Source organism: Choloepus didactylus, chromosome 2 (genome assembly GCF_015220235.1).
Source record: "Choloepus didactylus isolate mChoDid1 chromosome 2, mChoDid1.pri, whole genome shotgun sequence".
Taxonomy (NCBI): Eukaryota; Metazoa; Chordata; class Mammalia; order Pilosa; family Megalonychidae; genus Choloepus; species Choloepus didactylus.
The window spans coordinates 13,447,010-13,519,098 of record NC_051308.1 but is presented as its reverse complement, the minus strand read 5'-3'; positions in this window follow the sequence as shown (position 1 = coordinate 13,519,098).

Genomic DNA, 72,089 nt, shown 5'->3' with positions numbered 1-72,089 from the left:
TATCTTATAGGTCTGAAATTATTTCAAAATTAAAAAAAAAAATCTGGTAAGTCCTAAGTTCGGTTTAAGTTTCTTCTTGATCCATCAGAAGAAAATAAAATCCACTTTGCCTTATGATTACTTAGCCACCAAAACACTGAAGGCTTGGGGGGTGTCTTTCTTAGTTTTGTATAGCCAGTCACTTAGAAAAAAATATGGAGAGGTGAAGGGGTAAGGGAGGGTGGAATACAATTTTTATCCCCCTAAGTCTCTCCTACAAATATTTTCTCAACTTCTCCTAGATCCAAATTCAATTTGATCTCTAGGTTCAGATATTTTGAAAATTTATCTGAATAAGTCTAATTCATCCCTTATGTCAACCATCTCCAACTCAACTTACCCATAACAGGAAAAAGTATGTGAAGAAGGGAAGTTCCAAGAAGGCGTCTAAAAAAAAGTGTAATTGAAGGCTTTCTTACTCATTCAAAAGTTTGCTTTGGGGTTCATTGAGAAGAATCAACATTTTTGGATGGGTGTGGACATTAGAATCGAATCTCTCCCATATGGCTTTGTGATGACTCCAGCAACAGAGCTGCCTTCCATAGTGCACTTGGCTGTGGGTTTGGGTTTGAGGGCTTCTGGGGCTACCCACCCTCCATCTTCCCACCAGGGACCCCCTTTGTGGTTTCCAACAAGCCATCTTTCTGAAGGCTGATGCTTCTCGGATCTGTTCTTTGGCTGGTGGATCCACATGTTAAGAATACAAATGTCTGACCAAAACTTGTTCTGTCTCCCTGCCTCATTTTGAAAACTTTGTTTTGGGGAGATCCTAAGCTCTGGTGACTGTTGTTCAGAATTATGTTAATTGGAAGTAGCTTTGAGGGTATTTTTGTCTCTGCTGTCTTACCAAACCTGTTCAGTCATTAGATAGCCTATCTTTAAATTCCCTTTCCTACATATGTTCTTCAGTTAAAATTTTTGTTTTCTTATTTCCCTCAGCATCACATCTCCCCACACCTCTACTAACTTGCTGTACATATACTTCACCTCCCCCTTCTGGAACTATTTTCGCCAAGTGACCCTTACGTTCCCATCATTTTGCTGGCCTTCTCATCTTACATCTGATTTACAAAGAAAACTCACATTGTTAGACACTCCTAGGTCTCCCTGAAATACCATCTAGTGAAGTAATATATCTCAAAAGAAATATTTGAAAATAACTTTTCAGGGTCCTTCAAGGTTTCTTTCATCTCTGGTTGTAACACATGGAGTCAAATAACAGATGGAACACAATTTTTTCTTCATCTTTAAAAACACCAAATGCATCTTCCCTTACTTTTTATTTTTGATAGTCACACTGATTTTCCACTTAGCTTTTGTCAGCTCTCCACCTCCCAAATCTCCTAGTTTTGTTTATGATGAAAAAAAAAACCCAGCAGAAACATGAAAATGGAGGCTTTCAAAGTGTCCATCTATTTGGAGAGGACATGCTGGTTTAAAGAATAATGTGTTGGGCACAGGGAGGGCCGTTTCTAGACTAAGGCTTTGGGTTCAGGAAAATAATGTGGTTTGCCTTCTGACTAAGGACATAAAGCAACGAATATAAAATGCAGCTTCTTTAGGGAAGGAGCTAAATCTGCACAGCTTTATAGCCTGGATAAGAAATAAAATTATGATCCACTTCAGAGATGTACTACTCAGGCTTTAGATATTTTACATGGCTTCTTGGTGGGTCAGTTTTCCATTCTGCAAAATGTAGGGACTCTATTTTGACTTAAGTTTTTATTATTTATTTCACATCTCTTTATAAAATGTATGGATTGTGGATAAACCACAGCACTTAACACAAAGTATAGATGTCCTACTCCTTGTGACCCTCCAGAATTTGTGATTTAGTGAAAGCATGAGACAAGCACATAATAATTATAGTCCAAGAAAGGATATAACCACCAAGAGATAGATTCTATGAAGTACAAGGAGGGTTCTGAAAAACGGCAGATTCTTTTGGGGGCAAAAAGGAAGAGATATCTGCATTAAGGGCCCAAGGAAGGAAGGTAAGGAAGGATTAATTTTCCCCGTATAAGTTTTGGGAGCCAGAGAATTTATGGCAGTCAACAACAAGGCATTTTGAAGACCTAGCTGTATAATTCCAAATCATGTTCTTTGCATTGTCTGTTCTACAGTGATATGTATCATACACAAAATGAATATATTATTTCTGTAACTGATTATAAAAATAATTAATTACAGTTCTATTCATGATTCTGCTCCCCAAAAGTCATAATTATTAATGATTTCTTCATCTTGGTTTCTTAACGTTAAGTGGGAAGAATGATGACCTAAAGAAATGTTGTCTTGGGCAATAGAATTGCAAATCGGACTGCAATAAATTATTAATGAATAATTCCACTAGCTCATAAAAAGATTTAACATTAGCCAGTCGTTATTAACACTTATGATGCCCAGCTCACATGAAGATGATTAAATAGAGTTGGGCATCCAGCTCTCACCTACGACACTTGTTTCAAGGCTGGGGAGCCAGTTATCACTAAACAACTCCTGTATTAGTTCCTTCTGAAGCACACTCACTCCCACTCAGAAATACGCATGGCACACTATGGCACTGGATACCCGGGAAGAATTTGCAGAACAATTTTATTCTGGGGAGATTGACTTTCCCCGTGGTTTCCCTTGGGGGTGTCCTGGCCTCTCCAACTGGTAGACGCAGGATTCTGAATTTCAAACCCTTGGCTTATGTCGCAGGGAATATGATTAGGAATGCAGCTGACAAGCCCCTGCCATCTTGGGTATCCATCCGTTCTGGAGAATTCCTCCCCAGGTGAGGAGGGAGAGAGCAACTCAAGTTCTGAGTGTAGTAACGGGGCTAACATACTGTCATTTGCCTCCTTGGCAGGCAGTTCAGCTCTCTGGCTGCCTGACGGAGCCTGTTAAGGGCCTCAGCATAGCATTAGCTTGGAAATTCTTTACCGATGAGGTGGCTCCTTCCAGGCAATAAAGGGAGATGGCACTATTTGCCAGACAGTAATGAAGATCCTTTTTTATGTATATATGTAAAAGTATATATGTATATTGCCTAAATGTTGGAGTAATTTTTAAGGATCAAGAGTTTTCAATACAGGGGTTTATCCCTCTCTTTTATTGACTTGCAAACCACATTGTTTTCTTTGGTCAATATTGGGGATTGAATCGTTGCCCCCCACAAAGGGCATATTCAGATCCCAAACCCTGGTCCTGGGGGTATGAACCCATTTGTAAATAGGACCTTTGAAGATGTTACTAGTTAAGGTGAACCCAGACTGAATGGGTGTGGGCCTTAATCCATTATGGCTAAAGTCCTTAAAAGAAAAGGAAATTGGTCGCAGAGAGAAACCACAGGAGCAGCCAGAAGCTGGAAGTCAACAGAACCAGAAGGAGAAAGCAGAAGATGCTGCAATGTGTTTTGCCACGTGACATAAAAGCCAAGGACCAAGGATCGCCAGCCAGCCAGAAGATACCGACCCCAGTTAGGAAGCAGGCCTTGTAGCCTCTGAAACCATGAGCCGATAAATTCCCATTGATAAGCCAACCCATTTTATGGCATTTGTTTTAGCAGCTGGGGAACTAAAACAGTCAACATTTCACTTTCTACCTCTCTATAGGTTTCGATGCACAAAGAGGACTGAGCAATCTCTTTGGACTTACATAGCACCAAGAGGCCAAGCAGCATTATTGGGTGCTTAGTACAGAAGCAATGGAGAAGGAAAAAGAGAGAGGATCAGAGGGGCTTTAAAGAAGGGGACACACAAGAAAGTGTGGGGGCAGGGGGAATGCAATGGCAGAAGAGAGAGGAAAGAGAGGCAGACAAATGAGAAGCTAAACCTTTTGGGGAGCATGGGGTGCCAACCACACCTGCCCGAAGTCTCCATGATCTGTGCACCTGCATGTGGAAACTGCCTTCTGTCTGGAGAGGAAGGGAAAGGCAAAAGTGCCACGAAGAGGGCAAGTGGCTCATAGTTACTGCTTGACACCGAGGGGGGCAGGAGGCCCAGCTTAGCAGGCAGCCGGCTACGCTCCCCTCCACCTGTGTTTCCTCATAAACTAGGTGCATCACCTGAGGGGGCAGGAAGCTGGAAAGAGGTACTGTGCGTGAGAAGCTTGGCCTTTGTTCCTCAGCTGCTTTTCATGGAACCAAGTATTTACCTATCTGAGAAGGGGAAGGGGAAGTTGTGAACAAAGCTGGACTCCCTTTCTGCAGAAAGGAAGGCTCTGGCGTATTTACCCAGCCTGATAGCAGAAGTGATTAGAGCCGAGAGCTGACCAGGCACAAGGGCCTGATAAAGACTGGGAACTCTACCTCAGTATGGCTGGGACACTTTTTGGAGGATTGCAAATATTTCCCTTTCTAAATTCTTTTCCTCACCTTTCTTCAATCCTAGACCTACCACAGATAGAAAGAAAAAACTTAAGGAGTTTTCTGTGTTTACACTTTATTCAAGGGCTTCCAAGTGCTTGACCAATACAAGTTTTGGTGCCTAAGAAGGATCTGACATTTCCAACCGGAAACCCCCTCTGCCAGGAGTGAGTGAGGAGGAGAGATGCCCCCAGGATGCAGCAGACAAATAGCCAGCCATCTTTGTACCCAGGAGTGAAAACAAAAGCACAAAGGCAGGGCCCCTCTTGGGGAGTAGAGGGGTGCATGGCACAGCGGGGTCCTCAATAAATACCGGGGACCCGAGTGACTGAATGTGCTTCCCATCGGCCTGCTCTGGGGTGAAGGGGCCTGTACAGCAGACCCCAAGGTGGAGGGAAGCAGGAATGCCCAGGCAGGGGCTAGAATGGCACCACTGAGACTGGGTGCAGGGTTAGGGCTCTAGGCTTGGGGTGGTGGGGATCAGGGTTTGGGCAGCACTGGAGGAAAAGTCTTAGCAGGTAGGGTCAAAAGGGGCTCACGGGTAATAGTATAATCAACTCCTAACTGATCTTTTCTGTCTTTCCCCTTCCAGCTTGTTTCTTACTCTGTTGCTAGAGATACTTCTCTGAAACTCTCATCCAACGAAGTCATTCCCTTGCTTTTGATGAACTTTAGTTTCTTCTGAGAAAAAAGATCATTCGCTGATTTATTCATCTGACTTTTATGAAGTTGCAGGAACCAAGCTAGGTGCACTGGTAAAAAGATGAACACCAAGGAGAGCACAGATGTGTTAGGACAGAAGGCATAAATACATCACAGAGGCAGGGCACTGGTGGGAGAACCTAACTCCAGACTTGTCAAAGCATTCGAGGCTGTGACAGCCTGCGGCTCCGTAGGCATCACTCACCACCTCCAGGATTTGCTCCATCCACTTTACTACTTCGCTACCTTTGTCCAGGTCTTAATCTTCTTTATATGTGGGAAACTGGCTTCCCTTTGGCATCTAGCTCAAACGTAATCTCCTTTCTGACTTACCCAGTACCTGGGGCCTCGAGGATGCTCAGTATCTAGTAATTCTCTCCCAGAATTCCTTGTTCCCAGGCAAGGAATTCCTTAGGTCACCAGGCTGAATTTGCTGGGTACCTTTCCAGGACAGACACTGTTTTATTCATCATTGTGACCACACAGAGCCTGGCACTTAGGAGGCAGGCAATGCATGTGTGTATAAAGTTATCAAAACTGGAAAAGTCTCTCCTGAGTTATCTGAGGGAGACGACTCACTAAGGCATAATATCTTAATATGGATTTATTGGTCGGAGCACAGAGAGCTGAGGAATGGGGACAGGAGACAGTGATGTCTTGGTAGAAGGTGCAGTGAGGAGACGCTCAGAATGCAGGGTAGGACACCACAGTGTGTGTGTGTGTGCATGTGTGTGTGTGTGTCTTCAATAGTTGCAAGGCATTGAGTATACAACAAAGAATCAATCTGGGCTGGCTCTGAAGTGGACAGGATCTCATTCCAGATCTAAGTTGGGACCACCTGAGAATGCCCCAGGACTGCAGAGGGCAACAGCTTGGGGGTGTTCCAGAGAAGAGGCCTCACTTGGAACGTTCCCCCTGGTGCTGGTGCCAGACCCAGGAGATTAAGGGTCATTTCAGGTTAGCATCATTGCTTGGAGCAAAGTCTTGGAAATGTTAGGGAATTCAAAAAGCACACACACAGAAAAGCAAAAGTGATCGCCTACAGCGATCGGAAAGAAAAGCAAACCTGGCCCTGTAGCCCTGAGGTGCCGTCTGGTGTTGGCACCCCAAGAACAAAGGAATTTGCATGTGATTTCTATTAAGTGGGAAGGTTTTCTCAGAATGCTTGGGAGGCCCTGCTACCAGTTTGGTTCGACCTTGTGAATCCTTTCTCTAAATACTTTTGTGAGGAATTTAGGATTTGCAGTAGATGGCGATTGAGAGCAATCCAGTTCTCTGCCTCCAGAAGTGGTGGCATTTTCCTCAGCAGTCCCCTTAAGTACCAGAGGAAAAGGGGGGTCAATTTGTGTGGAGTTAATTGGGTCACTTGACACATTTGGGTTTGCATATGCACCTTGCATGTCTGTGAGCGCCAACTGCTTTTTTTACCCCAAGCTGACATTCACCTTTCAAATAGAAAACGCACCCGAGACTGGGGGACCATCTCTTTTCCAATCTGGAGACATACATTCATTATTTCTGCTTAGGATTCCTTGGTTTCTACATCCTCACTCCAAAAAGATTTCATTTTTCTCACCAGGATGTAGATGGCCCTGTCTGCTGTCCCTTCACCCCTCTCGGCGTGGTCTGTCTAGCCAGGACAGGGCGCAGAAGCTGTTGGAGGCCCAGGTGCCTCTGCCTCCCTTGTGGAAGGGCCACCCAGAGCTCAGCAGCAGGCCAGGGAATGCTTCTTCCCCCAGAAGGCCTCCCAGCCTGGAGACAAAGCCGGAGACCTGAGGGCTCCAGAGGTGAGGGCCGGCAGAGGTGGAGGCAGTGCACATTCCCAGCTGATCCAGGAATCTCCAGGCCCAGAGGCCTCAGGGCCCCCTGAGGACCCCTCCCTGCCAGGAGGAGACTGACACATAGAAACACAGCCAACACTGCACGCCTCTTTTCTAGCGAGGCCCAGGCAGGAGGGACACCTGACTGAATGTTGAGCCCATACCCCAGGGAAGTAGTTTATCTGTCTGGATTTCATTTTGCATACATCTCATTGATTCCTCCCAGAGGCTGCATTCTGTCAGGAGGTGAACCAGCTTATTAATGCTGCCCTGGAAACAGCACGTGGCTCGAACCTCCCTCCCCCTCCTCATCCCTCTTCACTGCCTCATCTACACCCCTCAGAAAGTTCCCCACTGAGGTGAAGAGTTGGGCAGTGTACAAAGGGAAATGTGCATCCGGGCCCATTGAGCGTGCAGGTGGACGCTGGCAGTGTGCTCCGTGGGCTCGCAGCCTTCATCCTGGCTCTTCTCTTTTCCAACACCAGTCGCAGACCAGGGACAGGCAGAGAGGGATGGGCAACTGCGTGAGAACCAGTCAGTGACAGGAAGCGTCAGAGGAGAAGAGAGTCAGCCTGCCATGGAGGAAGACTAGCCGACTGGTGTCAAAAATCCCAGATCCTGGTCCTGGCCTCGACATAACTCACTGTGTGACTCTGGGCACATCTCCTGTTCTCTCAGTTCTCTCATCTGTAAATACCCCTGATTGGTGGCATGTGTGTGCATGTGCATGTGTGTGAGTGTGCAAGTGGTGTAAATTATTTCTAAGCTACCTTCTGCTCTAAAACTCCTCCAGGGTAGCCCTGCAGGTCTAAGTGAGGGGACACTGAATCCTTTTCCTAGACTCCGTCTCTCCCACCAGAAGGGATCATAAGGGCAGTGTTGTAGTTTGCTAATGCTGTCAGAATGCAAAACACCAGAAATGGATTGGCTTTTATAAAAGGGGTTTATTTGCTTACACAGTTATAGTCTCAAGGCCATAAAGTATCCAAGGTAACACATCAACAACAGGATACCTTCACTGGCGTCCGGAAAACCTCCGTTAGCTGGGAAGGCACGTGGCTGGTGTCTGCTCCAAGTTTTGGTTTCAAAATGGCTTTCTCCCAGGACATTCCTCTCTAGGCTGCAGCTCCTCTTCAAAATGTCACTCTCAGTTGCTCTTGGGGTGTTTGTCCTCTCTTATTCTCCAGAGCAAAAGTCTGCTTTCAAAGGCCATCTCCAAAATGTCTCTGTAAGCTTCAGCTCCTCTCTCAGCTCCTGTGGGTTCTTCAAAGTGTCCCTCTTGGCTGTAGCAAGCTCACTCCTTCTGTCTGAGCTTATATAGTGCTCCAGTAAACTAATCAAGGCCCATGCTGAATGGGCAGGGCCACACCTCCATGGAAATCATCCAGTGAAAGATCTTGCCCACAGTTGAGTGATCACATCTCCACAGAGACATCCAATCAAAAGTCTCCATCCCAATCAACACCAATACGTTTCCTGCCCACACAAGACTGCATCAAAGATAATGGTGTTTTGGGGGACATAATGCATCCAAACCAGCACAAGCAGAAACGCAGGCAACTCCTTCCCCCCGTGCTGCCCCAGGTCTTCTCAGACTTGACGCAGCAGCCTTCCATGGCTTCCTTGCGGGATGGCCTTCTCCTCTTCACCCCGCCTCCCCCATGCCTTTCCCCCAAGACCCAGTGTAATTCTGACCCCCTCAGGTCCTGCCCACCCACCGTGACAGCTCCTCAGGGTCCATCATCCATCCTGATGTCTCCTTTCTCTGTATTCCTTTAATCTCAGGGTTGAAAGGTATCTTGGGGAACTTAAAATCATCCAGTCCAACCTTTCATCCAATGTTTAAACCTCTGCTATGAATTCCCTTCCAAGGGCTCTTCAATCTATGCTTGGAACATGTCTAGCAATGGAGAGCTCATTACTCTCATGGGCCCAGCCCCTCTTTGAAGGGTTTTGACTGCAGACAGTGCTTGATCATATAGAGCTGAGCTTTCTATTCCTGTAACATCTCCCCCCACTCCTCCTGGTTTTACCCCAGAGAGCCAAGCAGAACAGGTGTATTATCTTTTCAGAAACAGTCCTTTGGCTATCTTCAGTCCCCTCTTGAATCAGCTTTTTCTTGGGTTAAACATCCTTAGTTCCTTCAGCACTCAGTCATTTGGATCACTTTCTGATGAACATACTGCTCAATTGGCACCACATAATCGAATAGTGCTATGGAGAAAAACAACTCTGGGCTTGGAATCCAGAAGATCTGAGTTCTAACTCATCTCTGTCGTTTTTATTAAACTTTTATTGGAGTCTCAGGTTCTATATCTGCAAACTGTGGGTAGTGACCTCTTCATAGGCTTCTCAAGAGGATTAAATTAGAATGTATGTGAATGTGCTTTGTGAAGTATTAACTATTTTACAAATTAGATTAGCGATATCCTCTTTGGAATTGTTTTCGAATAATTTCTTGAGTGTGTCTCTTGTCACCATAATAGACTCTGAGTTCTTAGAGAACATGATGATGTTTTATGCTTCTTTTGAGTTGTCCACAATGCCCACTGAGGCCACTGTCCCAACTCCAGAAGATTGGCATGCCTTTGCTTCTTCCCAACCTTTGATACCCTAGACCAGCCCTCACACCCTCTCAAAATCATTGTATCTGTGGTGGGATGCTTTCATTGGAGAGTAATTGTGGCTGATTGGTTCCTAAGAGCCATCTCCAACCTTTTACTCCCTTCCCACTCAAGAGGCTGGGACAGCCAGATACTTGCTGTTCTGGTTTGCTAATGCTGCCATTAAGCAAAATACCAGAAATGGATTGGCTTTTATAAAGGGGGTTTATTTGGCTACAAATTTACAGTTCTATAGCCAGCCATAAAAGTGTCCAACTAAGGCATCAACAAGAAGATACCTTCACTGGAGTATGGCCGATGGCATCCAGAACACCTCTGTTAGCTGGGAAGGCATGTGGCTGGCATCTGCTCCAGGGTTCTGGGTTCAAAATGGCCTTTTCCCAAATGTCTCTGGGCTTTTCTCTTTTTTTTTCCCCCTCCGGAGCAAACTCTGGGCTATCATCACAAAAGCATCAGCTCTCAAGCATCTCTCCAAAAGGTATTTCTCAGCTGCTCTGAGCTCCTTCTTTCTGTCAACTCTCTTGTAGGACTCCAGTGATCTAATTTAGACCTACCCTGAATGGGTGGGGTAACATGTACATGGAAATAATTTAATCAAAGGTATCACCCATGGTTCGGTGAGTCACATCTCCATGGAAACACTCAATCAAAAGGTTCCACCCAACAAGATTGGATTAAAAGATCATGGCTTTCATTGAAAAGTGACAATTTGAATTTAAGGGAGAAGAAAGAAAAAAATTGAGGATGCCTGTAGGGAGTTGGGAAAGATGTGAGGGCTGCAGCTAAGATTTGAGGGTCATCAGTATATAGATGATATTTATAGCTTTCGGTCACCTAGAGAGAGAATATAGATAAAGAGAAGAAAACGGGGCCCAGGACTGAGCACCGCAACAATTGTAAGAACTAGGACAGGGAAATGAGGAGGAGTGACCAGTATAGAGAAAGAAAACCCAGGAGTGTTTCTGGTGTCATGGAAGCCAAATGAAGAAAGTGTTCCAAGAATAACGAAGTGGTCAGTTCTATTGAATACTGTGAATGGGTCAGAGAGGAAAAGGAAATACAATCCTTCTCCTATAATGGGTCTCATTTAGTAGCTTTCAAGAGCAATGGAAAGGTAGTTTTTAATTACTCTTTTGGACATTCTTGAGAGACAGAAACAAATATCTTCCATTCCTCAGAAATTTTTAGAATGAAAAGCAGATCCTCAAAGAATACCACTTTCTTTAGCTATGTTCAACTCATCATTCAACAAATACTTATTGAATGCCTTGTGAATGTTTTGTATGATCTGAACACTTTTTTTTTGTAGCAAAACTTCAGGATGGTTGATACCCTTTTGGAATAGATCACGTCCTCTTAGAACTTACAGTTTTGCGTCACCCTGACTGGACACAAAGAAATAAATATGTTCACCCTAGTAGTCAGCACATGGAGGAAAAGTATATTTGTCTTGTTTAAAAGAATCCTACTTCTTGTAGTCAATTATTAATTTTGCAATCCATAATTTCATTTGCGGTAGTAATTGGCTTTATGAAATGTGTACAAGATTTTTTAAAAGTAAGCAATCAGGAGACACTGAAACTTATCCTCTAAATTCATTTTCTGACCAATTTGGTCAAATGGCTTTTGGATGTGTTGGACAGTAATTGCTCCCAGGTTGTTTTATTATCTGGCTATCCTCTGTCATGTTTCCAGGATTATTGACCTCTTGTGTCTATCTGGCTGCCAGGATCAAGCCCTGAGTCGGCCCATAAAAACTCTTCTTCAAATGTTTAAAATTAATTGTAAATTTGTGTAGTTTCATTTTCAAAGGTTGATTTTTAGTGCTAATATCATTGTATGGAATCATTTTAAAGTGAGTTTAAGTAGGCCTGTAAGTGTGGTATGTGTCTTGTCTGTTCACCTGTGTGTGTGTATGTGTGTGTGTGTGTGTGTGTGTGTGTGTGTGAAATTTTTATTTTTCATTAATCTTAGGGTGCATAGGTCAGGAGTTTATTCTCACATATTCTACATTTTTTGTTTGGATTAAAGTGGCATACTTGTCCAAAAAAAAAAGAGAGATCATGGCTTTGAATCTGGACCCGACATTGTGGGACTGAGAACATCTTCTTGAACAAAAAGGGGGAAGCAAAGTGAAATGAAATGAAGTTTCAGTGGCTGAGAGATTCCAAATGGAGTCAAGAGGTCACTCTGGTGGACATTCTTATGCACTGTGTAGATAACCCTTTTTAGGTTTTAATGTGTCAGAATAAGCTAGAAGTAAATACCTGAAACTATCAAACTGCAACCCAGTAGCCTTGACTCTTGAAGAGGATTGTATAGCAATGTAGCTTACAAGGTGTGACAGTGTGATTGTGAAAACCTTGTGGATCACACTCCCTTCTTCTGTGTATGGATGGATGAGTAGAAAAATGGGGACAACAAAACTAAATGAAAAATAGGGTGTGGGGGGGGGCGATGATTTGGGTGTTCTTTTTTACTTTTATTTTTTATTCTTATTTTTACTTTTTCTGGTACAAGGAAAATGTTCAAAAAATAGATAGGGGTGATGAATGCACAACTATACGATGATGCTGTGAACATTGATTACACACTTTGGATGACTGTATGGTATGTGAATATATCTCAATAAAATTGAATTAAAAAAAAGATCATGGCTTTGTGGGGGACATAATATATCCAAACCGGCATGTTTGCTCTCCCAGCTTACCTTCTAAGTGTAAAAAGAAGTTTGCCAGAAGTGATAGAAGCATGTGGAGAGTTCTCCCTTCCCTGTCCTGGCAGTTCTGTCCTTGGTGGAAACCTTGTGTGGTGTGGTGATCTGGGCAGCCATCTGGGAGCGTTGGGACGGGAAGGACAGAGAATTGCAGAGATGCCTGATGTCATAGCTGCTAGATCCACCCTGGAACCCCCTTTCTCCAGCTTTCTTGTCAAGTAAACAATGAGTATATTTATGATTTTAAGCAAGGCTCAGAAAACTATGGCTTATGGGCCAAATCCAGCCAGCTGCCTGTTTTCATAAAGATTTATTGGAACACAGTCACAATCTCTTGTTTATATAGAAGTGATGGCCCCAGCTGATCTGTGGGCAGAGGAACAGCTCATTCACATATCATATTCTAAAGATTCAACCTGTAGTAGGCCTTGTGCTGGTCACCCAAAGGGTTTATAGAGTCGTTAGTGAGACTGGCATGTACGCAAATGATGAGTTCTGAGCCCACTGTGATAAGACTCTGCCGAAGTAAGGACTGAGGATGGCTGGGAATGAGAATGTAAGAGGCTGGGAGGCTTTAAATCTACTGTCTTCTCTTCTTTTTTATTCCAAAGGTGTGAATAGTATAGTCATTTAAGGTGAGGATGTGGAAGAAATATTTGGGGAGCAGTACAGAGCGGCGGCTCCCATTAGCGTCTCTAAAATCACACCCCCAAGCCACTGCACACTGTAGAAGCAAGACGTGACTTTATGTAACGTTGATTATGTGCCAACACTTTCATAGAGCTTTGCATATATTAACTCATTTAATTCTCCCTTCAAACCTAGAAGGTAAGTTATTATTACTGTTCCGTTACAGTTATTGAAGAAAAATTGATGTGCAGAGTTTATGTAACTCGCTGACTTCTCACTACTAACACGTAGCAGCACAAGGCTTTGGCCTGAGCATCTGGCCCCAGAGGCTGTGTGCTGAACCACTACCCATGGGGCCCCTACTGGGGGTCAGAAAAGTCAATGAGTTGGAATCTGCCCCACTTCCCAGGCTGCAAGAATGTGCGGACAGGTCTCTGGGTGCCTGAGCCCTGGGATACCAGCCAGGCTTCCAGAATATATCTCTGAAAGTCCAATAGCCTCACATGTTTCATGATACATCATTATTGATCATGGCCTCTAGACACTGAAATTGACCCAAGAGCTGGGTAAGGAATCAATAAATACTTAGTCTTCAGTCGAGATATTTGCCTTGGGTATCGTAAATAAAAGGTGAGAGTAGGTTGCAATAAGAATTTAATTCAACAAATGTGTATAGAGCATTTTCTATGTGCCAGGGATTTCTGTTATGTGTTGGCAATTCAAAATACTCCAGATATAGTCCTTGCCCCGAAAGACCCCACAGGGTAATGGGGAAGTCAGACATGCAAGCAAAGACTGACATCAAGGCACAGATGGGAGAGACAGGAGGGGCTTCTCAGAAAGGTGACATTCTGTGGCTTAAATCATGCATAGGAGCCTCTCTCCCAGGAAACCGGGAAGACTTCACACATTCTTCTTGTTCTGCTGTTGGTCCTGGGGATGCTGCGCCAATTTAACTCTTCTTATCTGTATGGGGGTTTGCCGAGCTTTCACAGGTGTGGTTTTGCTTTGGTGGACTTGAACCCTGAGGAGGAAGCAGCCCTCCTGTTAGAGCACTGGTTTATAGATGGCAGCAGAGACAGGCTCCAAGAAGCCTGCGACTGCCCAGAATCACATGGCTAGAGAGATTCAGAGGTCATTACCTTTTCCACCAAATCCTGCTGTGTCACCAGTCCAGCCTCTGCGTCCCCAGGCAGGGCCCCATTTATTCAAAGAATATTGACTAAACACCTGCTGAGTCAGGAGCTGGAGACACAGTGGTGCCCCAGCAGATAAGGTCTCACAGAGGTTACCTGCCAGAAGCTATGGGAAGTCTGTGCTTCGCAGCACCAAATTTCAGGAGGTAAAACACAGTTTCAGGAGGAAGCTAGAAACAATCTCATTCGAAGAATAATAGTGATAATGAGTGTCACTACCATCTTATTTATTCAATAAAGGAGTGTTCAGTGAACTAATGAATCACACTTCACAGTTTGCAAAGTGCTTACAAGGTAAGCTAAGTGGACAGAATGCAAGGTCATTTGTCCACATTCCAGAGACACAGCAGCTATGAAAAATTTCTTGCATAGGATTTGAAGAGGAAGGCAATCTACCTTCTCCTGATCTCTTTTACTACTGAAGACAAGTGGGATAAGGGATCTTTTGGGTGGACACAGTCATTCTGTTTTGTGTAAAGTCCTGGAAATACAGAAATGCCTAATAGTCTTTGCCTGCAAGTTGCTCAGGGTATGGTGGTGGGTGGATCAGAAAGATGCGTTCATTGATTGACTGATCTGTATTAACTGAACAAGGGAACTTGGGGTGGGATAGCCCTCCCAGAAGTGGCATTTGGCCTGGTCTGTGAAGGAACCATAAAGTGTGGTCATGGAAGAGAGGAAAGGGCATTCCCAGCAGAAGGAAGAGCAGAAGCTACACTGGGCAACATGAATGAGAAGGGCATGTTCTAGAACAGCAAATGGCCTGTTTGCATGGAGTATAGGGGGAGCAATGGGGAGTATGGCTAGAGAGATAATTTGGAGGAGTTCTCCAAGAGAAAGGCATAACTTCTAAATTAAGTTCCTTTTAGCAGATGTGGTGGTAAAAGCTGGTGGTGACAGGCTCTCAGGGATTTCAGTATCTTGGCTTCCCTGTCCCCACGAACAATGAACAATGGAGCTTTGGCTATGTCATTGAGCTTCTGAGTCCTCATCCGTAAAACTAAAGGGGTGGCTAGATGGTCTCTAAGCTTGCTTCCAGTTCTAATGTGCTATGATTCTCTCAAAAGCTGAAGAATAATTATCGAAAATCATGTAACCTAGAAAATCCCTTGGTTTACATGAGACACTGTCAAGTCAGATTGTTCACAAGGGGAATTCAGTGCATGCTTTCCATTACAGCATGCTAGTTATAGATCTCTTCTTTCCTCTTGGCTGCTCTAGATGGCAGATATCTGGGTTACCTCCTTTGTGCTAAGACAAGGAAGAGGATAAGTGCTGGGCATTCTGTAACATGTTCGAATCTGGGGGTCTTGCCAGGTCTGGGTTTAGCTGGCTCAATTTCTGATGGTTTCGGAGATGATAACTTGTTGGGTCCTGCCTGCCCGATGGAATATGTCACCATCCCGGAAACAGGATTATCTGAATTGAAATATCCCTGGTAGGCAATCAAAGAGATTACCTAGGATAAGGTTAAGCTAAGAAGAGACTTGTGAAATGCAAGGAAGAATTGCCCCTTTAAATATTACAACCTTTGCAGGTAGATTGGCAAGCTAGAGGAATGGTATGAATGTTACTTCATGCAGTAATGCTTAGGAGGTTGATAGGATGGGTGATCTGCCCAGTACAAAGCATGCAATTGTCAAATGATTTTCATGGGCTATGCATAAAGCACAGCCAGTAAAGTCCTGCATTTCTCCAAGACTGTTGCACTGCTTGTGCATGTTGTTCAGTGCACAACCTGTGCAACCATACATGGAGACAAGGCTTATTCCACCATCAATTTATTCTACAGTATTTATTTAATAATTGTTTTATGTTCTATAATGCGAATAAAAAGAGAAAAGAGATGATTCTCAGCCTCCAGGGAATTCATAGTGTAGTCAGAAAGACAGAGGGATAAGCACTTTCCTACAGAGTAGTGTGATAAGTGCTTTCATGGAAGGCTTAGAGAGGATGCTGTGGGAAGGCAGAGGAGAAGTCCTTACCCCAGATATGCTGGGAGTGGGAGAAGGGAAAGAGAGAGCTAGGACAGAAAAAGTTGCCAGAGAATGTGGCACCTGATATTTGCGACATTCTCCTGGGCCCAGAGAACTTGAAAGTCCTTTTCAACTGTGCCATCGTCTTTTCAAACTCCACCCCTAAATCCCCATTTTCCTAATTGCAAATGAATTTTCCCTTCCTGGAAGAGAACACCCAACCCACTCACTAAAGTACTACTGATGTCTGAGAGCCTGGATTTGGCCGAGCACTGGCTCCCTCTCCCTGCTCATGGTAGTGGCCGCTCTGCCTGTCCCCTGCCCCCACACCCACCCACAGCCAGAAGGGACGAGCAATATGGATGTACTGTCTAACTCCCAGCCAGCCAGGATTTTAACTTTGCACTGTTTTCAGTGGTAATTATTGTTTAAACAAAATGTCAAAATGTTTTCAAACCATAATACAGAAACTATATACAAAACTATAATACAGTGGCACGTCTCTTATCCAAAGGTCACTTATCTGGTAGCTGACCAAGATACCAATAAGTAAGCAAAAAGGCTTGTAGGGAGCCAGAGCAATTATTATTATCTCTAGACTGTGAAGTATCTATATGTCACTCACAGAATGTCCTTTAAACCCTTGCTCATAAATGAGTTTACTTAAACGTTACACAAAATCCCATACTTGGTTGTCTGAACTAAACCTGGGACACTCATTCCACTGAACTCATCATCTTCCCCCAAATCTGCTCCTCTCTTGGGAATGTTCATCATCCTCTCAACTGCTCAGATTAGAAGCCTGGTTGGCATCTCAACCCCTCCACTCTCCCATCCCCTCACCCAATTGATCTCCAGGTCACGACAACTGCCTAGCCTCAGTGTGGCAAACAGCTTCTTTTCTCCACTCCCTACTGCTGCCACCATCTCTCACCCAAATTACCACAACAGTCTTTTAACTGCTTTTCCTTCCTCCAGTTTCTTCTTTCCCTTTCCAATCCATTGTTCACCCCACAGCCAGATGGGTCCTTCTAAATTGCAAATCTGATCAATTTGTCTAAATCATGTCATTGACAGTTATTCTCAGGGTATAATCCAAATTTCTTCCCACGGCTCACAGAGCTTCCCAAGGCAGTCTTCTGTTTAGCTCTCGACTCTCCCTGCCCCAGATGGTTTCTGCTCCTCTTACGGAGAACTTGACGGCTGTCAGAAAGTGCCGCTTCTTTTGAATCTCTGGGCTTTTGCATATGCTGTTCCCTTGACTTATATTGTGTGTCCCCAGTTAGCTGACTCCTCCTTTTCCTTTTGGACTCTGTGTGGAAATCACTTCCCCTTACCCAGCTGGTGAGGTGCTTCAGCTAATGTGCTTCCATGGTGTATGGGGATAATCAAAGGATCATGATTCTTCACCATAATGGCTCTCTCGTTAGACTAACAGCTGTTTGAGAGCAGTTTATTTAGTTTATTTTATTTAGTGAATGCATAGAGCCAAGCACACAGAAGGCGGTTGATAAATACATGTTAAATGAATGAAGGGATGAATCTGAATCCCCAGGGAAAATTCATAGAAATAAGTTATTACGTTTTGGGGTATGTAGTGAAGGCACATATATTGTTAATAGTAAGGAATATTTTTAGGTGAGAGTGACATAAAACCTCAAATAACAGAGGCTTGAGAAAGAAGTTTGTCTTTCATTCTTATAGAAGTCACACTCATTGTGTGTAACTGAGGATGTAGTCCTGCAGCCAGTGGCTGGGATGTAGTTTCCTGGTCATGGCAGACAGAACAGCTTTCTTAGGAAAGCTCTCTTGGTGATGTTGAGACAGGAGCCATCTTCTGGAAGCTCTCCCTGTAGTCTTGTTGTTGTTGCTGTTTGTTGTTTAAGCTCTCCTGATAATTCTGTGAACTATCTAGACCCCCTGATAAATAACTCTGCTTTAGCTAGTATATCTTCTGGTTGCCTGCAGCTAAAAACTCTGAAAAATAAAAATCTTCACCAGAATCTCACAAAAATCTCTAAGCAATAGAATGTATGGTTTTGTATAAGTAACTGGGGAAGCTTTACAGCAATTGAAATGCTAAAAGCTGAGTTCCAGGAGTAGAACCAGTTCATGCTTAAATCCCAACTGCAGGGGAACAGAATGGGGAGTTAGGGCCTGAAGGTGCAGGGTTTCTGTTTGGGATGATGGAAACGTTTCGGTGAAAGATGGTGGTGAGCGTAGCACATCGTGAATGCAATTCTTCCCATTGGACTGTATGCTTGAGAGTGGCTGAGATGGGAAATTCTATGATGTATGGTGCCACAATTTAAAAAAAGAGAGACTAAAAAGACAATCACAGTTAAATGCAATACATATCCTGTACTGAATCTGATATTGGAGGAGAAAAGGCTCAAAGGGGCATTAATGGACCAATTGAAAACATTGGAACATGGGCCGTTATGCTTTATTTCAATGTTAAATTTCTTGAACTTCATAGGTGTACTTAAGGTGGTTACAGAAGTGAGTGTCCTTGTTTTCAGGAAATGTACACTGAAGTGTTAAGTGTCAGAGGAGCATGATGCATGCCACCTACTTTCAAATGTTTAGAGAAGACAGAGCGATGGATAGAGAGATATAACATTTGGCAAAATGCTAACAGTTGGTAAATCTGGATATATGGGTACTATATTGGAGTTCCATGTATTGTTTCTATTAATTTTGCAACTCTGCTGTACATTTGAAATTATCAAAAACAAAACCAACAAAACCGAAAGGAAACTACATCTTCAACTCAGTGTTTTTCTCTTGTGTTGAGTTGCTGAATATTAGAATTGGAGGGATAACACATTTTCCAGGGAAACATGATCATCTTATGAAGGAAGTGTGTGATTTGCCCAAACCACACAGCTTCTTAGTGGCTGAACTGGGCTCAAACCCTGGGAGATCAGGGTTATTTCTGCCGCTTCACTCTGCCAAAGGCCAGTCAGGTGGGAAAGAAGGAATAGCTGGGATGCCTGATAATGGGGGTTAAACCTCATCTAAGTGGCTTAAATAACACACCTGTGTAGCCATAATTTGCCCACTTGCATATGGTTTATTTTCTGATAGTGCCTGAAATGGCACAAATCCCTTTTGCAACTCAGAATGACCAACTGGGCATGTGCTGAATTTAAAGCCCTCCAGCAACATGGCACGTGAATTAAAAGGTCAGCCCAGGAGGCCACAGCCCCAGGCTCCAAGCCTAAGAGAGGACTTGCTCTCCTGAACCCTCAGGCGCTGGGGTGAGGTTACCAGTGGACAGAGCTAGAATGCTTTTTTTGCTTGTCGAAAAATGTCATGACAGCCCTTTAACCTGTGAGGTTTAATTAGATCCCTTGAGTTTTCTCTTGACATGGACTTTTCCTACAATTTTAGTGTTTTAAGCATTTTCCCAGTTGTGGGCTTGGTGGCTTTGGAAGCTGCATTTAGTTTTTCAGAGTTAGGGGACCACTGAGCTCTGGGAAACCGCAATCTATCAGTTACTACCATCCCGTTAGGATGACTGCAGCTTCTCCAGGAGGAGAACTGTGCTCTTTGGGCTATCTGGGGTAAGGCACTCTTTAAAAATTAATGAGCTGAGCAAACCTCCCAGGAAACCAGAGAAAATGCAGCCGGTCCACCTGTTTCCAGGCAGCTTTGCATCACAGTGAATTTCCCTTCTCTCAAGAGGATGGTTCCCACAGAGCCCAGCTGGCTTCTAACCCTTTAAGTCTCCCCCAAATCTCTAATGAAGGAGGGGCCTGTGCCTCTCCCCGCTTCCAGAATTTGCCTTCTCTGCACCATGGCTCTGACTCATTAGCTTTGGGAAGCTCTCAGGCAACCAGTGCAGCCACATCCTGAAGCTGCACTGAGGGGAGCAGAATGGGACTCCTCACCACTCAGGCTGCCTGGTCCACAGTGCTGCTTCTCTCCAGATCTCTGACCACTCCGAGGGGGCATGGGGCAAAGTGGGTCCTGGAGAATGCTTAGTCCCAGCATCTCATCTGTAAGACTGAGTGTGAGAGTTTCCTGGTCAGTGTGGTGCTAAATGGAGCACACCGAACTTAGAGAACCAGAGACTGGGTTTAGTTCCAGCTCCATCATCACCTAAGGTGTGCCCTTGAGCAGGTCCCTTCCCTTCCTAAAGCCTCAGAGTGTGTCTGGAAACCGGGAGTGGTGCCCTTGATCAGTGGTCTCAGCTGGAGGGGAAGTGCAGAAGGAAGGTATCAGAATCATTGGGGGGTTCTAGAAATATCCCTGTTGTCCTCTCTGGAGGGCATTTCAAAATAGGAGGTGTATTCATTTCTTAGGGCTGCCCAGACAAAGTCCCACAAGCTGGGTGGCTTCAAATGACAGAAATGTATTGTCTCACAGTTCTAGAGCTCGAAGTCTGAATTCAGGGTGCCAGCAGGGCCAGGCTGACTCAGGAACCTGTAGCAGGGATCCTTGCTGCCTCTTTCAGCTTCTGGTGGCCCCAGCCATCCTTGGTGCTCCTTGGCTTGTAGATGCATCACTCCAACCTCTGCTTCTGTTTTTGAGTAGCTTCTCTCTTGTCTATCATGACACTGGTCATACTGGATGAACGTCCACCCTACTCCACTATGACCTCACTATAACTTAACTAATTCGATCTGCAGTGTCTCTATTTCCAAATAAGGTCACATTCACAGGTACTGGGGCTTAGGACTTTCAACTTATCAATTTGGGGGACACAACTCAACCCGCAATATGGGGGAAGGGGAAAGCAGGGGACAAGTGGCTGGCATATATATTTTGGAAAAAGATAAAAAGCTTCCTCTTCTGATTATTCCCTTCCTTAGGTGAGAAACACTGGGCCTCCTGTTGTTTATAAGAATTCCTCAGAAGAGATTTAAGAATTCGGATTCCTGGGTCCCTCCTCAAACCTACTTAAATGGAATCCTTGGGGGTGGGACCCAGGAGTCTGCATTTTAACCCATCCTCTGGGAAATCTTCATACTCAGGCTTAGCAACCACTGGCCAGCATGGGCCTTGCAACCAGCTCTGCTACTGCTTGACTCTGAACCCTGTCACAGCACCAGGAGGTTTGGATGAAGCTTGAATCCTTTTATAGGGTCAGCTCGTCAGAACTTTCCAGTGGACTTCCTGCATCTCCCCTGGCCTGGGAAGGCCACCTGCCACAACTCAATTCCCACTGCATGAAGCAAAAGAGTGTCCTTGTCTGATTAGAAACAGACTTGACTGTGCTGAAATCGTGTAGGAGGGGAGGGAAGGGATGGGGTAATCTAATTAACTCTCTCCTGCATAAACCTAATGTAAAATCCACATCTCTCTGTTTGTCCCCAGTGGGGAATAGGGGACCCTAGAGCAATCTTCAAAAGAACCAGTGATCACCCCAGTGCTCTGGTCACTTCCCTTCAATTGAAGCAGATTCAGATGCCCAGAGCGGCTGGAGAGCCCTTTATAAATGTATAATAGCTGCTTTGTCCACCTACCCAGTCCCTCTCCTCTGAGCATCTGACTCATGACTTAGCAAATCACTTTCAGATCCCTTGAGTATAAAAGATAAGTTCTTGAGGCCATCACTTTAAATCTAAGCTCTATTCACTATTTGAAGTTGTAGTTTGGCTTCAGAGTGTTGCTAAATAAGACTAGTGTTCTATTCCAGAACAAATACCCTGAGGTTTCAATCAAACCTCAGGGTACTGCGCAATGAGAATAATCAAATGATACAATTTTATTATCTCCGCATGTCTGAAGAGACCTACTGACTTTGGGAGGACAAAAAGAAAAGTTTCAAAATAAAAGCGAAAGAAAAATCAACAGTGAATTCACAGCTGTGTCCTAGCTGGTAGATCTGGTTGTTAAAAAAGAAAAGAAAGAAAAAAAGAGAAAAAATATGTATTTGGCTGCAGAGGTTAAATTCTAAGTAGAACAAGTTTCATTTCACAGTGAGAAAAGAGAAAAGCCGTCCCTGACATCCAAAAGCTGGTCTGTACCATTTGCAGGGCCTTGGTGTTGCTCTGAGCTGGCCTGGCACTCACAGCTGGGCTCGGTATGGAACACAAACGTTGTCTCAGAAAATCAACATCAGACAAGGCCACTTTGTGGCCGTGATGCATCAAGACAAAACAGGACTGCTCTGTAATGATAACGGAACAAAGACAAGGGATGCCCCTTGTCAAAGCCACAAAATACCACACATCCCTCAGCCTGGTTAATATGAAGGGACTGCTGCTTCTTTACCAATTACAGGCTTTGGCCTGGGTCTAGTCTTCCCTCATTCTACGTAAGTTTTATTAAGATACCCAATCATAGAACTGCCCCTGCTTCTGGACAACATCCAATCCAAAGCAAGGCCTGGCTTCTTTAAACCCTCCCCCCCAACTACCAAATACAAGCTCAAATCATATCTAACACCCTTTTACTGAGACACCCCATGCACGTTCTCCCTGGCTGCAGTAAGAAATCCAACCTGTTCAAGTATGGCAGTGTCCTATTGCCTGCAGGGTACTGACAACAGCATCTGAAAGAAGGGCAGAACAGAGGCATTGTATAACTATGGAGGAAACACGGTGAGGGTGAAATGAAATCCCTGTTGTCAAACAGAAGATGGCTTCTGGACATCCCATACAAGATAAAAGCATGAGTGAAGGCTGGGAAGAGATGTTAGTTCCCATGACTGAGGGGTGGGGGGAGGTCCCCAAAATTACTTTCAAAACTGATCAGATAACCAATTTCTTCCATCACCAGTAATTAAACCCATCGCACTTAATCAGCTTTCTAATGGTAATCCAAATATCCCTAGGTGTCAGCAACCTGAAGGTACAGGAAACCTCATCCATATTAATACTTAAGTATAGGATCTTGGCCGCAGCCTCAGAACACTCCCAACTCCCCTTTAAGGCCCTGGAGGATGTTTCATGTGCATGCATGCATGTGTGTGTGTGTGTGTGTGTGTGTATCTGCATCTTCTGGGCACTGCTGCTTTACACCAGGGCACTGCTGGCTTCCACATGTCCAGAGCTGGTGGTTGGCAGTTATTTTTCAGCATGGGCATCCTGGCTACAGCTGGGGTGCATTCTGATTGATCAGTACCCATGCTGTGTGTTAAATATTTTGAATATCACCCCTGCAGGTGACCACAGCTGTTCTGTCTCCTGGCACCCCCCAAATCTGCCAAAGCCTTGAGCACCCTCTGGAACCTGCATTCTCTTCGGGCTGTAGGAGTCACAGTGTGGTCTGGGGAAAAAATAAGGTAACTGTATGGAGTTTGCATTATTTTGCAACTGTCCTGTAAGTTTGAAACTATTTCAAAATTAAAAGTTAAAAAAACAATAGGGACACCTTCTCCCTGAACTTTGGGCTCACTTGGTCCTGTGGACCCAGAAATAGTGCTGCTTGAAACTTCACCTTCACCAAATCCCTCCTGAAAATGCCATTGGCAAGGCCTTACTCACCTTGGTTTTCTTCTAGTCTTGGGAGCCAAGCTGGAAGACAGGCATAAAGTCCCCTCCATTCTCCATCCCCTCAACCACCCGAACCATCTGTTCTGGTTTGCTAATGCTGCCATTATGCAAAATACCAGAAATGGATTGGTTTTTATAAAGGGGTTTATTTGGTCACAAAGTCACAGTCTTAAGGCCATAGAAGTGTCTAAGCTAAGGCATCAACAATAGGGTACCTTCACAGAAGGATGGCCAATGGTGTCTGGAATACCTCTGTTGTCTGAGAAGGCATGTGGCTGGCGTCTTCTTCCTTTGCACCCAGGTTGTGTTTCAAAATGGCTTTTTCCCAGGATGTTTCTCTCTAGGTGTCTGGGGGTATTCTCTTAGTTTCTCCCAGGCAAACTCCGGAGTAGCAAAAGTCTACTTTCAGTGGCCATCTTGAAAATGTCTCTCTTGGCTGCAGCAGCTCTGAGGTCCTTCTGTTTGTGAGTTCTTTTAAAGGACTCCAGTGATTAAATTAAGGCCCACACTGAATGGGTGGGGCCACGCCTCCATGGAAATAATCTAATCAAAAGTATTACCCACAGTTGGGTGGGTCACATCTCCATGGAAACAACCTAATCCAAAGATTCCAACCTAATCAACACTACTACCTCTGGCCCCACAAGATTGCATTAAAGAACATGGCATTTTGGGGGACAGAATATATCCAAACCACCACACCATCCTGCAGCTCTTTCAGTTAAAATGCAGATGCCCCCAAGCAGATTAAGCCATGCAAGTTCCACACTCAGTGGCCATTTCCACTCAGCTAGGACCATCAGGCTCCAGAATCAAGAAAAGAACCAGTGTTCAGCACTGAATACATACTTGATAAGAGTTTGTGGAATGAGTAAAAGAACAAATAAAACAATTGTGTTAAAAGAAAAAAATGCAGAGGGTAAGCTACATGTTCTAGACTTGATCTTGTGAATGCAGTTCCTCAATCGGCCATTTACTAGCAGATGACCTGGAGCATGTAACATAACCACTCTGAGCCTCAGTTTCATCATCTGAAAAATGGGGATGATAATAGTACCTCCTTGTGAGGTGTGTTGTGAGAGTAGCACAAGATAACCTAAGATAAAGTTTGTTATAGTATCTGGTGGATAACAAGTGCTCCATAAATTTTGACTATGATCATTGTTATTACTAATCAATTTACATGTTCAGAAAGAATAGGTAAGCAGAGAAAATGGGAGGAATGGAAAAGATTATTTGCTTTAAAGTAAGTCTGGCCAAAGATGGCAGGATACTAGGGTGCTGTCTCTCAAGAAGCCAAGTTAAACACAGTTCTTGTCTCTCCGATCCTCTCCCTCCCCCAGGGTTCTTGTTGTGTCAGTTGGGTGAGGGGAGGAGGCAAAGCAGAAGGGCTACAGCTGGGATTTGTTTAACTTGGCCTTGCTTAACTACCAGCCTCAGCCTGCAGCAAGCGAGGCCGTTTAATGGGTTTCTTACCGTGAAGGAGTCAGCCTTGTTTTTCTTGAGTGCTTGACTACAAGATGGGAATCTGGAGAAAGGAAAACAAATCAAGGAAACTGGAATGGGGTTCATTCACAAATCGGGCAGTGATAAATCCAGGATTCTCTCAGTTTTGCTGCAAATTCCCATTTCTGTGAGTTTGGATAGAGCATTAACAGTTGCATTTGCACTTTTATTAATAAATTTAGGTACACCCAGCCATCTAAGAGAAGTTATTGAGACCATATCCCCAACTGATGAGATGCTAATGGTGGAAGGAGACAGGAGAAAATGAAAAGCCATCTCAGGTTGATGAATTTGAGTTTCACAACCAATTCCTTCTACTCTCTATTCTGTTGCAATTGTGCTGATTGTTAGTGAATTGTCTACAAGATGGGAAGCTGGAGAAAGGAAAACAAATCAAGGAAACTGGAATGGGGATCATTCACAAATTGGGCAGTGATAAATCCAGGGCAAAAATCAAAATTTACACTTTTTCCTTCAACATCAACATAAAAAAAATCAGCATTCTTTCCAATCCACCTGGCAAAAATTATTTTTTTTTTGCCTTATGAGAGGGAATGTAGAAAGACTATTAAGTAATAGAAACATTATTTGTTCATCTTTAGACCCCATTGCAGTGTGGTTTATTGAAGAGTCAGGAATGAGGGACAGGAAATCCATTTCTGTGTCTGATTTATCTGATTTACCCACCGCTTTAGTTTATGTGCCTTGGAGTCACAGAAATTTCATTTCCCACCTTTCTTCATGGCAATGATTATGGGACTAAAGTAGGGTTGCTAGATTTAGCAAATAAAAATGAGGGATGCTCAGCAAAACTTGAAAAATAGCTCTACCTGCCACATTTTTGTAATTTATTGAAACAAACTGAATGCAGGACATTTAGACTGTCCTGACAAAGTCAGTAGAGGATGCAGGACAAAATCATTAAATACAGGACATGACCTGTATATACAGGATGTCTGGAAACCCTAGACTAAAGAGATCATATTTAAGAGCCAATTTTTAGCTCTCCGATAGAAAGATACGGAGGTACAACATGGTATATATAATCCCATACTTGCCAATACTTACTAGCTATTTATTCATAATGAACCAGCTTATAACCTAATCTGCCAAAGATTTTGATACAGAATATTTCTTAGTTTATCAGGAGCAAGAGAATATGGACATTGATTGTTGTACCATTAATCACTTTTAGTGAGCATCTATCCATCTAGTTGACCAGATCACATGATTCTGTGAGCATCAACCAAAGGATCTCCTGGTGTCGGGGGCCTAAGAAAAAGAAGAGCTGTGCTCTATTCTTGAAATTATAGCTAGAAGTACATGGCTTGGGGCATTGTTGTTCTGATTCATCTGTAAGACCATAGGAAATTTAAAGGCAAGGACTGTATTTTGTGCTTATTTTGTATTCAGCACAAATGCTTAACAGACATTCGTTGACTGATTTCCTGAATTAACTATTTTTGAGCCACAAATCCATGTAAAAGGCTTTCTCAGCTCCTTTTTTCAAAACACAATTCCATGCCTTACTGTAAGTTTTATGTGGTGTGTAACGAGCCAAGAAGACTGACATATGCATTATGATGTTTAATAATTCATCAGCAAATACATAGTTCTGCTGGTTAAATTGAAACAAAAAAAGATCATCAATTCTCCAATCAAATAAGATAGTTTTAAAGAACTGCTTGCTTCAGGATGTAAGAACATAAAGTTCTCTATGCTTAGGCAGCAACTCAGAGATTTATCGGAGGTCTGACAATAGAAATTGAGAAATCCTTGGACAACAGTATCCTAGCATTGTACCAGTTCCATCCAAGTGAAACCCTTCAATTACTAATAAAATGCTAATATAATTATTGAAAGTGGACTCTTTCAAGGGAGAACTCATGTTTTGTACTTTCCTTTACATGGGAGTAACATTTGCTATTACTAATTCTCCTTCAAAGCCAAACCTACTGGGTGTTAACAACACTAAGCATTGAGAGAGAGGGGAAAAAATTGCCAAGGCCAAAAGTAGGGTTAGCAGTGATTTGTTTTACAAGCATTTATTGAGCAGCTTCTGGGTGCCAGGCAGTATGCTGGGGGCTGGGGACTGGAGAGGGAGTGTGGCAGGAATATATGGTGTGTCTGTCCCGTCCCTCTGTCTTATTACACGGCCACGGGCAGTAGATAATCATCACAGGTCCACATGGAAACCCAGCTGACCAGGGGCAGATTCTGGTGATAATTCTGGGCCCTCTTCCTTAGCAGCTGTCCTTGGCAGTTCTCTGTGGTAGCGGGGTCAGCCTTCCTGTGCTCTGTCTCTGCAGTGAACTGCCTGCTCTTCGGGCAGATGGGGAGCCCTGATGGGCAACAACCCTCAGCAGAAGATTTCGAGCCTCACTTGCAGGCCCATGTGCAGAAGCTGATACCATGGGGCAGGCACTGGGGCACCTCCAAGCCCAGGTGGACAGACAGGCCAGAGGGCCGTGCCCAGGAAGTCGGGGTGGAAGGGCGGGGAGAAGGAGGAGGGGCAGAGGACCTTTATAACACACAACAGACGTACATTCCTGGGTGATAAATGACAACCTCTGACCTGCTCTCGTTTGGTTTTCAGGAAGCCAATGAGGTTTGGAATGATGAGAAAGGGTGCTCGTGGGGGAAGGCTGGCTCATTCCTGTGGGCCTGGGGGGTGGGGAGGGGAAGAGAGAAAATACGCAGATCTCCTGGGAGAGGAATCAATGGTCCGTTTTCAACACTGGATTTCTGTCTTTTTAATCAGCACTTCTGCTTATCTGATTCTACAGAGACACTGAAGTGGGGGTGGGTAGGGAATAGTCTCCTCTTTTATGGAGGAAATGGTAGTCTAGAGAAATAAATGATTTTACGATCTCACTCAGCATATCCATGATATGACTGGTTTAACTTAAGTTAAAACTTGTGGTCCTGTTTGGGTGGAAATTCCCAGAGAGAGAGCAAGGGTGTAAGATAATCATTCAATCCCCCCCCCTTTTTTTATTTAGTTGTGATTGTTCACATATCTTACAATTATCCAAAGATCCAAAGTGTACAATCACTTACCCCCAGTACCATCATACAGCTGTGCATCCATTACCGCAATTAATTTTTGTTCAATTTTTAGAACATTTTCATTACTCCAGAAAACAAATAAAGACAAAGAAGAAAAAAAAAAGAAAGAAAAAGAAAAGGAAACTCAAATCCTCCCATATCCCTAACCACCCCCCCCTCGCAATTGTTGACTCATAGTGTTGGTATAGTACATTTGTTACTGTTTATGAAAGAACATTGAAATACTACTAACTGTAGTATATAGTTTGTAATAGGTATATATTTTTTCCCTATGTGCTCCTCTATTATTAACTTCTAGTCACAGTGTCATACATTTGTTCTGGTTCATGAAAGAGATTTCTAATATTTGTACAGTTAATCTTGGACATTGCCCACCACAAGGTCTGCTGTTTTATGCAGTCTCATCTTTTAGCCTCCAACTTTCCTTCTGGTGACATACATGGCTCTGAACTTCCCCTTTCCACCTCATTCATGCACCATTTGGCACTATTAGTTATTCTCACAACATGCTACCATCACCTTTGTTCATTTCCAAACACTCAAGTTCATGCTAGTTGAACATTCTGCTCATACTAAGCTACCGCTCCCCATTCTTTGGCCTCCTTCTGTATCTTGGTAACTTATGTTTCATGTCTATGAGTTTACATATTATAATCAGTTCCTATCAGTGAGACCCTGAAATATTTGTCCTTACTGTGTCTGGCTTGTTTCACTCAGTATATTGCCCTCAAGATTTCATCATCAACCCAATTTTTTTTTATGATGGTTTTGTTCACATGCCATACACTCCATCCTAAGTAAACAATCGATGATTCCCTGCATAGTAACATATTTATGTGTTCATCACCCACACCACTATCTATATAAGGGCATCTACACTTCTTTCACAAAGCAGGAGGAAGAGTTAAAGAAGGCAGAGAGGCAAAAGAAAAAGAAAAAAGAAAGAGAAAAAAGGAAAAAAAAACATGACAGCTAGGAAGCAGCAAAAGGAAAGATAACCTTAGATCAAAGTAGAATAAAGAGTCAGAAAACACCACCAATGCCAAAAATCTCACACCCCTCCCCTATGCCCCTCTCTTATCTGCATTTACCTTGGTATATTGCCTTTGTTACATTAAAGGGAGCATAATACAATGATTCTGTTAATTATAGTCTCTACTTTATGTTGATTGTATTTTTCCCCCAATACCTCCCTATTTTTAACAAAACCTTTTTGTCAAAGGTACTTTCAGCAGACTGAGTGATTAATTAAAAAACAAAACAAGATACACAAAAGCATTCATTGAACCTGTACTATGAGCTGCAGAAAAGGGCAAGCCAGGTGCTGGGGATACATAAAAGTGTAAAGAACATTCCTTGGTGTCAAGGAGCTTGTACTTTCATCAGGGAGATAAGCCATAACCAAACACATGTGAATTTTAACTAAACACTGGTGTTAAAACCAGACAATTCCAGTTCAAGATGGAAAAGAACAGGCATTACAAGGGGTCTGTGGTAGTCTGGAGCTGTTATGTACCCCAGAAAAGGCTATGTTGTTTTAATCCATTCCTGTGTGAGCAGACCTACTGTGGGTGGGACCTTTTGATTAGGTTGTTTCCATGGAGATGTGACCCACCCAATTCAAGGTGGGTCTTAATCCTTTACTGGAGTCCTTTATGAGAGGATGAAGGACAGAAAAAAGGTACAGACTCTCAGAGAGAGGGAAACACCCCGGAGATGCTAAGAGAGGACCCACAGATGTCTAGAGAGAAAGCTATTGGAATCAGAAGCTGAAAGCAATGAAACCCAGGAGTGAAGAGCTACCAGATGCTGGCCACATGCCTTGCTATCTGACAGAGGAACTCTGAATACCATCAGCCTTTCTTCAGAGAAGGTATCCTCTTGATGATGCCTTAATTCGGACATTTTCTTGGCCTTAGAACTATAACTTGTAACTTAATAAATCCCCATTGTTAAAAGCCAGCCCATTTCTGGTATATTGCATTTCTGCAGCTTTAGAAAACCAAAACAGGGATATATAATCAAACTATATATGTCTCATGACAATCTCCCTGCCTCCTCTTTTGTCTGGTTCCAAACCATCTTCCATACTTACACCAAAGAAATATGAATGTTTACTCCTTGTATTAACGTTCTTCAAATGCTCCCATCATCATCAACCACAAAAGTCAAAACTCCTATGCATGGCAAATAAGGCCTTTTACATAATATGGACCCAGACTCCTTGACAGTTTTATGTCCTAATATCTCCAACTTACTGCCTCTTGTGCAGGTGATGGAGCCAAACATGATTCTCTTGTTTCATGCTCTTCAGTTTGCCTGGGATACCAACCCTTTCTGCTTTTCATATATCCATCAAACTCTTGCTCATTAAGATCCAGCTTAAACATCATCCCTTCAGGAACTGAGTGAAAATACCCAAGTGTAAATAGAAAATGGAGGCCTTTATATGTATGTGTGTGTGTGTGTGTGTGTGTGTGTGTGATCTTTCCAGAAAGTGTCAAACACATACCTTTTATAGGCTTTTATTATAGTCTTTACCACAGGGAAATGCAACATTATTTCAATGAATGCATAAACCAAATGATGAATAAATACGTCAAAATAAGTTCTAGGAGGAAATGAGGAGAAAGCATTTGGGGGCAATTTAAGGTACCCAGATAATCTCAGTTTTCCCTTCTACTTTCCAGATGCCTTTCCTATCTGCCTGTCCCTGCCTGAGCTTCCTAAAGTTAGAGGAACTCTTTATCCTTGCATGCGAGTGGGGAAGATTTTACACTGGTGGCGATTGCTGAATTGGCTTATTGAAGATGGCTGAGTCACAGATAAGCAGACAGCTGGGAAGAGAGTGAGGAAATTTGGCAACATGGCATGAGCAATGTTGTAGAGGGAAGAAAGCAAATTTAGTAGAGGGAATATTTCTGGGCTCCGAGCTGTTCACTATCAGTTTCTCCATTACGAGTAATGTACAATCTTTTTAAGAAAAAAAAGATTATCTCCATTACGAGTAATGTACAATCTTTTTAAGAAAAAAAAGATCATCTCAGGTCCCGGGAATAGCCCTGAAAGCCTTTGAGGGTCTACAGATCAAGAGTAAGAAACACTGCATTATTAGTTAAGGGCTTTAGGTGATCGCTTGGTGCCAATCAGATCAAAAGTAGAAACATAAACACTGCCACTAAAGTCTCCCAGATGATCCAGAATAAGTCTATTTTGAATTTTTATAGATTATTACTCTGAATACAAAATAATTAAGAAATTGTCATTAACTAGCACACCTGTAAGAATAAGCACATAGAGCCCAGCACACCAAGGGAAAAGGAGAAATTCTGGTCTAGGGCAACAGCAGAATTCCCCTGAGGAGGAGAAAATGCCTTGGGTTCACGAAACACCTTGATGGGCCTTTTGGTTAAACTGGCTCTTGTCTGAGTAGGAGAAGTTACGGCAAACATTTGTTTGTCTAATATTTGGTTTTCCTCCCAGTAGCTAGAGAGAGATCCGATCTCAGCACTTGGTGAAACATAAGGGAAGGGGGAAGGTTTGCTGAAGAGTATAAGAATGAGTCCTAGCAAAATGGCAGCAGGCTGGCACTCAAGGAGAAGAGACAGGTGAGTGAGTCCCCGGGAGAGGAAGTAACTGATGAACCACAAGAACAATGAAATCCAACACTCAGTTTCAGATTGCTTTCTGTGAATGCTGTAATCACCTTCCTAATCCCAAATCTTCAGCAAAAGGCTATTGTACTCAATAGAAGACTGGTTGTGGGGCCTTGGAAACAAAGGGGAAGAGGCTGCGTCCACCCCTGGAGGAAGGCAGATTGAGACAAAATAGCAGCTCTAGGGGGTGAGAGAGGGTGATGGATTGAGAAGTCAAGTAAGAGCAGGAATTTGGAGTGAGAGTAGAGAGGTGATCACGAAGAAAACCCAGTGCCACTCCCTTGGTAATATCAAGAAATCCTGGAAAGGGTACTGGACATCCCCCATGTCCATGGAGATATGGGATTGTGTAACTCAACATCATTTTTAATGTGAAGGAAAGGTAATCATAGACGGGCTGACAACTACGATACATTCAAGCTATCTGCATGGGGGACATCCCTTCTATACTCTTCTTGTCTTTAACATTTGTATTACTATATAACCTTCTATGTGTGCTAGTACCTTCTCTTCTTAAGAAGCTCCTGGTTCTTTGAGTAGTTCAATGGGCAAGTTAAACTTGAATTTGGAGGTACATATAGAGGAGCAATCAGAGGTAAGTTCAAAGAAGGTAGTTAGGGAGAAATCATTGTATTAGGATTATGTTATACATATTTCACAATATTTCATTATGAACCTTGCAATGTGTTTACATGTGAATTTAACTTTAATGCACACCTTAGGAGTAGATGGTAAAAACTCAAGAATTTACTATTAGCAAGTGGCTATAGCAAGCTCTTCAAATGTCATCATATGAATGCACCAGAGAGCCTATTAATTAGTACAGGAAGTATTAGAAATAATTTTTCATGGGGGAAATTAGTGGTTTCAGGATATTTGGCTGGTTATAAAGATTGTATGAGCAGCTAGCTCCACTGTTGCATAAATGAGGCATAAAAACACAGCAAGCTCAGTTGTTCACCCCCTTCAGAATAGAGCATTAGGTGGAGAACTCTGTTTGGTCCTATGCACTTCCCCTTATCCCTCACCTCCTTCTTTAATGGAGAACACTCAGCTGATACATGTAGAAGGCTTAGAGATAGGATAATTGCAACATCTGCCTCAGAGTGAAACTTCCATGCCAGATGCGTAAGAGATCCTAGAACAGAGAGCAGACCTCACCAAGTTTGCAGGATTAGGTACTATGACTACACCTGCTTGATAAGAAAAGTTTGTACATGTGGCAGAATTTAATTTGAGAATTGTGCTCACTGAAGCATTTGAAGTTGAGCAAGAGAAAAGCCACTAATATTTGCATCAGTTTGCAACACATGAGTTGTCTTGAAATGTCTGCAAAGGGTGTTTAGAATTTAAAATGCTGAACACAAGGGGATCATTGAGAATTTAAAAGGAGGGGAATGATATGCAGAAAGTGTTCAGTGCTGCAATGCTGAGGAGAGAGACTGGGACAGGGAGACAAGTCAAAACCAGAGACCAAGAAACGAGTGGATCCAAAGCGATGGCTTCTGCAAGATCAGAAGCACTAACTCCTCTGGTTCCTCCCTAACTGGTTCCTCCCTAACTCCTCTAATCCATGATGCTTGGGGCCAGGGAGGACTTCCTGAGTCAAGGGGGATGTGAAGGGAAGCCAATTTAGTCCACCGTTACAAAACCACATTGTGATGAGTCAGGAGTAAATCCATCCCAGACATATGGATTGCATTTCCCCTCAGAAATACATGGGGGTGGGGTTGAGTGGAATTCAGGGCAGGGCAAACGTGAAGGCAGCCTCAGCTTTGCCAAGAAGACATGCTCCTGGAAACTGTCGTTGAAACCAGTGAGGAATGATCTGAGCCTTAAATGTTCCCAGAGTCACGTATTTTTGCAGAGCAGATTTGTTGATTCTTGTCCCTTGTGAAATAGAACCAGGGTCTGTTGCAATGGTCTTTGAAGGGAGCCAGCATGAAGGATCATTTCCATAAAGAAATTAATGGAGCCGGGAGGCCCTGGAGGTCACATTGCCAGAAGGGATGGAGCAAGGGGCCCAGGACCCTTTCTTGTCTTTTGGCTCTTCTTACTACCTCCTCTTTCTGGCAGGGTCTGGCATTCTCTCCCTCTTGGTCCCGCTCCCTGAGACTCATTTTCCAAGTTTGGCTTCTTTACAGTAGGAGGCTACATGTTCTCTGATCAAAACTCATGATCTGTGCAATATACTATTGCTCCCTGGGGTGGGTTTTGCAAGTTTCCAGAAAATGGAGTGGAACAAATAGTCTGGGGAACAGTGCTCTTTCTCTGCCCCTCTCTCTCTTTCACTCCAGGCATGGTTTACAGGATGGAGTGGGAAAACCTTTAGCATTGCAGACGGCTCCTTCTTAGTTGTCAGGCTGGTATAAAATAATGCGAGTGTGGGTATTTGGAGATGTAGGTTCAGAACAGATTCCACTGCTGGGTGCCTATTAAGGACTAGCACCTAGCGATTTTTTTTTTTTTCTCAATAAAACGCAGCTTGAGATCCCTCCCTTTCCCTCCTCACAGCACTGTCATGAAGAATGAAAGTTAAGATTTGTGAACAATAACAGTAACTTAAAATAGCTAAACTTTACTGAACATTTAGCATATGCCAGGCATGTGCTGAGCCCTTCACCTAACATAACCCATTCATCCTCACAGCGCTTTGAAGTAGAGATGATTAATCTTTCCATTTCACAGCTGAGGAAACCAGGACTTAGGTAAAGTTATTTGCCCCAAGTCATATAGCTCAAAAGTGACAGAGCTAAGGTGTTATAAACATTGACTCTGTATACTAACCAGATTTTAGCTTATAATTATAGAAAATAATTATAGAAAAATAATCAGTGACAACCACTAAGAATTATGACATGTTATCACATGAAAAAAGCAGGCTAAGTAGGAAAAAGAAAAATACATATATTAGTGGCTAGCTCTGGATGATGGAATTACTTAATTTTCTTCTTGGTGTTTTCTTGTATTTTCCAATTCCCAATGAATATGTTTTACTTTAAAAACCAAAATTTAAAAATGTTCTTAGGAGGTGGTTCTGTGGGCTCAGATCCCTACTCACCACTGACCGGTGAGGGAGTAGGTGGGTGAGGAAGGGATGGGGAGGGGGGCTTCCCATAATACTCCTGGGGAGCAGGGTCCCCACAAAGCCACATGCCTAGCATTTCAGCAGTTCTGGCCATATTCTCCGCAAAATCAAGTTTACAAATGCTTCCTGAGGCTCACAGAGTCCACTGATTAATTGCTTTCATTTCAATATTTACTTACATAAACATACAATCATGCCTCACATTAATAGAAAGAAAGGTTGTGGATAAATGAAATTTTTATAAATTGAACTGTGCTAAAAATGCAGTAGAAGGGCTGCTTATATGAACGCCATATGCACATTTTCTATGAAGTAAGTTAGTACCTTCCATCCACCCACGCCCACTGTCTGCCCCCTCCTGTGCTCTAAGTTTTGATTTTTTTGGTTCTAGATTTCCTTAAAGTGAGAGAGGCCAGTGTTGCTCTCTCCTGTAGTCGCATGGCAGCCATTCACACCCTCTACGGACTCCCGGCTGCAGGCGTGGCGCCCATCCCACATGTACAGTCACGCCCTGCAGCAGAGCCTTGCACCGCCGTGCCTTGTCCACGTGGACCTTGTCTAACAGGGACCAGGTTAAGATATCGAGAGAAACTGGAAAATGGGGCTGCTGGCGGGAGCTGCAGAGCCTGGAGCCGAGGGGGGAGGCGGTGAAGAGGGAGGGGCCACGCATCCGGGGAAGACCTGTAAGAGGGGACTTCGTGCAAACGGAGGTTTCTGAAGTTCAGCCTCTAATGGGGTCTGACCACATCCTGCTTCTAGTTTCAAGCCTTAACTCTCTCTCTAGTGTTTACTAGACGTGCTAGGCTCTTTATGGAAAGGATCCTGCCACAGGTAATCTGTAAAACGTTTCCGCGTCTCTCGGATTACTTTAACAGAGCTAGGAGAGAAGGGAAAAGGAACACTGGACCAGAAATTACAGAAATTCCAGATCCCCCAAAATGAGTAAATATTTCTGCTTTGTTTTGCTTTTTAAGTAATCGAAGCATTCTATAAGGCAAGGGTTCAGGCAGGAAGTAAATTGGTTGCACAGTTGGCTTCATATCCTCCCACCTGGATTCTTTTATTTTTTACAGATAAAGGTTTGTTTGCTTCTTTAAATCTATTTATAATAAATGAAGCGTTATACATAAAATTGCAAAAAAATGATTTTCAAGAAATATCTAGGATAAAACCAAACATCTTGAGCTGGCTGCAGGCACTGTAACATTTTCCAAGATCCTTTTTAATGAAATATCATCCATTGTTTTCCAGGAACAATTTAACATTAGACTATTGGAATTTGCAGAATTTTCTCTTCTGTCTCAACAGTCCATTCTGTCTAATAAGTACAGAAGGGTATTTTACATTGTTTTAGGTGGTTCCCAGTTCCTCCAGGAAGGCCCAGCCAGGAACAAAGGAGGCAGGACCTGCAGCCAGTGAACAAAGGCCCAGCCATGCTCAGGCTGTACCAGGGGACACGCCCCCTCCCCCCCAACTCCCACCCCCTGCCACAGCTCAGCATCTGTGACTCTTGGGACAGGACACTAGGAACCACATTGTGACTATCCCAGAGAAACCAGCTATCAGTGTTCATCCATTCGTACTTCCTACCAAATGCTGATGCTATCCATGTGATACTTGGAAAAACTGCCCACAGAGAAGACTAAAGCCCCCACCTGGTGATGTCACGTGGCGCTCCAGCCTCCCAGGCTAAAATAGAAGAGCTGCGCCTTCTCTGACCTACTGCCTGAACTGTCACCAGGATTTTTGAGGATTGATTTAATAAATAAATATAAGAGCTTGGAGAGAGCCCAGGATGTGCAAGGTTTAAGAGAATGAATAGCCCTTTGTATGTCCAAGATCCCTTCTGGGTACTCCAAATTGAGAAATTGCTGCTTCAGCCACATCTGCTGGTTGGGAAGGCTGAGAAAGTAGTGACTATAAAACGAAATGAGGCTTGTAGGTGAACCATATGAAATCCCACGGATTGGGGGTGAAATTGTCAGCCATTACAATTGAGTCTAGTGAGGAAGGGGTGGTGGAGGGGGCAGGGAGACTGTGAACAATCAACAGTGCAGATTGAAAATGTAGATTTTCTCTTGGGAAGATCCATTCCCCAGGAAAGAAGAAGCTGTAACAAAGCAAGAGCAATGAAGCTTCCCCTGCAAAGGAATAATGTTCACATTTGCATGTTAAATGGATTGAGGCCCTTTCCCCAACTCCTTTGGGGAAGGGCTGTCAGAGGCAGCTCTAAAATGTTATTTTCCCCTAACCATACCTTACTCCAGTTCAGAGCCTATGGACCCAAAGAGAGCCTTGCGCATAGTAGGTGCTCAATAAATATTTGTATTGGAATTTCATTTTAAAAGCTGGTTTCCTGAGTGACCAACCCTCCTTCTCTCAAGAAAAGAATACCCTTGAATATCTGTTGGTGCACACCCTGAATTCAGTCTAAGCTGCAACGGGAGGCTTTTGTATCATTTCAGTTTTAATTGCCTGCCCCCCTACTCCCTCTGTCCTCTATCTCTTTAGATAAACAAGCTCTATTCCCAGAGCTGCTGAAACAGCACTGCAGAGTCTGATATTTGTGAGGCTTGGCAGGGTGAGCCTTGTTTTTAGCTGTGGTGACTTGCCAAAAAGCTGGCTCTCCCTCCGGTAACTCCCCGGGGTGCTATTATCTCCAGCAAAGATTCTTTACTCCATGGAGTGCTCTGGGCAAGGAGGCGGCCATTTTTTGCTGTTTTTCCCTCCTACTCATACACAGATCTCATCCAAAAGGACGCATGTAGCTCTTGGGCCCAGACTTCATCTTTATATTTCTGTCTGCACCTCTGTGTGATGCCACCAGCTATACACTGCCCCGAGTCTCTAGGTTCACATGCCCTGATCCTGACTGTTTCTGATGGATAAAATTCTCTACCTCTCACGTCCACAAGGTATTTATTGAAAGACAGCTATGTGCCAAGCTGTTTTAGTTTCTTAGGTTGCTCAGAGCAGATACTTTGAAATGGATTGGCTTTGAACAGTGGGAATTTATTAGCTTACTATTTGAGGCCATGAGAATGTCCAAATCCAGGCATCATCAAGGTGATGCTTTCTTTCTGAAGACTGGCTGCTGGTGATCCTTGGCTCCTCTACCACATGGCAAGGCACATGGTGGCATCTGCTGCTCTCTCCCTTCAATTCTGGGTTCTGTTGATTTCAGCTACTTGCTCCCATGGCTCTCTCTCTCTCCCCCCCGTGTGTGTGTGTGTGTGTGTGTGTGTATTCATTCCATTTATAAAGGACTCCAGTAAGAGGATTAAGACCCATCCTGAATGAGGTGGGTCATATCTTAACTGAAGTAGCCCCATCAAAAGATCCTACAATGGGTTCACACCTACGGGAATGGATTAGAGTTAAGAACATGTTTATCTCATGTACATACAGCTTAAAACCACCACACAAGCATTGCTCAGCATGATATACCAGCAGCAAAATAGATCAAAATCTCAGGCTCTATGGAGCTTACATTCTAGTGTGTATGTGTAATGGCAAACAATAAGCATGATAAATATGTAAATATTATGCTAGAAGGTGATATGTGTTTTGGATAAAAACAGAGCAGTTTAAGGAGGATCTTGAGGTCTAGGGAAGGGATTGCCATTTTAAAAGGGTGATCAGGACAAGTCTTTAAGACAGAGTCAATGGAAATTATTGAAGTATAGCTGTGAGGTGTGAGAAAAAGAGAGGAACTAAGGATGTCCGCATAGTTTTTGGCCTAAGAAACTGGTGGAACTGCAGTTATCTTTACTGAGATGGAGAACTGAGGAAGAAGTAGATTGGGGGCAGGGACTGCTGGGGTGAAAGTAGATAATTTATTTTGGATATTATTTATATAAAAAATTTAAACAAATAGTACAAGTGGAGAGGAAGAGGAGGAAGAGGAGGAAGAGTAAATGAAGAGAATAAAACTGAAGTAGGCAGTAGAAGGGCACTTTGCCTAGACAGCAAGGGGGAAGGAAGGGCAGAGGGATGGAGAAGGAATGGAAGTGGGGTACATGTCACCTCCAGATGCTCTGTGCTCTCAAGTTGGGGCCCAGGCTGGAGTGGCCCAGGGAGTGCCTCTGTGGCTTGGCTTGTGAAAAGCCCTGGGTAGCAAACCAAGTGGCAACCGTACTCTGAGAGGGACAAGGGACCCCAGGGAAAGCCCAGGTTCTCTTGGCCCAGGACTCTCTGCTTGCTTGGTCATCCTGCCCAGGGAGAATATGAAAGCATCCATTATTTGCCTCAGGAATGTAAATTCTGCAAGGGCAGGGAATTTTGTCTGCTTTGTACATTGAGTATTTCAAGTTCCTAGAGGTGGGTCTGGATCGTAGCAGAAAGTCATGAGCTATTTGCCAAATGAGTGAATGAATTCATCAAATGCTCATTAAACTCCAACATAAGGTGCCTTCTTGGGAATGACAAGCCCACAAGGAGAAGGGAGATGTGTATAGGGCAAGGAAATCTGTTCTTCCCTGAAAACCTGATTGAGGTAGCAGCATCCAAGGAAGTCGCGGTGTCTCCTGGAGCTTGGAGGTAAAGTGATGTAGTGCAAAGAGCTCTGAACTTGTAATCAGAAAAGCCCCATTCCAGTCAGCCCCAGTTTCCTGGTTGTGGACATAGCCTAGCCACTCAACTTCTGTGAGCCCTTTTGCTCATCTGTGAACCCAATGAGTAATGTAATACCCATCCTGCCTGCTTTACAGGAAGCCTTTGGGAAGCACAAAAGTTGTGTGAGAAAATGCTTGGGAAACTACAAATCTCTGGGCAATGTAAGATATTATTTTTCCCACTCCTCCTTCACTTGGAAAAAATAAAGAGAAAGAAAAGCACAAAGAATGCCATAACAAATACTTGTCTACTTACCACCCAGAATAACAGATGTTAATATTTTGCTGTGTGCTTCATATCTTTCTGGAATAAATCCATGACATATAAAATTTGTGTCCCCTTTGAACCATTCCTTAATTCTATTCCCTCCCCTTCCCCAAAGGCAACCACTGTTATGAATTTGGTGTGTATCATTCTAACCCATGTTTCTAATATTTTTAATGTATTGTTTATGGGAACTACAATACATGAACAATGTCTTACAATGTTTGTTTCAAAATTTTATGAAATAATATACAAAATAAATTATTTTATTCTCCTCAGCAGCCTTTGCCCCCAACCCACTTCTCCCTCATTATCCATCTTGAGAAATATAACTGTGTGCTACCAGTTTCTTAGACCTGAAACTGTGCAGTCACTCTTAATTCCTCTTTTTTTCCCTCACACCCCTCAACTGTCTTTTGATAACTTCCATTGGCTCTATCTTCTATTGGCTCCATTCTGAAGTAAATTCAGAGTAAGACAAGTTGTCACCACCTCCATGGCTGCCACCCTAGTCGAAGCCACCATCATTTCACTTGGACTTTTGCAGTGGCCTCCTGCTGATGTCCCTGTATGCAGGCTTGTCCCCACAAGTGATTTTTCCAGAAACGGGAGTGACTCTGTTACTTTTGTGCTTGAAATCACCCATGTCTTTTTATTTCACTCTGAGTCAAAGCTAAAGTCCTCCCTCTCATGTCCTCTCTGACCTCCTTTCTGAATGTGCCCTGTCCACCCCACCTTCCACCCCAGCTCCAGCCACACTAACCTGCAAGCTGACTCCTGCCTCTGAGCTTTCCCACCTGCTGTTCCCTCTGCCTAGGATGCTCTTCCCAGATGGCTGGTTCCTCACACCCTTCAGGTCTCCATGCTAATGCCAAGTCATCAAAGTGGACCTGCCTGACAACCCTATAAAGACTGAACCCCTCATCATTCTCTTTACTTTTCTTTTTGGTTAAACATCCTCTTCCTAACTACTTTACTTAAGTATTTTATCATTGGCCTCTTACTTTGCTTTATTTTTTCCTTAGCATTTACCACTACATTTATATATGTGTCTTTATTTACTCTCTGTTTCCTTCTACTGGAATGTAATCTCCATGAGGGTGGGACTTAGAACACTGAATGGAACATAGCAAGTGCTCCATAAATATTTTTTGAATACAGATCTTTCTGCACCTTTCTTTTTCACACCCACTCTTATGTTTTGAAGATTTGTTTATGTTGGTATGTGTAGATCTGGTCTATTCATAGTGATTGTATATACTATTCTATTATACAAATGTAAACAATATATTTATCTATTCTGTTGATGGAAGTTTTAGTTTTCTTGGCTGCTCAAACAAATGCCGTGCAATGGGATGGCTTAAACCATAAGAATTTATTCACTCAGGATTCTGAGGTTATGAAAAAGTCCAAATCAAGCCATCTTCTAGGGGATCCTTTCTTCCCGAAGCTGGTGTCCTGGGGCTGGCTGCTGGTAATCCTTGGTCCATGATAAGGCACATGGTGGCATCTCCTGGTCTCTCCCTTCTCTTCCAAGTTCCACTGATTTCCAGCTTCTGGCTGCTCTCTGTGGCTTTCTCTCTCTCTGTCTGAATTCCATTCCACTTAAAAAGGACTCCAGTAATAGGATTAAGACCCATTTTGATTGAGGTGGGCCACACCTTAACTAAGTAGCCTCATCAAAAGATCCTCCTACAATGGGTTCACACCCACAGGAACGGATTAACTTTAAGAAACCTTTTTCTGGGATGCACACAGCTCCAAACCATTGCAATGGATATGTAGGTTGTGTCCATTTGTTTTTATTAATGTTGAAAATGCTGCTGTAAACCTATTTCTATATGCCTTCTTGTGTGCATGTGTTAGAATTTCTTTAGGGAAGTGCTTCTCAACCATTTTCACATCTTAGCTCACATAGAAAATGATCATATTTGTATGGTCCTCTGGGTTAAATGGATGCTGCTTGTGGCTGGAGGTGATAGGACTGAGGCTGAAGGTATCAAAATCCTTGCAGAAGACCCATGGCCCCTTTATATCACACCTAGAAGAAAAAAAAAGAAACTGCCAAATGGCCAGTGAGTTTCCAAGCGTGAATTAATTTGTACTCCCACCAGCAGTTTGTGAGAGTACCTCTCTCCCACCTTTGCTAGCATGAAAGGTGAGAGTTGGAATGCTACTCTTTTGATTTCCATTTCCATAATTGCTACCAGATAACAATGAATATTTACTATTACTGCTTTGGAAATACTTTACATGTACTAACTCATTCAATCCTCAAAGCAATCCAGTGAAGTTGATACTACTGTTATCCCCATTTTACAGAAAAGGAAAGTGAGGCATAGAGAGGTTAAGTAGCTTGCTCAAGATTGTGCAGCTCATAGTGTAGTTGAGCAGTTTAGCCCCAGAGGCTGCTCTCAGTCACCATGCTCCACAGCCTTCCTTAGTGCTAAGGGTGTGTTTGTTCACTCAACTATCTAGTGAATGCTTGTTCTGTTCCAGGCATTGTTCTGAGCATTTGGAATACATTGATGAATACAAGAGATCTCCCTGTTCTAGTGGAGCTTACACTGTAGTGAGAGGAAACAAGTGAGGAATAATCAATACAGTAAATGAATTATATAGTGTGTTTGACAGTAATATAGTTGTTATAAAAAAGAGAAATAGGACAAAGAATAGGGATTTGGGTATGCTGGTGTAGGGGGAGCTTGCAGTGTTATTTTACGGAATGGTTAGGGCAAGCCTAAATGAGAGGGTGAGGTTTGAGTAAAACATGGTGGTTGTGAGAAAGCTGGTCCGGCATATAATCTGGGGAAGGAGAATTGCAAGTAAACGGAAACAAAGAGCCAGGGCAGGTGCCTGGTGTGTTCAAGCAAAAGCAGGAAGGCTGGTGAGGCTGGGGTGGATTAAATGACAGGGAGAGTTACAGGAGAGGAGGTCACATGGTAAATGTTCTAGTTTGCTAATGCTGCCTTTTTGCAAAACACCAGAAATGTATTGGCTTTTATAAAAGGGGGTTTATTTGGTTACACAGTTAAAGTCTTAAGGCCATAAAGTGTCCAAGGTAACACGAGGCCATAAAGTGTCCAAGGTAACACATCAACAATCGGGTACCTTCACTGGAGGATGGCCAATGGTGTCCAGAAAAACTCTGTTAGCTGGGAAGGCATGTGGCTGCCATCTGCTCCAGAGTTCTGGTTCAAAATAGCTTTCTCCCAGGACGTTCCTCTCTCAGCTCCTGTGCATTCTTCAAAGTGTCCCTCTTGGCTGTAGCAAGCTTGCTCCTTCTGTCTGAGCTTATATAGTGCTCCAGTAAACTAATCAAGGCCCATGATGAATGGGTGGGGCCACACCTCCATGGAAATTATCCAATCAGAGTTATCACCTACAGTTGGGTGGGTCACATCTCCATGGAAACAATCAAAGAATTGCAATCTAATCAACACTAATAGGTCTGCCCACACAAGATTGCATCAAAGATAATGGCGTTTTGGGGGACATAATACATTCAAACTGACACAGTGGGATCATTTAGGGGCCAAAGGGCCACTATAAGGAGTTGGACATTTTTCTCTGAGTGAAAGGGGGAGCCATTGGAGGGTTTTTAGCAGAAGAGTGACAGGATACAACTTAAGCCTGGGTACTGTGGTGGTAATAGATTTTAGGGGGACATGGGTGGAAACAGGGATACCTATTAGTTGACTGGGACCAGGGTGGTGGCCGAGGAGGTGATGAGAAGGGGTCAGATCCTGGATCTCCTTTGCAGATGGAGTGAGCATGATTTCATGATGGGTTGGGTGTGGACGTGAGAGAGAAAAAGGGAGCAGTCAAGATGACGCCACGTCATTGGTTTGAACAATAGAAGCATGCAGTAATAAATAATTTAGTGGCTATTCAGATTTCCTCCTCGGTGATCCTCTTCACAGCAACTGTCCAGTTCTTTTTTTTTTTTTCCTTATTGATTTTTAGAAGCTCTTTATTCTGGCTTCTATTCCTTTTTTCTCTTACATGTATAATAAATATCTTCACCCAGTCTGTTGCTTTTACCTTGGTGGGTATTTTTTTCTTGCCCCCCCCCCCCCGCCCCGTTTATCTTCTTCTTCTTCCCCTCTCCTCTGGCCTTCCCCATTCTTGCACCCCTGCCCCAATGTCTGCAGGGGCACAGTCCACGGCAGTTACTTCAGTTCTAGCATTGCACAGATCTCGGGATCAAGGATGCTCAGAAATGGCGGGAGAGGATATGGGATGAGAGTTTGGACCTTTCCCCAACTCACCATTGCTCCTACTTGTGAAGACCAGCATGCTCTCCTGCATGGCACCTTTGTGCTGCAGTGGGAGAGGGATCTTCCTGTGTTTGTTTGCTTTTCACACCTATACCCTGCTCTTCTTCAGAGAGCAGTTGCCTTTCCTTGGCAGCCAGAACTGGCCCAGAGGCTCTCCTGGGGTGAGGAAAGTGGGCCTTCTATGCCAATGGAGAGAGATAGATGGTCAGCTTCCCGGGCCTGCAAACCTAACCCTATACTTGCACCTTCCAGGGAGGAAGCACACAACTCGGTTTGCATAACCCCCACACCCCATGCAGCTCTGGGTAAACAGCCAACAGGATCTAGGAGGGAGCAAACAAGGTAGCTTGGCAAATTCTTTTCCTATAGTTCCCGGACAGGTTCTTCTCCAAGGCTCACCCTGATTTCTTTCATTATCTTGAGTATCTGGGCTAGTGGTTATTTGTAGACGTGGGAGTGAGCCAATGCAATAAAAGCTGTGTGCAAAAGGGGTCCCTGCCAGGTCCTCAGAGGGAAAACATGAAAGGGTAAACTTTGGCCTGACTTTTTCTACCTGGGCTGGAGAATGGGTCCGGGCCTTGGAAACTGCACTTGACTAAGGTACATCAAAGTATGTGTCAGGACAGGTAAGAGAATTGGGAAAATCCTTCCAACATGTGGAGGGGAGATGGGAGGACAGAAATGCAGATCCCCCTAGAATTGAATGGATTTTCTGTTCTGCAAGGGAAGACAGTGCATGCACCATGAAAAGAACGCCTGGGTCCCCATGGACCAATTTACCACCAGCCTGCCCCTGACTGTACATGATTAGAGAGTCAGAGTGGGAGCTGCAGAGGGCAACATCCACCCTGCACCCTGACCCCAGGGGAGCCCTGAGATTCTGATCTGTCGTGGGGATGGGCCTGGCCTGGGACAGCCTTGGAGGTCAGGGCAGGTCTCAGGAGACAGAGGAGGTGAGTGACTCAAGCCAGACCCGGATCCATCCTGAAGGGGAGCTGGCTATGAGCCTTTCTGGGCCAACAGCCTTGCTCTTGGTCAAGCCCCAAAAGCCACCAGTACTGCTCCACAGACAGGCCTTTCCTTAAAGGCTGTCAGTCCAGAATCTGCTGTGGAGAAGGCTGAGGAGAAAGGCAACCTGCAGCAGCTGATTCAGGTGTTGGAAGCTGCTCTCCCTTAAATTACATCCCCAACTTGGGACCTGCCCTGGAGTTATTGCAATTAATTTAGATCCTTGGGTGGAACCAGAGATGAATAGGATCAGGTACATTTGGGATCTATTTGGCCTCTGACTGAGGATTCTCCCATCTCAGACCTGGCTCAGGGACTGGCGGATGTTGGACTCTGGAGGGTGGCTTTCAAGGGAAAGAGAACATTGCCTCTCTGTTTTACACTTGCTTTCTTGTCATCCCACTGGCCCTGGTGATCAGCAGGCTGTTGGGAGGAGCAGCCCCTGGGACTGAGCATTGCTCTCACTCTGCCCAGATATGCAGGGACATGTGTGATGGGGCCCAGCAACCCAGAGGCTCATCCACTAGCTCTTCCCTCTTAAGAAATTCCAGAGCCATGACATGGCTCTCAGAAAGGAAGAATTATTTTTGCCCATGGCATAAATAAATCCAGGAACCAGTTCCAATAATGCCTCATGCATACCAGCTAGTGGGACAGCACTCTGACCAAAAGCAGAACAAAACCAGCCAAGTCCCCACAGAAAGGTCAACCGTGAGGGCGAAGTGAGGCAGACTGGCCAGGCTGTCCACTGCAGGAAGGGCAATGAAGAAAGAGGAACAGGAAGTAGGGGGTAGATTTTTATTTTAAATTATGAAATATTTTTAACATACGGAAGAAATATAGTCAGTTTTTTTTTTTAAATCTTGAAAATTTGACCAGATTTACTTCAGATCTTTAAAAAAAAAATTATGGCTGTATTAGACCTGCTCCATTCTGTACAATTCTTTTCCTCAAAGGTAACCACTACTCTCATTTTCATCTTCCTCATGCTTGCTTTAATACTTTTACTATACTTGCCTGTATCTATTAATCAAATACGACATTTTGTATTTTAATACTTTCTTTAAATGATTTTCTACTGTACATATGATTCTGTGACTTGCCTTTTGAATTTATTTTGCTTTTGAGATGGTTGGGGACTGAATCATGTCGCCTACAAAAGGCACCTTCAGGTCCCAACCCCTGGTCCTGTGGGTGTGAACCTATTTGTAAAAAGGACCTTTGAAGAGGTTAGTAATTAAAGTGCATCCAAACTGAATGGGGTGGTGGGGGTGGGGGTGGGGAGACTTAATCCAGTATGGCTGGAGTCCTTATAAGCAAAGGAGATTGTACGCAGAAAACAAAAGCCACAGGAGAAGCAAGAAGTTGGAAGTCAATGGAACCTGGAAGGGAAGGAGAAGATACCACCTTGTGCATTGCTATGTGACAGAAAAGCCAAGGAACCCCAAAGAACACCGCCCAGCCAGAACATACAGACCCCAGGAAGAAGCAAACTTTCCTACCTTCCGAAACTGTGACCCAATAAATGCCCATTCTTTAAGCCAACCCATTGCCTGTTATTTGTTTTAGCAGTCAGGAAACTAAAACAGATTTATCCATATGAGTACATGCAGCTATAGCTCACACATTGTCACTGCTGATGGTAACCCCTTGTAACATTCTCCACAATTTATCTGTCCATTTTTCAACTCATTGCTGTTACAAACTGTGTTGCAAAGAACATTCTCCTAAGTTTCCTGTGTGCATGTGTGAAAGGCAGAATTGCTGACTCGTAGGGCACGCACCTTTCTGTGTTAATAGATTTCACCAAATAGTCCTCCAAATGGGGTTGAAACAACACTCCCACCATCCGTCTGAGAGTGCCAGCTGCTCCTCCTCTTCCATGGTATTTGCACCCTCTTTTTAAATTTTTGACAAAATGATGGTGTAAGATAGTGTCTCAGAGTGGTCATTTCCATTTCCAATTACTTGGTAAAAAAAAATCGAGGAATAAATTTTATTGACCTGTGTTCTAGTTTGCTAATGCTACGGAATGCAAAACACCAGAGATGAATTGGCTTTTATAAAAAGGGGGTTTATTTGGCTACACAGTTACAGTCTTAAGGCCATAAAGTGTCCAAGGTAACACATCAGCAGTCGGGTACCTTCACTGGAGGATGGCCAATGGCATCCGGAAAACCTCTGTTAGCTGGGAAGCCATGCAGCTGGCATCTGCTCCAAGTTCTGGTTTCAAAATGGCTTTCTCCCAGGACATTCCTCTCTAGCAAGCTTGCTCCTCTTCAAAACATCACTCACAGCTGCACTGAGTTCCTTCTCTTAGAGCCAGCTCATTTATATGGCTCCACTGATCAAGGCCCACCCTGAATGGGTGGGGCCATGCCTCCATGGGAATATCTCATCAGAGTCATCACCCACAGCTGGGTGGCACACACTCCAAGCAAATCTAATCAGCACCAAAATGTCTGTCCCACAAGACTACATCAAAGATAATGGCATTTGTGGGACACAATACATTCAAACTGGCACAACCTGTTTCATCCCTCCTCATTGCCCTCAGCTGTTAGGATGGGTGATTATCACAGTATTAAAACAAGCGCAGTAAATACCATGCTACTCTGCACAACTCTCCTTTGTCTTCTACCCTCTTGTAGTTTTAACTTTATGATGATCACTCATCATATTATCTTAGGGCAGGTGGGCGGCAGCGAAACCCATAAAAAAATTGTACCTACTCTAAAGAGAAAAACTGAAGAAATAGGTGCCTGGTTCTGATAATAAGTCTTATGTTAAGCATGACGTGAACTGCCCTATTCTTAGATATCTGGCCAATAGTGTCCTCATTGTGTTCCTGGAGCTCTCTAGGTGAAGATATGCTATAAATGGGAGATAACTAACATTTCTCAAATCCAGACTAATAGTTGGGCATAGCAACCTGAATGAACTGAATGAAGAAAATCTGAATGATGGGCCATTAAATATACCATTTAATAAAATTTCAAGGGCATACAGCAAAGCAAGGGCAAATAGGTTCACTTTAGCAACCCCATAAGACTCATCTGTCTGGTTGATCTCTCTGGGACGGGAAGCAGGCAGAGGTTGGTACCCAAGAGCAGGAAGAGGTTGAAACCACACTATAACTGCAAGAACAGTTTATCGATTTGGGGCCCCAAATCAGCCAAGCAGGCTCCATTATCAGAATGACCCCCTGCAAAAGGGCTCTGTCAAGCCATAGAATTTAAGTCATAAAACAGTAAGGAAAGCAGGTGCCTTGGGAGTCATGAGGGAAGTGAACAGATGGCAAAATCAGAATGACAAGGCAGATGGGAAGACAGAAATGACACAGGTATTAAGATGGAACAGGTGAAGATGAGACTGAGGAATGCACATGTTTGATGGCCAACTTGGGAACTAATCTTGTCAGGCTTGGCTGTCCGTGCAAGTATTTCTCTTGTCTGTCTCTGATCACAAAAGTGTCTTTCAAGTGACAAAACTACTAGACCATGAACTGTTTTGCTACACAGCTTATAAAGCTGAAGGATTATAAAGCACTCATCTCTTAATTAAGTAAATCTTAACCCTGTAGTATTATTTGCACTACTACTTGTTTAGCAAAACTATCTTTCCTAGATAATCCAGAAGTAAAGTGTGTCCAAGCCCCTTGAGGGGATTCTGAGTTAGTGGCGTCCAGATGAGTAGGGTTTTGCAGTATGACTGTTCTATTCTGAATTGTCCTTTTCTGTAACCGTGAAGTGGTTTCGCGTTTTGGGGTATTGAATAGGATAGCAGAAGAACAGATAAAAGCTCGATGAATTCAGCTCCTGGACTAGCCCTTGACCATCAATGTGGAGTTTTATGGAGACAAATTGAAGTTGGTTTCCAGGGATTTTGAAAGCCTGCCTCTTTCCTGATTGTGCAATACTAAGAAAAAAATAGCATTGATTAGTCTCTGCCACAGCTGGATGGGAACAAGGAGGCAAACTGTTCAGGCAACACACTGAGCCCCAGTGATCAACGTTTGAGCTTGCTGCCAAAACTTCATAGCCATAGAGCTTAAGACTCCTTGAACAGTATTTCATAATGAGATAAAAATAAGGATTTACTAACATTTTCAGTTCCAAAGAAAACACACATTCATGTGGACATGAACAAGAAATGGCCTTACAGATGATCTATCTAGTTAAAGTCCACTTTTTATTAGAAGTGGACACACAGGGTCTGGCTTGCCCAGGAACGACCCAGCTAATACAGAGAGGAATTAATTGTAAGCCTCTCTGATAGAATGTAGGCCTACTGAGAACAGGCTTGTTCTTCTATAACCAGCACCTAGCACATTCCACGTGATAGGTGATTAGTGAATATTGGGTTGAAATGAATGAAGGTGTGACCCCTCATATAAGGCTGGAATAAGTGTCTGCAGACACCCAGGTGGTTGGTCTTTCCCTTTTCCACACTCCTGCCCTTAGGTTTTGAACCTGCAAGCAGTTCTGGAGTACTTGCTTTGACTGGCACGTCTAAGTCTCCAATGCTGATATGGCACTTTGAGGCATATTTCATTCATTCATTCATTCACTCACTCATTCATTCATTTATATTAGAACAGTTGTAGGTTCACAGAAAAATCATGCAGAAAGTACAGAATTCCCATATATCCCCCTCACACACAGTTTTTTCTATTGACATTTTGCATTAGTATGGTATTTTGTTACAATTGATGAAATGATACTGTAATAATGATGCTATTAACTTTAACCCATTGTTTACATTACAGTCCACTCTGTGTTTTACAGTTCTCTCTGTGTGTGTGTGTGTGTGTAACATTTACAATCTAAAATTCCCCTTTTTATCCCTTTTCAAATGTACAATTCAGTGGTATTAATTACTTTCACAAAGTTGTGCTTCCATCACCATCATCCGTTGCCAAAAGTTTTCCATTACCCCCCAAAAAAATTCCATGCCACTAAACATTACTTCCCCATTCCTGTCTGCCACCTAGCCAGCCACTGGTAATCTGTATTCTAGTTTCTGAATTTATGAATTTGCAAGTCCCCCTTATTTCAATTAAGTGAAATAATTTCATATGAGACAGTATTTGTCCTTGTGTGCCTGACTTATTTCACGCAACAGGATGTCTTTGAGGTTCATCACCTTGTTGCATCTATCAGAACTATGTTCCTTTTTACAGCTGAATAATACTCCATTGTATGTATATACCACACTTTTGTTTATCCATTCATCTGTTAATGGAACTTAGATTGCTTTTGCCTTTTAGCAATTGTGAATAATGCCAATAAGAGTATCGATGAGCTCATAGCTGTTCAAGTCCCTGCTTTCAATTCTTTGGGGTATATACCAAGAATTGGGATTGCCAGGTAATATAGTAATTCTACTTAACTTTCTGAGGAATTACCAGGCTGTTTTCCACAATAGCTGTGACATTTTACATTCTCATTAACAAAGTACGAGGGTTCCTATTTCTCCACATCTTCTCTAGCACTTGTAACTTTTGTTTTTCAATCGTATCCATTCTAGTGGGTGGGAGATGGTGACTCATTGTGGTTTTATTTGCATTTCTCTCATGGCTAACTACTGACATTGAGCATTGTTTTATGTATTTATTGGCCATTTGTATATCTTTGTTTGAGAAATGTCTATTCAAGTTTTAAGTTGCCCATTTTTAAGTTGTCTTTTTGTTGTTGAGTTGTAGGGGCTCTTCATATATTTTGGATATTAAACCCTTATCACATATATGGTTTCTAAATATTTTCTCTCATTCTGTAGGTTGTCTTTTTACTTTCTTGATAAAATTCTTAGATGTTGTTTTAGTTTGCTAATGCTGCAGAATGCAAAACACCAGAGATGGATTGGCTTTATAAAAAGGGGTTTATTTGGCTACACAGTTACAATCTTAAGGCCATAAAGTGTCCAAGATAACATATCAGTAATTGGGTACCTTCACTGGAGGATGGCCAATGGTGTCCGGAAAACCTCTGTTAGCTGGGAAGGCACGTGGCTGGCGCTGCTCCAAAGTTCTGGTTTCAAAATGGCTTTCTCCCAGGACGTTCCTCTCTAGCAAGCTTGCTCCTCTTCAAAATGTCACTCACAGCTGCACTGAGTTCCATCTCTTTGAGTCAGTACGTTTATATGGCTCCACTGATCAAGGCCCACCCTGAATGGGTGGGGCAATGCCTCCATGGAAATATCCCATCAGTTATCATCTACAGTTGGGTGGGGGCACATCTCCATGCAAACAACCTAATCCAAACGTTCCAACTTAATCCCCACTATTCTGTCTGCCCCACAAGATTGCATCAAAGAATATGGCTTTTTCTGGGGGACATAATACATTCAAACCAGCACAGATGTGTGAAATTTTAAATTTTTATAAACTCCTATTTATCAATTTTTTCTTCTGTAGCTTGTACTTTTGCTGTAGTCTAAGAAACCATTGCTTAACACAAGGTCCTGAAGATATTTCCTTATGTTTTCTTCCAGGGATTTTCTAGTTTTTATTCTTATATTTAGGTCTTTGATCCATTTTGAGTTAATTTTGTATATGGAGTGAGGTAGGGGTCCACTTTCATTCTTTACCTATGGATGTTCAGTTTTCCCAGCACCTTTTGTTTAAGAGACTATTCTTTCCCCACTGAGTAGATTTGGCACCTTGTCAAAGATCAGTTGGTCAAAGGCATGAGGATTTACATTTCATTGGTCTATTTTTCTTTCCTTGTGCCAGTACCATGCTGTTTTGATTACTATAGAATTGTAATAAGTTTTAAAAATCAAGAAGCATGAGCTCTCCAACTATGTTCTTCATTTTCAAGATGATTGTACTATCAGGGACCATTTACCCTTTCATATGAGTTTGGTGATTGGATTTTACATTTCTGTGAAGAAGTCTGTTGGAATTTTGATTGGAATTTCATTGAATCTGTATATTGCTTTAGGTAGAATTGACATCTTAACTATATTTAGTCTTCCAATCCATGAACATGGAATGTTCTTCCATTTATTTAGGTCTTCTTTAATTTCTTTCAGGAATGATTGTAGTTTTCCATGTATATGTCCTTTACATTCTTGGCTAAATTTATTCCTAGATATTTGATTCTTTTAGTTGCTATTGTAAATCGATTTTTTTCTTAATTTCTTCTTCAGATTGTTCATTACTACTGTACAGAAACAGTACTGATTATTGTGTGTTGATCTTGTACTGAATTAATTTATTAGCTCTAGTAACTTTAACATGGATTTTTCAAGATTCTCTAAGTATAGAATCATGCTCTTGGTATATAGGGAGAGTTTTACTTCTTCCTTTCCTGTTTGAATGCCTTTCATTTCTTTTTCTTGCCTAATTCTCTAGCTCATACTTCCAGTACAGCATTGGATAATACTGGGAAACTGTGTCTTTTTCCTGATCTTAGAGGGAAAGTTTTCAGTCTTTCACCATTAAGGATTAATTGATTTCTTATTAAACCACTCTTGCATATTTCTTGCATACCTAGGATAAATCCCACTTGATCATGGTATTTAATTCTTTTAATGAGCTGTTGGATTCAGTTGACTAGTATTTTATTGAGGATTTTTGCGTCTATACTCATGAGGTATATTGGTTTGTAATTTTCTTATTTTGTGATATCTTTATTTGGCTTTACAATTAGGGTGATGCTGGCTCTACAGAAGGAATTTGGAAATGTTCCCTCATCTTCAGTTTTGTAACAAATTTGAGCAGGATTGCTGTTAATTCGTCTTTGAATGTTTGGTAGAATTCCCCAATGAAGCCTATGGTCCTAGATTATTATTTTTTGAAGGTTTTTGATTACTGATTCATTTTCTTCACTTTTTATTGGTCTGTTGAGATCTTCTATTTCTTCTTGAGTCAGTATAGGTAGTTTGTGTGTTTCAAGGAATTGTCCATTTCATCTAGGTTATCTAATTTGTTGATATACAATTTCTCATGGTATCCTCTTATATTCCTTTTTTTTCTGTAGAGTTGGTTGTACTCTGCCACATTTCATTCCCATTTTAGTTATTTGCATCTTCTCTTTTTTCCTTGCCAGTTTAGCTAAAGGTTTGTTAATTTTATTGATCATTTTAAAGAACCAACTTTTGGTTTTGTTGATTCTTCCTTTTTTTCCTTTTCTCCCTCATCTATTTCATTTATTTCTCCTCTGATCTTTGTTATTTCCTTCCTTCTGCTTGCTTTGGGTTTAGATTTTTCAGCTTTTTTCTAGTGTCTCCAATTGTGGGGTTAGATTTGTGATTTGAGCTCTTTCTTCTTTAATGCAAGCATTTAGAGCTATAAATTCCCCGAGCCCTGCTTTTGCTTCATCATATAAGTTTTATTATGTTGTGTTTTTGTTTTCATTCCTCCCAAGATATTTGCTGGTTTCCCCCTGGGGATTTCTTCTTTGACCCATTGACTGTTTAAGTGTGTGTTAACTTCTATATATTTGTGGGCTTTCCATTTCTATCTCTATTACTGATTTCTAGCTTCATTTCATTGTGGTCAGAGAAGATACTTTGTATAGCTTCAGCATTTTAAAATTTATTGACCTATGTTTTATGACTTAACATGTGGTCTGTACTGGAGAATGATCCATGTGCACTTGAGAAGAATACGTGTTCTGCTGTTTTGGGGTGCAGTGTTCTCTACATGTCTTTTAAGTCTGTTTATAGTATTGTTCAAGTTCTCTGTTTCCTCATTGAGCTTCAGTCTAGATGTTCTATTCATGGACAATAGTGGTGTATTGTATTGGTGTCTGTTTCTCCCTCCAGTTTTGTCAATGTTTGCCTCATGTATTTTGAGGCACTGTCATTACGTGCATAAGTGTTTATGATTGTTATTTCTTCTTGGAGGATTGGCCCTTTTATTAATATATAGCACACTTCTTTGTCTTTTGTAAGAGTTTTTAACAAAGTCTATTTTGCCCAATATTAATATTGCTACCCCAGCTCCCTTATGGTTACTGTTTGCATGGGATATATATATATAGAGAGAGAGAATTTCACTTTCAACCTATTTTTGCCTTCAGGTCTAAGGTGATCTCTTGTAAGCAAAATATGGTTGGATCATGCTTTTTTAATCCATTCTGCCAATCTGTGTCTTTTGATTGGGGAGTTTAATCCATTCATATTCAGGGATAAGGCAGAACTTACTTCAGCCATTTTGTCCTTTGTTTCTTCTATTGTCCCTCTTTTCATTTTTTGCAGGCTACTTTTCTATATATTTGATCTTTTGTATATATTTCTGTATATATTTTAAATACTTTCTTTGTGATTATGTGGGATTTGTATTAAACAACCTAATTCTACAACCTACTAGTTCAAAATGATATCAGCTTAACATCAGTAGCATACAGTCTGTGTTCCTATACCCCTCCGTTTTCTTTCTTTGTGGGTATGTTCTTTGGGTAACACATTATCTCTTTATATTTTGTGTGTCCACAACATGGAAATATTATCATTTCTTATTCAATTGTATTCTAAATCATATAGGAAATCAAGTAGATTTACATACTGAGGATACCATACTGTTGGGTTTTGCATTCACTCGTATACTATCTTTACTGGAGATCTTCACCTCTTCATACTGCTCCAAGCTACTATCTCCTGTCCTTTCCTTTCAGCCTGAAGAATTCCCTTTAGCATTACTTGTAGAGCAGATCTCTTGGTGATGAACTTTTTCAGTGTTTGTATATCCGTGAATGTCTTAAACTCTCCCCCATACTTGAAGGACACTTTTGCCAGATAAAGAATTTTTTTTCTCTTTCAGAACCTTAAATATTTCATACCACTGCCTTATTGCCTCTATGGTTTCTGATGAGTCTTATTGAGGATCTCTTGTATGTGATGAATTTCTTTTCTCTTGCTGCTTTCAACATTCTCTCTTTATCTTTAGCATTTGACATTTTGACTAGTATGTGTCAAGGAGTAGGTCTATTAGGGTTTTTCTCATTTGGTATTCATTGCAAATCTTGGACTTGTATATTTATGTCTTTCTACAGTTTGGGAAATTTTCAACCACTATTTCCTCAAATATTCTTTCTGCCTCTTTTTCCTTCTCCTCTCCTTCTGAAGCCCCCCTAATGCCTGTGTTGGTAGGCATCATGTTGTCCCACAGGTCCTTAAGGCTATGGTCACCTTTTTCTTTCTTTTCTTTATCTGTTTTTCTGACTGCATGGTCTCTATTGTCCTGTCTTCTAGATCACTGATTTTTCCTTGTGCCTGTTCAAGTCTGCTATTGTATGTCTCTAGTGATTTTTAATCTCCATTATTGTTTTTTATCCCTGTAAGTTCTGTTATATTCTTTTGAAACTTTCTAATTCTTCTTTTGGTTCACACATTGTTTTCCATATATTATTTTGTTCTATATCCAAATTTGGTTTATTTCTATCCATGTTTTCCTATATTTCTTTGAAATGATTTAGAAGATTTAACAAAATGTTTTTGATTGGTTGTTCCACTGTCTGTATTTCCTCTGAAGTTCTAATTTGTTCCATTAACTGAGCCATTTCTTCCTGTTTCTTCATATGGCTTGTGATCTTTCGTGACTGTCTGAGCATTTGATTGTTTTGATGAACTGATTCTGGAAGTTTGTTTCTCTCTCTTGCCTGGGGTTTTAGTGTAGATACGCTGTGGGTTAGGGCTCTTCTTCAATGCTTGGTCCAGTATATATTGAACCCATAGAGCAGCTATTGTTTAATAATTTGGATTATCTCAGGTCTTCTGCACCTGCCTCTTGGCATCACAATAACTGTGATGTTTCCTCTATTCCTTCTCTGGGAGTCCTGAGCTGTTCGCTTTGTTTCTATACAAAATTTCCTCCCCAGTGCCTATGATTTGCTCAATGCCTGTCCCACATTCTGGGCTGCATTTTCACTCCAGATCTCAGCCCTGGATCTTCCTGCTTTACTGAGGTCCAGTTTCCTCTTTTCATGTGGCTTTTCTGTCTCTATTAACTTTTACATTAGGGGATCCTGACCCATGAAGTCACATAGGTCAGTGTTCAAAAAACATCCGTTTGTTTTTTCATTTAGTTGCACCAGTAATTAGGGGTTGAGCCACGAGTGTGCACAACTTTACAATAGTTCCACTGTGGTCTCCCTGATTCCCAGGAGGTTGCTTTGAAGACTCATGCATATTGACCAGTAAGGCCCCAGTTTGGAACTATGTGGCCTTGGGATCCCTGTGTGCAAATGTGCGTAGGACTCTAAGTCACTGCTGTGAGTGGCTCTGTGGTCTTTCAGAGCACTGCCACATTGTCTTTTTTTTTTTTTTTTGAATTTTATTTGGTTCATATTTATGGAGCCTTTCTCCAGTCTCTCTCATCCTCTAGAGTTCCAAGAGAGTTAAATCTGTCCTTTTATTTAGCTGTCTCTAAGGGAAGCATTCCCAGGGTTGTCTTAGGTTGCCATCTTGATGACCTGAGGCTCATCTATTTTAGATATTTTAAAATCAAGGTTGTTAAAAGAGTTATGAGCATATCTGGCACCTAGGTGGTGCACAATAAAAGTTTGTCAATAAATGCATAAATGAATGATTTTCTGATGATAGTAATAACTCCTCACTCTCCTAATCTTCAAATGCTTACTGCTTTCTTTGGAGGAGAAGCTGGGAAGGCAAGAGATGTGCCATTAATTGATTGCCTAATTCTCCTGATCATTAAGTGCAGAGTTCAGAAATTCTTGGCCCTGTCAATTTCAGGCTCTGCCAGCCAGGAGGGGACAGTCCACCTTTTTGTTTTTTGAAATCTTCATGTTTAATCATGTTGACCGCTGGATCTGCTACAATTTGGCCCCATAAAGAGTGGAAGTTTAGCAAAGTGGTTGCAGCTGATCCTAAAGATTCATCACTGAATCATCCTGCTTATTTATCAATGTGCAAATATTCATCCGAGTTTGAGTTAACACAACTCAATCTCTTTATGGAATATTATGTCTTATATTTGGATAGCGTTTCAGTGCCTTCAGAGCACATTCACATCTATTATCTGATTTGCTCTTCATAAAACAGGAGAAACTTTAAAAAGGTAATAATAGATAAGTGTTTTCCATCTATTTACTCATTTAATTCTCACAACAACTCTATGATACATGTCCTAGCATTATCTTCATTTCATAATGAGGAAACAGAGGCTTAGAGAGGTTTGGGTCTGTATTACCCAGCTACTGGGTGGCAGGAGGGATTTAAAACAGGTCTAGTTGAATCCAGAGTCAAGTTCTTTACAACTGAACTGGACTGTCTTCCAGTCTTCATCTCAGAGCATGCCTCCATGTTTGTGGGTTTGTGGATAATCCTCTAAATTAGTGTCCCTCTCTCTGTCTCTCTTTCTAGATTATCAGCCAAACTCCTTGAAAGAAATGTCTACTCTGCTGTCTCCACTTTCCATTTGACCCACAACTATCTGATGTTCAATCCCACCATCCTATCGAAATCACTCTCTGTTCCGGTTTGCTACAGCTGCCATTATGCAAAATACCAGAAATAGATTGGCTTTTATAAAGCAGGTCCATTTGGCCACAAAAGCTTCCAAAGTAAGGCATCATCAAGAAGACACCATCACTGAAGAACAGCCAATGGAGTCTGGAACACCTCTGTCAGCTGGGAAGCCATGTGACTGGCATCTGCTGGTCCTTTGCTCTCAGGTTGTTTTTCAAAATGGCTTTCTCCAAAATGTCTCTGGGCTTCTCTCTTAGCTCCTCTCAGCTCCCATGAGTCCTTGCTTCTTTCTCCCAGGGTGTTTCTCTCCAAGCATCTGGGGATCCTCTTCTAGCTTCTCCAGGACAAACTCTGGGTTTCATTTCTTAGCTTAGCATCTCTAAACATCCCTCTGTCTGCACCTCCAAGCATCTCCAAGCATCTCTGTTGGCTCCTGCTTCTCTCTTCCTGAGCCTCTTAAAGGACTCCAGTGATCTAATTAAGACCTACCCTGAATGGGTGGGGCCACACCTCCGTGGAAGTGATCTAATCAAAATGTCTCACCTACAGTTGGGTGAGCTACATCTCCATGGAAACAACCTAATCAAAAAGTCATACCCTAAACAAAAATATTAGTAAGTCTGTCCCAACAAGATTGCATTAAAAACATGGCTTTTCTGGGGTATATAATAGATCCAAACTGACACACTCTCACTCAAGTGAACATTTTTCATTTAGTCATTCAGGCAGTAAAAAACATGGGCCAGTTGCCTAGAATGTGCCAGGCATTGTTCTAGGCCTGGAGTTTCAATGGTTGCAGAGACAAACAAGGTCTCTGCCCGTGGAGCTTACTTCCTGGTCCTTATCTTACTTACCTTTTGGCAACATTTGAATCTGTGCACTTTTCACTTCTTGAATCACTCTTTTCCTTTTTTTCTTCTTTTGGCAGTAAATCTGATTTTCCTCTCCTTTCTCTGCTAACTTCTTCTTGAGTTTCTTTTGTATATTTCTCATATTCTGTTTATCCCTTGAATGCTGAGATTCCTCAGGGCTCTGCCTTAGGCCCTCTTCTCTTTTCTCTCCTTATACCCTCCTTGGACATTTCATAAACTCCTAAGACTCTATCATCACCTGTAAGCTATCAATGCCTAATCTCTCTCCAGGCAGCTCTCTCTCAACTTTAGAACCATATCCAACTACCACTGGACTGCTCCTCTTGGATGTCCCATAGGTGCTTGCACGCAGCATGTCCTGAACTGAAACCAGGCTCTTCTCTTGAAAATTGCTCTTCTTTCTGTGAACCTAGAGCCCCTCTTGCTGAGACTAGTACCTCCTTCCTCCTAGTTGCTCAAGCCAGAAACATGGACGTCTCCTGTCCCTCTTCCCTCCTTTCCTCCCCACATCCAAGGATTGCTAAACCTTTCCACTTCTCTCTCTCCCTTCTGTAACTACACCAGTCCAGATCACCCTTATTTATCATCTGGGGGTCAGCTTCCTTTGTTAGGAGCTTTCATAGAACCATATTCTTTTCCTTTAGAAAACTTATCTCTGCTCATTGGTTACATATGCATTGTGGTTAATTGATTTTCCGCTTCCCCCTTTGGATTGTAAATTCCATAAAGCAGGACTCTTTTTCTTCTTGCCATTTTATTTCCAGTACCTGGTATAGAATCTCAATAAATATTTGACCCTCAATAAATACTTGCAGAATGAATGGATTCTTGAAATTTCTCCCTGACTCAACTCCCTGTTTTTGCTGTTCTCCAATACCCCATTGCAGCAAATACACACATCTGCTTATAGTGTCACATTTCTGCTGAAATAAATAGCATCCCATTGCTCTCAGATAAAGTCCAATGCTTGACATGGCTTATGTTTGGGCCCTAGTGTCATCTCTCGTCACTCTCCCTCATCCCTTCTCTGGACTAGGAGTCATTTTCATCTTTGTTTAGACCCTTCTCCCAGTGCAGTGCTCTCAGGCCTTCCCATGCGCTTTTCCCTCTCAACAGTTGCCCTTTTGTTTGGTCTTCTCATTATCTTTCATTTCAGCTTTCCCCTAAATCAGATTAGTGTTCTACACACCAGTGGATTTCTTCTGTCGCTTTCCTTATCTGAACATTTTATTTGCATATTCAATTGCCTGAGTTCTTTTTAATATGTAAATCATCTGAGAGCAGGGACCTCTCCTATCCATTGGGTTTATCAGCGCTCCTGGCTTGGTGCAGACCCAATAAATCTTCATTGCATGAATGAATGCATAAACGAATAGCCCAAGGGTAATATGACCATCAGCTAACAATTCTGAGTCTCTTAAAAATGGTATGGGAGGTAGAGTTCACTCAATATTTATTCAGTGAACATACATTAAAGACATCCTTTGGGCCAGGCCCTGGTTGCAGAGAGGAAAGCATGGTTTTCCTCATGGAGCTCTTGGTCTGGTCATGGAAAATAACACCTAGAGCGACTATGGCCATAAACAACATGGTGAGTCCAGTGAGAATGACGCATGAGGGTGTTAGGGAAGTGCACACTCTAGCTTGGCTATTGGAGACACAGAAGGAAGACCCAGGTGCAATGGACCTTTCCTATTATTTCATCCACAGAATCTGTCACTTTGTACTAGACCCACTGGAGTTTTTCTCTTACTGTCTGCATCAGAAAATTAGATAGAGAACCATGGCTTGGAAGGAAACTTGAAAGTCATCTAATTAGTCTCCTGCTTTCAGAAAAGTTTGCTCTTTGTTTAAAAGCATTCTGATGAAATTCCATAGCTGCTTTCAACAACACAGCCTAGAATTCAGCAAGTCTTGATGCCAGGAATTTTTTTCTTATAGGCAATCTAAACATCTCCTGATGCAATTTGAGCCCATTTCTTCTTATTTGTACTTTACTCATTACAGATTGAATTATTCGTTAATGTTTTTCTTCTCTGCCTAGAGTGTCTTCCCTTTTCTCCTTGGCTTCACCTAAATATTATCCTCACTTCTTCCCCATGGCTCACAGATTGTGGTTCAAGGACTTCTCAGATTTCAGTCACCCTGGAGGGTGATAAAAGGAATAAACTAGATTTCTATGTATTGACATGGGTGAATAGAACTTAAAAGCATAATGCTGAATGAAGAAAGTTAGAGAATGAAACATGCAATATATTATTTATGAAAATGAAATGTTATATAAATCAATACTATAAATTTTATGAATGTACACACACATATATAAATGTTTATATGCATATATATGAAAAAGTACAATGTTGCAATTGTGGGAAGGATGGGACTGGGGATGGTGATAAAGGACACACAAAAAATAAATGAATGTCTGCATATGTTGGGCAGCCCTGTCTGGGCAGATGACAGTATTGTGCCACCAATTGAGGAAAATGGTAACTTGAATCTATTCACATCTATTTACCTCCAGTCCAGCCCCAAAATGGAAATCACAGTACTCAATGTGTATTACATGTCAACTCAGCTCTAGGATCAATAGAGCAAAGAATCAGGGTAAAAGAGAGAAGCAAATAGAAAGAGAGCACCCTGTGGAAGTCACTCAGGGAAATATAAGACACACGTAGTATAAAGTCTCTGGGGCATTTTTTCTTTGATACATTCTGTCCACAGAAGAGAAAAAAGGAAAAGGAAACGCTGTGCAGTGGTTCAGGGAAAAGTAATTTAATATTTTTTCTGGGATTAGAAAAGATACACAGATGTGTCCTCTGTAATGGAACAAACATGCCTGAGACGGATCTTTACTTCAAGCGTCAGAAATGTTTACATAAGCGGAGGAACATTTAACATCAAGACATTGTAACTGAGAGTTAGATTTAGTATTTTTAAGGCTATGTCAAGAAAGAGTCATGACCTTTAAAGGTTGGTGATACAAGGACCCATGACGAGAGCTTAGGATGAAATCCACACTCTTGACTTGGACCCAGGCCACCTCTCGCTTCTCCCCACCAGCCCTGTGGGCTGAGTTCCCCACTCATCTTTAATCCTTCTTTCAGCATCGTATTGCTTTGAACTTTATCTAAGTTGTGTAATGTTTTTAAAATATTTCATGTTAATGTTTTTATTGTGTTTATCTGTCTTGATTAGTCCATCTTTTAGTATGACAAACGCATTTCATAGAAAAGCGTGATTCAGTTAACTATTTCTGTTGGAAATGAGGTTATTCAGGCCACACAGCCCTAAGCCTTGTGACAGCTTGTCTGAACCCACAGCCCCATGTTTAGAAGGAAAAAGCAACCTCTGGTATAGAAACTGGCTTATCCCACTTTATGCCGGTATTGAATGCTCCTAGCTCCCACCTTTCCCTCCACATGCACACAACTTCAGCCCTTGATTACTGTAAATTTTTAAATAATGTGAGCAACGGGACTCTGTCTTCGTTTCTGCTGAGGCGCAAGCCAGTAAGTAGTCAGTATCCCCACGTTCCAAAGGTAGGAAGCAGACAATTGTGCAGGATTTTCCAAAGAAGTATCTGGACGCCATTTTTTTTTTTTTTTTTTTTTTTTTGCCATCCTATAAAAGAAGCTGGAAAGAGAGGTGGGTAGTTAGAGAGAACTGATTATGAAGAAGGAGTGGGGGTGCTTCCCCCACCTCAATCGTAGGAAGAGGGTCTTCAATTGGTCTTCACGAGTTTGAATTAGACTGAGGTCTGCAGTTGGCAAAGGATGCAGGTGGGTTTCCAGCAGAAGACTTGTGGGTCTCCTGGAGAGAGCAGGCCTGGAATTTCATATTTGTCTTTTCCCTCAACATATAAGGGTCCTCCTGTGGCTGAAAGGGAGTTGTTGGTGGCTGGCTGGAGAGTGTCTCACCCTCATCAAGAGAATGGGAGCAAGAGGTCCCCAGGAATTGGAGGAGATGGTCCCAAAAGGATCTAAGAAGACATTCACAAGATAAAGACCATCTTCTGTATCCACCAGGGCTGGAGGATGCCAAAGCCAGGTGAGGGCCAGGCCTGTAAAATTCCTGCCATCCTGTGCTGTCTGTCCATCTGGCTCTAGTCCTGGAGGGGTTAAAAGCTAGGGAGTGGGTGGGGAGTGGAAACACTGGCTGCAGAGGCTAGCCAGGCCTCTCCCTTCCTCTCTGCTGGTGTCCTGCCTGCAACAGGCCAGCGCTGAGAGGGTGGATGCTTTCACTTTGAACGAAATTCACAAAGGATTTATTAATAACTGAACGAAGGTCATTTATAGAACTCAGATGGCCAGAAAACTCCTTACCTAAGGGTGAGGAGATATGCTATGGCCAACTCCTGGTTTCAACCAGGGGCCAGGAGGAGCCAGCCCCACACGGCAGGCTTGCAGGAACTGTCAAGACAAAAAGAAAAGTTGCTTCATGAGTGAATCTAGGAGTCCTACTCTTTAATATAATGTTGACATAATTCGTGAAAACAACAATCCCATCTGAAACTGTCATAAGAGGCTCTCCTAGATTTCACAGGGGAGTTTACATCTCCTGGATCAGAATTTTGGCTATTATCTGGAGAAAAGTGATGTACTAATTCAAGAGTAATGAGGTTATAGGGATTAGGTGGCTCTTACAAGGTCATTTAAATCATGCCCTATTGTAAGCAAGGAGCAGGTTTAAATGACATTGCTATAGACGAGTTTATAGAATCTATTTCACTTTAAAGGACTATCTTAGAATCTTGTAGGAAAAAACACACTACTCTCTTTGCCATGCTTCGGTGGCATCTTAGTTGCCTCCCCTTCAAATCTCTTTTCCAAATTTAAGATTCTCTCTAAGGAGGTACAAGCTAGGGCTTGCCTTGGATTAAATCAGCTGAGCCTGGGTCAGTTGCAGCAGTGACCCTACAAATCCATATAGGACTAAAAATTGTGTTCTGTTCCCACAAACGCTAAAACTGACCCAATCCGAAATGGATGTGCTGGCCTTATTTTCCTGTAGGTAGTGAGAAGTGGCTTCAAGGCACTCACCCTTCCCACCAGGATGAGGACACTGTCTGAGGCAGCAGGAATGGATTGTTTTTGAAGTGAAGCAACCCTACCCAGAATGCATGAGCTCCATTGAACCGAGTCAGTATGAAAACCTGGGATCAAATCCCATTGCTTCCCCTTGGACCAGCTCTCTCCCTGCTTCGATGTTCTGCCCTCGCAGTAGGAGCACAGCCCCTTCCCATATAGCATCCACACCAGAGCAAGGCCAAGGGCAAGAAAGGCAAGAAATGGCCCTTGCCACAGAGGCTGGTTGATTTTGTAACTATTAAGGGATCCTGGGATTGCTTTTCTATGCTGTTCAGCCTCCCGGAACTTTGACTTTGTAAGTGGGCCAGCATCTTTTGGAAGGAATCTGAGCACTCGTCATGCTCAGTAAGAGTTTAATGACAACTCACGATGACAGTGAAGTCATCCAAGTACAAAGCCCCGAGGCCCCGGGACAAGGGAATTGGGTGTGTGCTGGGGTAGCCCAGCTCTCACACGACCCTGTTCTGGCTCCAGGCTGATGCCTCTTCAGTGTTGGAAACTGTTGACACTGCTCTTGTGCGTCACTGGGCCCCTGGGGATGATCCAGAGATCTCGACCCTGGTAAGCTCACAGAGTGCCTGAGGTTGACGTGGTTGTGCGTGATTGCTGTTTCATTACCAGCAATAACTAACAGGGACCAAAGCCAAAATCATTCTGTTTACGGGGTAGCGGTGGTTTGAATATACTTTCGGAGGCTTGAGTTTGGCCTCTTCAAAAACAAAACTAACCAAATAAAGCAAACCACCCCTATCACCTGAGGGTTCTTCATGAAATTCTGGTGGGTTCCAGGAGCTCCCAAGCCCCCCAGCTGGATATTACTCGATGGTTGTTAACTTTGTGCAGCAGCACTGAATGCAGACCCTTAGGTCCTTTGGGATACTTGACAACTCAGGTTCTCCTGACGTTCCACCTGCTCCTCAATTTCTCAGACAGTAGATAAACATTTTGAGCAGTGGTTTTCAATCTATAGAAAGCATAAGACATTCCTGGGTGAGCTTGCTAAAGGTTTAGATTACTGGGATCCATCTACCCACTAAGAGATTCTGATTCAGTAGAGCTGGAGCTGGGTTCAAGAGTCTGCATTTTGATAACTTTTCATATTACTCTGCTGTTAGTGGTATGTGGGTCCCCCTAGAGAAGCATAACCTCAGAGATTCTCCCACTAGCCAACAGGGGAAAGAGACCTACAGCCTGTGTTTCCCCTTTCCAAGAAGAGGAGGGAGTCGAGCAGGCAGCTCTTATCACCATTATCACAGCAGCAGCTAGGATGGGCTAAGATTCCCTGGCTCGATGGGCAATGTGAAATGTTTTGGCTTCTTATGGCTCCTGGCTGTGGTCTTGCCTTTTGAGTTAGTGAAGCCATGTGGCAACCCCAGGCATAGGTTAGGAAGTATTTACCTACCTAGTGAATAGTTTGGTATAGGCACAAGCTGGATGATTACATGGGCCTCTTGCTGGCTGGTGTCCCATCTCTAGGCTTTTCTCCTTGGCAAGCACTTATTTAGACAACTGACTAGATAATCTTCCTCTAACATTTTTATCACGTCATTTCCTTGCCCAAGTCCCTATCCCCTACTGCCTTTCAGGCCAAATCCAAATGCTGAGCTTCATATGAGACCCTTCAACATTTGGTCTCTCCTCTTTCCAAATCTTTTAGGATTTGCTCCTTCTGATTTTCCCCTAGTTCCATTGAATTTCTCACTTCAGCCAGACCAGTCTGCTTATGGTTTCCAGCTTATTTTCTCTTCTTATTTGTACATCTTCCTCTTTCCAGTCTGCGTGTTCACCCACCCCTTCCTTTCCAACCCTCCATATCCCTGAGCCTTTTCAGCATCTGGTTCCTCTTTGAGCAACTTCTCTTTGCTTGATCCCCGGGACCCTGCCGGACTTGATGAGTGCTGGAGTATACTACAGTATAGTTACTTAAGGGTCCATTTATCTGAATATTCCTTAGTAGACTTCTTTGTAGTGGGCTGAATTCCTAATTTGATCAAACATTTATTGCAGGTAGAGACCATACCTTTTTTATTTCATTCATTCCTTCACCTGTCCCCACCCTTCCTCACAGTGAAGAGGCCAGTGCTTATGGCAAAAGCTACAGGAGAGAGATCAATAGAGTTTGAGTCGCAGTACCTGGGTTTAGTGTAAGCTCTGCCATTCATGAGCTAGGAAAAGTTACTCCGTTTCTCTGAGCTTTTCTTCTTTATCCATAAGATGAGAATAATAATGACTGTTACCCAGGATTGTTAGGAGGGGGAAATGACAATGGGACCATGGTCGCGTGTATGAATATGCTTTGGAAATCATAAAGCACTTCACGAGTGTCAGCAGCTGTAGGACTCAGCTCCTGGAGCTGCTTCAGCACTGCTTGACAAGCTTTGCTGGTGCATGAATGGTCAGGCTAGGCAAGGAGCAGAAATGAGGAGAGGAAGGGTGGGGGCCTCTTGTGAGCCAAGAGGGGGAGACCATTGTTATCCCAATACATATCCTGGAATATGATAGAAAAAGCCTCCACTTAAAAATCTGGAGTCAAGATCCAGGAGGGAGAGTCTCCTTCTTGTACATTGTGCACAAGAGAAGCCTGTGGGACAGAGCTGGAGGCAGGGGGCAAGGGCAAGATATGAGAAGAAAGAAGACAGTGCCCTGTCTGGTTTGGAAAAGAGTTGCTGGGAAAAAATCTTCATCCAAGGCCAACTCTGTGGCCTAAAACATCACTGGGACAACCCAAAAATGTGTCGCTAAGATTAGGGCCCAGGTCCTATGCAACAAGAGGTGTATATATGTGTAGAGTTTGAGGAGATTGAGTCATGTCTCAATTTGGAGCTTTGGCTCTAAAGTACTTTCTGAGCCATTTACTGTGACATCTAGGGTGTTATTTAGGTTCTTGAAATCTGAGTTTCGTCCTATTTCAGATGGGGATACTAATAACTAACTCATAGGTTTGATACAAGTTATCAGTAAGATTAAGGTACATAAATTGCCGAAGCCAGGCCAGGGTCTATAGGATGTGCTCAATCAATGTTTGCTTTAATAACCATTGTCATTCTTCTAAAGGTTGCTCTGTCTGTTAATGGAAGCCAGAAAGATGTGGCTCCTTCCTTGTGCAATAAAAACAGACGAGGAAAAAGTGAAAGCCACCAGCTTTCCTCAAGACCAAGAAAAGATTTCATCTGGGCCTGTAGCTGGAGAAACAGTGCTCCCACTTGCTTTCTTTGTTCTGAAAATACTTCTCTGTGGCCTTCAAAGTGACATATGGAAGGTTGGAGTATGTTTCTTTTCTGGATCAGGCTTTGCAGTTCAGACTTCTTAGTTTCCCATTGTTTTAAAAGTGCGGCTTTTCCAGGACAGCTATCTTAAAAACGTTTGCCACAGCGAAACAGTTGCATGTCTAAGAACTTGTTGCTGACAGGGCGGCGCAGGAATGAGACACAGACACAAAGTTAAGAATTAAGGGAGCAGGAGGCCCACTGCATCTCGTGCTAAGTGGACGATAATGCACCTTTGCTCCAGTTATTTATTTCAGAAGATCGGGGAGTATATGCTAAATGTCCTTAGGCTCAGGAGAGCCCACCAGATACCTATGTTTACATCCTGTTGCATATCAGAAGGAACAATCTAGGTTTAGGACAATAGTAAACGTTGTCGTCATAGTCACAAGACACATATCTTTACAGGGCGGGCCTGCACTCAGGCCTGTGGCTTAGCGTTCCAAGCCACCACCCCTAGATATGCCTCAGGCAACATGGAAGACTCAGTTTCCCACAAGAACTCAACTAGAATGTGCTGGAGTTGGGCAGAGAAGGCTGTGACTGTGGTGTGAAGCCAAAGTTGGAAAGATTTGATCGGAAAGGGCATGGTGGGAGCTGGAAAGCTGGCAGCAGGGAGAAGGGTTTGCAGACGTTCTGTGGTCGTGTTCTCAGGCCTGAGGTGGGGAGGGCAGAGGATGTGGCATGACCAGCTGTCGACAGAGATGCTGGACACTCTGCAAACTTTAGCCGGAGCCCCACTATTGCTTGTGGATTAGAGGAATGTCACGGCAGGCTATCGGTGACTGTTCTTGATCCATGGGGTGGTTATACTGTAACTGAAGGAGAAAATTTATTTTAGTGGGTAAAAATTTGGACACAGTTTACTTAGGTTGGCAGTTATAGACTGCATTGGGAGAAAGGACGGGATTAAAGAAGGAAGGAAGGAAGGGAAGGAAAGAAGGATAAAAGGAAAGAAAGGAAGGAGGGAGAGAGAGAGGGAAGCAATAAGCTCTTCAACGATGAGATTTTTTACCACATTCTAGCTTAATTTTCATTCCTCTCTTTCCCATGCACTAATGTTTACATCCAATATAAATATTAGTTCAGTTCATGTTTATCCTTTCTAAAGATTAGTTAGGATCTCTCTCACTGCTGTTCAGCTGCTGTGCATTCTTACAGGAATTTCTATAGAGAGATAGATAAGGTCCTGCTTGTCTGGAGCTGCTGCCATTGGCTGTTTTTCTCCGAGTCTAGGAAGACATTTAACCCCCCAGAATGGTTCGGAAACAAATGTAAAGGGCTTTAAGATTCTGGGGTGAAGGTCTTGACCTTAGTTTCCTGCAAAAATGGTGCAGAGGTTTTGCGGCCATGCTGCAGGAACCCCTCATTCCACCCAGCACCAGTATTTGGAAAAACATAACACGTAACATGTGGGGCTTTTCTTTTGAAAGCTGTCACTTGGGTAGCAATCTGTGTGTTCTCTTATTATGTAGTTTGATGTCTTGTTAGAATAGAAAGATTTCAAAATTAGCATCAACATTTGAGAAGAAATAAAATCTCTTCCATATGCTCCTTAGCTTGGGTGGCACCAAAAAGACAGCGCTGAACCTCCAGAATGTTTCATTTATAGTCCTCCTCCCTACACCCCATCCACAGCTATTCTCAGGCACACTGCCTCCACAGTGGCCTAATTTCTGCTTTCACTGCTTTTCCCTGTCCACCTCCCACTCGCTTTCATACCAGGCATCTCAGTTTTTGCCCTGCTGCTGCTGCCGCCTTCCCTCCCCGAGTCACTGGCCAAGGCCAGTGGTCTAGAGATAACACCAAAGTCTCCTCTTCCTGTCTCCTGGGCTCCCCTCCTTCTCACTGGTTCTGACTGAGGGACAACATAGACCTAGCTGTTCTTCAATTGGGTCACACCATATTCTTTGAGAAACCCTGCCAGGCCTTCCCTTGTCCTCAAAATAAGAACAAATGACCTTGACCTCTATCTTAAGGCTTCCCTGGAGGCTTCAGCTTAACAGAGCAAAGATCCCCAGATCAAGGTGGGCACAAATGTACAGACCACTCTTGCCCAGAAGTCTCCTGATTTGTTCAATGGAATCTTCAAGCCCATCAGCATATGCTGGAAACACAGATCTCTGCCCTGCTGGCCAGAGAAAGTCTTGGATCTTGATCACTTTTTTTTTTTTCCCTTTTCAACAGAACAATGTCCTGAATCTCACCCATGTAAATGACATTTTTTATGTTTGCAAAAGCCCCTTGTGAGTGAGCATTGAATTCTCATACAAAGGGAATAGGACGAAATCTTATAAGATTGGGATTTCTTTGCCCTCAAGGAAACTGCCCATTGGGTCTCGATGATCCATCTTAGAAAGTTACTAAGTAGTCCAAACTGTACTGAAACTCATCCATAAAATGCCTAAATCCTTTAGGTATTTTAGCATTTTGTGCTGCTAGAGCACATAAATTCCAATGCCCAGGAGCCAAGAGCTGAAGTTCAGCCTTAGAGCCTTTTTTTTTCCTACCTTGAAACCAAGGAAAACAAAGTAAATTTAATATTAATAAAAACTAACTTACAGAATTTGTTATATTAATAGAATGAAGTAGGAAAAAGTATCATTTTCTTAATATATACAGAAAAAAAAAATCCCAACATTCAACTTCAATGCATTCTAAATAATTATTGGAAAACTTGAAATAGGCAGAAATTTCCTTCCCTGGGACCTTTTGCATTTGCACAGGTTAATTTATCAAATCAAAGAGTTGACACCTTGGAACTTTTGGAAGTCTGATGGGTGAGAGTGAGGTCTGATAAATGTCAGTAGGGAGGGAAGGGGGATGAGAATAGGACAGACAGACAGGCACAGAGACTGTCCAGGATGAAGAGACCCACGGGGTATACCCAAAGGGTTCACGGGCATCTTAAAGTAGCACCAAGTCACTGGCTGGTGGAAATAGTCCTCTCCAGCCTCATTTTCCCTCCCCTGCTGTCCCCTCCTGGGCCAGACTAATCTGTCACCAGACTAATCTGATGGGAAGGCAGAAGGCAAACAGTCTCAAAGCCATTCTTCTCCCCCACATAATGGGGAGTCATCCTCTGTACTAGTTAGGGTAAGCTGCTATAACAAGGAGACCAATAAAATCATATTTTATTTCTCTCTCACACAGCAGTCCAGAGGTAGATGGGAAGTCTATCTACTCTGCAAGTTCGTCTGGAGACCCAGGCTCCTTCCCTCTTCTTGCTCTGCTATCCCCTGCGTGTTGTCCTCAGTTCCATGCTTGCAACTGGTTCACCAGCACCACACCATGGGAAGGGGTGGGGAGAGAGGAAGGTGACCAACTGTCTTTTTAAGAGTTGCAACCATGAATTTTCACTTATTTACTTGTGCTCATAGTCCATTGGCTGAGATTTACATGATGTCACACCCAGCTACAAAGGAGACCAGGAAATCTAGTCTCTAGCTGGGAGGCTATATGCCAGACTTAATGAAAGAAAAAACAAGAGATGCACACTTGGAGACAATTAGCAGTCTTTGCTACACCCTCCACATCAGGAGTCCCCATGACCATCACCAGATTGATGATTCACTAGGAGGACACACAGGACTCAACAGAGTAGTTGTATTAAAACCCATGATTCATTACAGCAAAAAGATTCAAAACACAATCAGCAAAGGGAAAAGGTGCATGGGGTGAAGTCTAGAGGTAACCAGGTACAAGTTTCCAAGCATCCTCTCCCATTGGAGTCACACAGGATGCACTTAATCCTTTCAGCAATGAATTGCAACAACTCATGTGAAATGTTGTCTACTGGCGAAGCTCATTAAAGACTCAGTGCCCAGGGTTTTTGCTGGTCATGTAAGCACCCCCTGTCATTTATACTTACCAAAAAAGATCCCACAAGTTGCAGGGGGTGGGGGGGTGAGGGGGGACTTGAAAGCCACTGATCTAGAACAAAGGCTTCCTTTTACACTTGGGAACATTATGGACCAGAGAAGTTAAGTGATTTAGCTACTGTCACACAGATAGTTGGAAATCTGCTCAGAAACAGACCCGAGGTCCCTTGATCCAAAGTCTAGGCTTCTTTCCATCACGCAGTGACATGTCTGCAAAGGGGTGAGAACAGCAGCCGGTAGGTGTCTCAGCAACACTGTAGATCTGGAGATGGAGTTGTGTCTCAAGATCTCGAAGCTTCTGGCTGCAGAGGAGTTCCAGGAAGCTTCAGAGGAGCTAAGCAGTGAGCTCTGCAGTAGAGAGCAGGAATTCCTGCTTGGCCCTTCATGGAACTTCCAGATTTTAGAGTCTTCTTTGTGCAATAGGAGAGTTAATAGGCAGAATATTGAATAAAATCAATAAGGGATTTGTTGCAGGTATTGATGTGGGGCAAGAAGTAAGTCTTGGAAGCAGTCTGGTGTATTGGTCTCCATCATGTATACGCATCACCTGGGGATCTTGCTAAAATGTGGATTCTGACTCAGTAGGTCTGGGTGGGCCTGAGATTCTGCATTTCCAACCTACCAGGTGAAGCCAATGTTGCTGGGATTTGGAGACCTGGATTCAAATATCAACTCTTCCACTTTGACATTGTGGACAGGTTATCTCAAGTCTTTGCTTCCTTCTCTGTAAGATAGAGATTATACATACCGAAGGGTTCTTTTGATGATTAAATGAGATAATATATGTCAAGAACTTAACACAGTGCCTGGTACTTACGATACTCTTGATAAATTACAAAAATAACCTTCATCTAGACCTTGTGGATCACACCCCCTTTATCTAGTGTATGGATGAGTAGAGGAATGGGGATAAAAACTAAAGGACAAATGGGGTGAAATGGGGGATGATTTGGGTGTTCTTTTTTCACTTTTATTTTTTATTCTTGTTCTGGCTCTTTCTGATGTAAGGAAAATGTTCGGAGATAGATTGTGGTGATGAACACATAACTATGTTATCATACTGTGGACAGTGGATTGTATACCATGGATGATTGTATGGTGAGTGAATGTATTTCAATAAAACTGAATTTAATAAAAAAAATAACCTTCATCTGATTATGATTATTACTATGATCAGCACTGGGAGAGCCTTTAAGAAGTCTTGCCCCTCTCTGCCTCTAGGAAATTTTGTCTCCATTCATGCTAGGGGTGGGGGTGGGGGGACCTTCCGTTTCTTTAAAATCCCAAGGAGATGAAATTGTTCAGTCCTTTCCCAGAGATTTAGCATCCCTAGACTAAATTCCTCCAAATGTGTTTTCAGCCCAGCATTGTCTGCTGAGGGCGGCACTTCCTTGGCATGCACTGGAGACCATCCTTTCCTACCACTCGCGCGTTCCTGGCTGGTCTGTCCTCCTTGGTACCGTGACTTAGCTCCCGCTTCTCTCCTCACTGCCCAGCAGGCAGAAGAAAGCAGCAAGTAGGGTTTTCCAGTCAGGACATGCTCGCCATCAGCTCTTTC